This window comes from Oryx dammah, unplaced genomic scaffold, assembly GCF_014754425.2.
Source record: "Oryx dammah isolate SB20612 unplaced genomic scaffold, SCBI_Odam_1.1 HiC_scaffold_4, whole genome shotgun sequence".
Taxonomy (NCBI): Eukaryota; Metazoa; Chordata; class Mammalia; order Artiodactyla; family Bovidae; genus Oryx; species Oryx dammah.
Window position 1 is genome coordinate 85,952,559 of NW_024070188.1, and position 72,089 is coordinate 86,024,647.

At 44.4% G+C, this 72,089-nt stretch overlaps 2 long non-coding RNA genes across 3 annotated transcripts; both read left to right on the forward strand.

Annotated features, from left to right (window-relative positions):
• Positions 1–25,299: 25,299 nt before the first annotated feature.
• Positions 25,300–39,833, forward strand: LOC120862981. The gene is made up of 3 exons (XR_005720892.1): positions 25,300–26,429; positions 27,424–27,481; positions 39,528–39,833. It is a non-coding gene; the product is annotated as an uncharacterized LOC120862981 (long non-coding RNA).
• A 62-nt stretch (positions 39,834–39,895) lies between these two features.
• Positions 39,896–52,694, forward strand: LOC120862982. Of its 2 annotated transcripts, none has more exons than XR_005720894.1 (3): positions 39,896–40,280; positions 41,615–41,757; positions 52,187–52,694. It is a non-coding gene; the product is annotated as an uncharacterized LOC120862982 (long non-coding RNA). The 2 variants fall into 2 exon arrangements; XR_005720893.1 differs by lacking the exon at positions 52,187–52,694 and adding an exon at positions 48,491–50,452.
• Positions 52,695–72,089: the final 19,395 nt, after the last annotated feature.

Sequence of the window (72,089 nt, forward strand, 5' to 3'; positions counted from 1 at the left end):
CCTGACACTGGAAGGTGAAGTCTGAACTACTGGACCACCTGGAAAGTCTCTAAAATGTGTTAAGCATGTAAGGTTGTAGGCTTGCATCTTTGCACTGTGAAATACTTTGTTAAACTAGTTCTGCTTCTGAAATTACTGCACGCCTTAGCAGATTGAAGCAGCCATGTGTATCATGTAAAATCTTCTGAGGAGCCTACCTTGCTTCCTCACTGCAGGCTGGGGCAGTTTGGGAAAGAGGGGGCCCTGGCACAATTTCCTTTCAGGGGGAACTCATGCAAACTCACTTTGTTGCTGTTCAGTCACCAAGTCGCATCCGACTCTTTGTGACCCCACAGTCTGCAGCACACCACACTCCCCTGTCCTCCACCATCTCTGGAGTTTGTTCAAACTCATGCCCATTGAGTTGATGATGCCATCCAACCATCTTGTCCTCTGTTACCCGCTTCTCCTCCCAGCATCAGGGGCTTTTCCAATGAGTTGGCTCTTCACATCAGGTGGCCAAAGTATTGGAGCTTCAGCTTCAGCATCAGTCCAGTGATATTCAGGTTGATTTCCTTTAGGATTGACTGGTGTGATCTCCTTGCAGTCCAAAGAAAAGAAAGAAAGTGAAGTCACTCAGTCATGTCTGACTCTTTGTGACTCCATGGACTGTAGCCCACCAGGCTCCTCCATCCATGGGATTTTCCAGGCAAGAATACTGGAGTGTGTTGCCATTTCCTTCTCCAGGGGATCTTCCTGGCCCAGGGATCGAACCCAGGTCTCCTGCACTGCAGGCAGACTCTTTTACCATCTGAGCCACCAGCAGAGCCCTCCACCCCTTCAGTTCGGGGAGCTCTGAAGTCTTCTACACTCACGGCATTGCTTCCCAACCCATCTGCTGCTTGAGTTTGTGGTCTGGGTGGCACCACGCCAGTGACATCAGACAGCAGGGGTATCGTCCGTGTCTCGAGGGCAGACATAAACTGTCATCCTTGGTGAAGACTTTCTAGATGTTGGTGGGTGGAGGGCAGCCTGCCAGGAGCCATCAATGAGGGACCAGAAGACGCAGAGGAACCAGATGCATACTTGAGGATAGGATGTCTCGTGCTTGTTATCAGTTGCACGTCAGCTTTATTTCTCGGTGAGTGTGAAAACCATGGCCCACATGTTCTTACTAATGGTCTGCTGCTGCTGCTGCTAAGTCGCTCCGGTCGTGTCCGACTCTGTGCGACCCACAGATGGCAGCCCACCAAGCTCCCCTGTCCCTGAGATTCTCCAGGCAAGAACACAGGAGTGGGTTGCCATTTCCTTCTCCAATGCATGAGAGTGAACAGGGAAACTGAAGTCGCTCAGTTGTGTCCGACTCTGTGTGACCCCATGGACTGCAGCCCACCAGGCTCCTCTGCACGTGAGATTTTCCAGGCAAGAGTGCTAGAGTTGGGTGCCAGTCTGGCAGGTTGGAAAAAGTCCTTTCTTTTAGGTACAGGGCAAGAGCTCTTCCCTTCCTGTGATATTTTTGAGGCTTATATCCTGAAAGAGTTTTTTGATCATTATGTATTAAACCCAATGCCTTATAACCTCAAAACTCCAGGAATTTTTCTTGTTCAGAGCTAAGCAATAATAATAATTATTAAGAACTAATTAAATCGCACAGATGAGTTTTTCATTTCTATGCTAATCATAGAAACTGACTTGAGCGGGTTTTGAAAACGTGTCTGAGAAAAAAGAAAACACCAGTGGTTTGACGACACCTTTTCAATGTGACCATCATGGAGGGAACAGTTGGGTTAGTTCTCTCAGCGATGCTTGTGGGTTTTGTTTTCTCTTGGCCCAGCCTATGAAATTAAAGGTTTAGTAGAGAGGGGAAAGTTCAACTTCCAAATTTAAATCTTTAGCTTGATTAGAAGACATGCTGGGGTTACTGGGTCACCTTTAATTTACATTTAAGCAGCAGGTCATTACAGAGTCCTCCTGTGGGGCTCCCCAGGGCCTGGAAGGAGCCCTGGGTGAGTTTCTGGGTGAACTGAAAACAGCAAAAGAAGTCAGACCAGTCTTTTCCAACCCCAGTAAGCCAGGGGCCCAGAAGACAAAGGAAATAGTGAAGGGGCAAAAGGCTCCCTGGGGAACAGCTGTGAGTGCCCACCTCTGGACCATAGACCGGGTTCGCTCAATCACTGAGTGCCTCTGTGCAGCAAGGGCACCTTCTCCACATCTCCCCTAGCAAGGCTTCCTGAGGCTGGAGCCCACCCTGACTGTGCTGAGCACATTTATTTTCTCCCACCCAAGTGCTCACAGGTGGGAGTTTGCTAAATAAAGGAAAGGATCTTGCTTTCAGATTTTTGGTAGGTAGAAGAAGAACATTGCTTAGTCTCTCAGTCGTGTCTGACCCTTTGCGACCCCCTGGACTGTAGCCCGCCAGGCTCCTGTGTCCATGGGATTTTTTTCAGGCATGAATACTGGAGCAGGTAGCCATTTCCTCCTCCAGAGTGTCTTCCTGCCCTAGGGATTGAACCCATGTCTCCTATGTCTCCTGCAGGCGGGTTCTTTACTGGCTGAGCCACCAGGGAAGCCCAGGAAAGGAAGACTAGGCACCTCATTTCCCTTTGCTCTTTCTTGTGTTGACTTCAAGCTTGCTAGGGCAGCATCACACTCCTTGTGCCTTAGTAGGTCCCACAATTTGGGGATTCCCAGGTGGCGCTAGTGGCAGAGAACCCACCTGCCAGTGCAGGAGATGTGAGAGACACAGGTTTGATCCCCGGGTCAGGAAGACCCCCTGGAGGAGGGCATGGCAGCCCACTCCAGTCTTCTTGCCTGGAGAATCCCATGGACAGAGGGACCTGGCGGGCTACAGTCCACAGGGTCACAAAGAGTTGGACACGACTGAAGCGACTGAGCACGTATGCCCACAATTTGAGTGGTGGACGACCTGAGGAATCAGGCCGGCCACTGCAGCCAGGTCTCGGGGGTTTCACCCCCAGATGGAGGCCCTGGTATTGGAGCCGCCTAGTGGCTCAGCTCTTTGAGGCCTTGGGCTTGTGCGACTCTTTGGATCAATTTTAGTCTCCTCCAGTAGCATCTTCTCCAGCTACCGCTCAGCCCAGGCAACCTTCCCCAGGGCTTTGTAAATAAATACAGTTTTACAGCCACAAGAGACACAGGAGAACTGAAAGTTCTAGAGGGAAAACAGCACGTTCTTTTCTTCCCCAGGTCGAACTTGTTAAGTCGCAACTGTTTTCTCTGGCTGACACGTCCTCACACAGGTCCTGATTTAGTGGCTGCCTTGGTCTTTCTCTGGGAGGTTTTGAATACCCACCTACCAAAACATTTGCTGAAGTTCAAGAGCTGAAGTTGTGATTTAGGATTCTTTTCAGCAGTGACGTCATGCACCCTGTCTTTGTGTGTTATCCAATTCAGAAGCACATGTGGTGCTTTGAAACTGTGTCAAACTGCAATAACGCGAAATGAAGAAATATTTCTCTGGCCTGTAAAAGGGGCTTGTGGAAACCACAAAAGCGTTGGCAATGTGAATCTGTAGTCTCTTTTCCTCTCGATTCCGCCCTCTGATCGTAAGCACCCCTCCCTCTGATCTAAGGCCAACTTTCCATGGACTCGAAGACCCTGCAAGTGCAGTGGAATCCCAGGGCCTTTCTCCACCCGCACCCGGGAATTCTGCTGCCTCACCCAACCAGACTTCAGGGGGTATGGATAATGGATTGGCCTGTTAGGTGTGTAAATAGATATTCATTTGTGTGCTGCTGGCCGCTCAGACTCTGTCAGTGGAAGTTTCTGTTGGCAAAGGGGTATTGAGATGCAGACCGAACCAGCCAGAAGTCTGCACGATTCCAGGTGCCATGCCTACGGCAGACCCTGGGCATCTTGCCTCTTCACCATCGAGCAAGTTTCACCTCCAACCCTAAAGTCCCGATGTGGTCGTAACCTCCGCCTCCTCGTGGGGCTTCCTGCCCTGTTTGTACGGCAGGTGATGAGTGTCCATTTTAGTGAATGAGAAGTGCCAGTGGGTGCAGTGTAAGTCACCGTGTGTGTGTGTGTGAGTCGCTCAGTCGTGTCTGACTCTTTGTGACCGCATGGACTGCAGCCCACCAGGCTCCTCTGGCCATGGGATTCTCCAGGCAAGAATACTGGAGTGGGTAACCATTCCAATCTCCAGGGGATCTTGCTGACCCAGGGACTGAACCTGGGTCTCCCACACTGCAGCCAGATTCTTCACTGTCTTAGCCTCCAGGGAAGCCCTGTAAATCACTGATTTCCCACTTCACTTGACGATCAGGTAGGCTATGTAATACTGATTAATTCCCTGCAAAGGTAAATAGGTCCAGGCTTGCCCAGGGTTTGTTCTCCCCTGAAAAGATCACTGACGCTCAGTTAATAATTGCAATCAGGGATAGATACGTTCAAAATGCTATGGGAACCCAAACAGTCAGCTACTGACCTCATTCTTAGAAAACTTTGAAAAATGATGAAATGCATTTTACTCTAAAAGTCAAGTCAAAGTGTTGATAAATTGCAGTAGAGGAAGAAGGCAGAGCCTCGAATGGCTTCTGTAGGCCCTGTGTGCTTCTTTCTTTCATATAAAGAATGTACTAAGAATGTCTATTTTATGGCTCTGTATAAAGAAGTTCATTAACATGCTTTATTTGACCTAAAAATTCCCTTTCTCTTCTGGTTCTGAAAGAAGCTAAAACATTCTGTGGGCCGCTAACAGTCTCGAGCCCTTGGCACCGTGCCTGGGAGAAGAAGGCAGAAAGGAGAGCAACAGAGCGGGTTGCAGGGAGAGGACGGGAATGAGAGCCCAGAGGAAGCAAAGCGCCGGTGAGAGGAGTAGATTGCACACAGGAGGTGATGAGACAAGCTCACCAAAAGCTGGGTTAAAACCATGGCGGCGGGAGGGAAGGGTAGGGAAGTGAGATCAGACAGAGCGCAGGCCTGGGGGCCAGCTCACTGTTCACCTCTCCCGAAGCACTTTTCTTGAGCGCCGCTCGCTCTTGAACTCGGGTGGGGAGGCCCTGTCTTCCCTGAGATGGTCTGTAGTGAGGCTTCTGAAAGCCGCCCAGTGGGGAGGGGCAGGTGGGGGTGAGGCCTCTGCAGGACACAAAGGCCTGAGGTGCTTGGAGGCTCAGGGGAGCTTGCCAGGCGAGGGCAGGTACCAAGCAATGAGGAGGGCGATTTTGCGCATACACATCAATAACCCAGTTTTCTTTCCACAAATGGAATCCTCATGCAAGAAGTAGAAAATGTTGTAATGTTAAAAAATATACAGTTAAGATGGATCATGTATACCTTTATGTTTATCTGTATCTCACTAGGTTCTCACATTTTAGGCTTCATGACGTGCATTTTGCTGTTGTTGCTATTGCTTGTTGAAAGCTTTTCTTAGTTATAAGAGATTTGCATGTACATATTTATTTTAATATTCACAGTAGTTGCATGAGGAAGCCATCACCAGTTGCCTTTTTTTTTTTTCAATAAAACTTAAAAATTTTTTTTGCCCATGTCTTATGACCTGTGGGATCTTCGTTCCCCAACCAGGGATCAAACCTGAGCTCCCTGCAGTGGAAACTCAGAGTCTTAACTGCTGGACTTCCAGGGAAGTGCCTGTTCTTTTTTGTAATTGTTAATAATTTTTTAAGTGGGGTACAGTTAATTTACAATGTTGTGTTAGTTTCCAGTATACGGCAAAGTGATTCAATTATACACATGTACGTATTCATAGTCTTTTCCATTATAGATTACACAAGAGACTAATTATAGTTCCTTGTGATATACAGTGAGTGGAGTCGCTCAGTTGTGTCTGACTCTTTGCAACCCCATGGACTGCAGCCTACCAGGCTCCTCCGTCCATGGGATTTTCCAGGCAAGAGTACTGGAGTGGGGTGCCATTTTCTTCTCCAGGGTATCTTCCCAACCCAGGGATCAAACCTGGGTCTCCCACATTTTAGGCAAACGCTTTACTGTCTGAGCCACCAGGGAAGTCCGTGCTATACAGTAAGTCCTTGTTATTTACCTATCTTACATATAGTAGGGTGTGTATGTTAATTCCAAACCCCTAATTTACCTGTCTCCCTCCTTCCCCTGCAATCCCCTTCGATAACAATAAGTTTGTTTTCTAAGGACATCACAATCCTTATTTTGTAAATTAGGAGCCAGACTCAGAATTTTTGAGTTGACCAAGGTCCCACAATTACATAACCTCAAAGGTAGGACTTCACTGCAGGGCGTATGTATGCGTGTGGTTACTTGGCACTGATGTTCTATGTTCTATGGGACATCAAACTTAAAAGAGAACTGATTTCACATCAGTTAAGGTATCCTTATGGATGACCCTGGTGGCTCAGTGGTAAAGAATTCACCTGCCAGTCCGGGAGACACAGGTTTGATCCCTGGGTTGGGATGATCCCCTGGAGAAGGAAATGTCAACCCACTCTAGTATTCTTGTCTGGGAAAGCTTCTGGATGGAGGAGCCTGGTGGGCCATGGGGTTGCAAGTGTCGGATAGGACTTAGTGGCTAAACAGCAACAACAGAGGTATCCTTATACACTCTCCCCCCATTTTTTCTCCTGTGATTATTTACGAATTCCTCAATCTGCCTACCATTTCCATCCTTCCCTTTAATGAAAGCACTGTACTCATCACTGACTGATTCTGCCGACGACGTAAATACAGAATCAAGAGGGAGCTGCTATTTCTCTGATACCTAGGCATGAAATTTGGCAGACTGAATATTTATGTTTATAAAGTTTTCCTAACACAGCTTGGAATTTTCCTGTATCTGTTGATGACATGCAAATTGTTTCCCTTAGCATGCAGAAAATCCAAATGTAATTTAGGAAACATTTCTTAGAAGCATCCAAATGTACTGAAGGTTGTCACATTCAATGCATAACTTGGCAAGTTTTACTTTTTACCCTGTAAAATGTAATTTTCCAGGCATCTAGGGCTCAGGGAGGATCTTTATGAATTGGAACTAAGTAGAGTTTTACAAAGGAGGTTAGACCTCAGTGCGTTTCATGTTCTACGCACTGGCTTTACTCTGGTTCAGGTCCAAAGATGGTGCCATGATGACTAGCTGTGACATGCTTGCTTGAAACCAGCCAGAGATACGGGGAGAATGTGAGGTGGCCGTGGCTCACTCTTTACCCTACAGAGCAGTGGCGGATGATGGCTGCGCTCCACTGCCCGTGGCCGGGAGCAGGTGGGGTGCTGTCCCAGCCCTAGCCTTCTTCTTTGGGTCTTCCTTGGCCGAACCACAGAATGGTTCAATGGACTCAGATTAACTTGAGAGTTCAGTAAATCTTGGCTCTTAGTTGTGGCTCTGTTGTGAATTCACCAAGAAAGCTCTGTAAATTAGTCTAGCTTTTTGTATACTAATGCTTTCTTGTGTAAAAAAATGAGCCCAACAACCTCAGTGCCACAAATTTTTCAAATAAAACTTTTTCTAATGCAAATCTAGTTGATGTATTATCCTGCTTACAGAAGCAAAGTTGAGCGTCCGAGACCCTTTGAAAAAATATTTAGTGTCTCTGGGTCTATCACTGACTGGAATAACTGCTCACTCCCTGGGTGATTCTAAGGGTTATATCTATATTTTTAAGCCTGCAAAATGGAAAATCACTAACTTTAAATAATCAAAGTTGTAAATCTGTAAAACTCTATTTATTCAACTAATAATCACTGAGTGAGTGCTCAGCCAGTAGGCTACTGAGTGTACGAAGAAAGAATTACTTCCCCCTGCCCTTGAGGGACCCTGCTCTTACTGGAGATAGATAATAGAAATAATACGAATATAATATATTCTAAACTTTATTGTGGTATGACAGCTTCTAAACTCTGTACATGAAATTAAAAGATGCTTGCTCCTTTGAAGAAAAGCTATGACAAACCTAGGCAGCATATTAAAAAGCAGAGACATTACTTTACCAACAAAAATCCCTATATTCAAAGATCCCTATACTCAAAGCTATGGTTTTTCCAGTAGTCATGTATGGGTATGAGAGCTGGACCGTAAAGAAAGCTGAGTGCCGAAGAATTGATGCTTTTGAACTGTGGTTTTGGAGAAGACTCTTGAGAGTCCCTTGGACTGCAAGGAGATCCAACCAGTCCATCCTCAAGGAAATCAGTCCTGAATATTCACTGGAAGGACTGATGCTGAAGCTGAAGCTCCAGTACTTTGGCCACCTGATGCCAGGAGCTGACTCATTGGAAAAGACCCTGGTGCTGGGAAAGATTGAGGGCATGAGGAGAAGGGGGCAACAGAGGATGAGATGGTTAGGGAGCATCACCAACTCAATGGACATGAGTTTGAGCAAGCTCTGGGAGACGATGAAGAGCAGGGAATCCTGGTGTGCTGCAGTTCACGGGGTTGCAAAGATTCAGACACAACTGAACAACTGAAGGTACAAATAAATGCCCCTGAAACAAGGAAGAGTGAGAATTAATTTTCCCATAGGCACCAAATTGAGGAGGTGACACTTGGAAGTAACAAATGGAAGATGGTTAGTTAGCTTGATAGAGAAGCTGGAGGTGAGTTTTCCAAGGAGATAGAATGAGCTGGTGATAAGGGTGGGGGGCGTGGCATCTACCCTGAAATGCTGCCAGTTGGTAAAATACCTTTTGTTATTGTTCAGTCACTGAGTCATGTTCAACTCTGTGACCCCATGGACTGTAGTCTGCCTGGCTCCTCTGTCCTCCACACCTCCCAGAATTTGCTCAAATTCATGTTCATTGAGTCGGTGATGCTATCCAACCATCTCATCGTCTGCCACCCCCTCTCCTTTTGCCTTCAATCTTTCTCAACATCAGGGTCTTTTCCAGTGAGCGGGCTCTTCACATCAGGTGGCCAAAGTAATGGAGCTTCAGCTTCAGTGTCAGTTCTTCCAATGAATATTCAGGGTTGATTTCCTTAGGATTGACTGGCTTGATCTCCTTGCTGTCCAAATACCTTGTCATTATACTTATTTCTGCAGACTGAATGAGAAGTCATCTGAGGTTTTCAGTGGGAAAGTAGCATGATCAGAGGGGCTATTTCAGAAAAATGGCAGAATGCAAGGGGGTTGGAAGGGTATAGTGCTTGAGTCTGGAGGGTGGGTTTGGAGGCTAATGTATTGGTGACATATCACCAAGACGTCAGAAAACAGTGTGTGTGTGTGTGTGTGTGTGTGTATAGTGCCAGGTGACTCCAGGAGATGGGATCCTTGTAACCTAGCCATGTATTCTATTGATTTTTTTTTTTTTTTTTTTTGCCAAATGCCTCTCCCAACACCACACACAAACATAAACTCCCTTCTACCAGCAAAGAAAATGAAAGCTTTGGTCCTCTACCATTTCTGCAATTCCTCACAGTGCTGAGTTGGAAGGATGGTATGTAGACATTATTCTGAGGTCATATGTGGTCACATGAACCGTCGACTTCATGCAAACCCTTCTGCAGTGGCCGGTTTCCCAGCTGTGACTCAGGGCACTTACCCACCTTGGAGTTTCAACTGGTGTGAAGTGAACCCCGGCTGAATTTTACCCCTGTTTTACTTGACTGTCCCACCCGTCCTTAAATCCCAAGAGCCACCCTCCACACACACCACGTGGATGTTATTAGTAATCTTTTCATCCAGTTTTTGGTTTAGCTGAATTTCAAGACCTTGCGGGTGGTTTGCAGCTTTCAGTAATGCACAGCATCGTAGGCTATTTGCTTGCTGGGAGGAGCTTGTTTTTTATTTCCCCTTCAGAATTGTTTAACAAATTGTATTTACATAAACTGCCAGGCATTCAAAAGTGTTTGACGGAATGGAAGCACTCCCACTGAGTCAGCTTCTTTTGGCATGTATGGTCAGTGATACATACTTCGTACTTCGTTGGGGTTGGGGTGGGTTCATCTCCTAAAGAGTCTTTAAAGATGTTGCTCTATGCGCTTAATAAAAGAGACAGAAGGTGTTGGGGCAAAGCCTCTTGTCTTGGATTTATTTTTTAAGGTGTAAATCCTGAGAGGAACCGTGGTCACACAGCTGATTCCTGAGAGAGCTCCCCTCCACACGTCCTGTCTCTGTCTCCATCCATGCCTGCTCCCGACAGAAGCAACACGGTGATCACTAGCCTCTTGGTGTCTCTTTTTTGTTTAATTTTTCCCTAATGTTTTCGCAGGTGATTGGAGAATTTTATAGCTATAGTGGTATAGTTGGACTCCTTTGGAGCACCTGTCATTTATGTTTTTACTATAGTTTCAAATTTTTGTTAGAATGAATAAGGAGCCAAAGAAAAATGTTTCCCAAAGACACTCATCTAATTATTGAATTGTACAGTTTCCCTTCAAATGGGTGTCTATTTTTTTTTAGCTCCTGATTTCTTTCTTTTGTTTCCTTTGAAAATGTTCATAATATTTAATTACCTTCACTAATTCCTCAGTGCTTAGATTGTTACAGGCTTTGTTTGTTATTTTTATAGAGTTCATCTTGCCCTTTTTAACAACTTGCCCAATTTTCCATTCTCTTGGAGTTATTGAGTATAGCACATTGATTATTCAAAATCTTTTTATCTCTATCACATTTATATTTTGTTCTAAATGACATTGTTAAAAATTCATAAAATTGGTCTGTATCAGTTCCTTACCATTAAATTGGAAAAAAAAAAAAAAAAAGATGGATCACTTCAGCATGTTCAGAACATTTGCAACCCTAGAGATTTTTTCTGAGCACAAAATGTGTTCAAGAGCAGAAGCCAGCCTCAGAGGCACAGAAGATGAAAACAACTGAATTAGTTTCAGTCACTGTATTCTTTGGAGTTAAGAAATTAACCCAGAAATAACATGAATAGTAAGATGATGAACTGAGAATCTGAAATTTTTTCAGCTTCCTTTATCTAAGATGCTCATTGTTTGGAGGTGACTTTGTACATTTTCATGTCATTGATGACTAGAGATTAAAACTGAAAAGAAAAAAAAGAAAGTATTGTATCCAGATCTTACTGGTCCAAACCAGTTGTGTGATATTATACTTTAGAGCCATGGGTGTTTTTCTTCATGACGTACCTTTCTTTTTGCCCTCTTCTACAATATTTGGTAGGCCACATATTTAATTACATAGGAGACATAAGAAATAGGAATGCTTGAACGTTCACAGGGCCACGTAAGAGCTTGATGGCTTGGGGAATTTGAGAAGAAATTTCATTTTACTTGGCAGTAAAACATGAGATGACAGAAGCCTCATGGACACACGGAGACACTTTAGAGGAGACCGCACTTCCGGTGAGTGGGCAGGGCTTGCTGAAGTCTTCCGGTGGATCTTGCCGTTCTTGTCCTGCCCCCAACATCCACTACTCAGCACTCATGTCTCCTGGTCCTTTAGTCTGTAAACGTTCTGATCCTCCAGAACACATCCCAGGGGAAAAGGTGAAGTTACAGGAAACTCTGGGAGTAAGGCTGAAGAGGGGGCGGCAAAAAAAAAAAAAAGATGACTTGAAAATTCATCATCCAAATTATGCCAGAATAATGCACAGCTATAAATACATGGTCCATATCTTTTTTGTATTTTTAAATAGCGCTTTTAGGAAGGGCCTTTGTCTCTGACAAAGACTCAGCCAGAGTGTATGGAAAAGTCACTTTGAAAAAGTTACTTTTAAGATATTGAAGACTGCTTTTTAAACATAACATAGTTTTGCTTATGGGGTTTAACAAACATCAAGAGGCTGTTTCAAGATCTGTTTTAAACAAATTCTAATTTAGGATAAAGAGAAGCCATTCCAGTGCTGGACCAAAGATTCCTGAACCAAATTATTTTTTGTGTTTTAAGCAAATTTCCTGGCTTTGTAGTCTGGAGGTGCCGGGACACCTCAGCCTGCCTTAACCTACCTGCTCTGGGCTGCTAGGGCTACACAGAGAGCCAAGCTTAAGGGCGGGTTACATGTATATCTTCCCAACTCTGCATCCAGTGGTCTCATACAGTGACTTGAAGTTGGCTGTGATGAAAGTATTTATACCACAGATACTGGCCTGTTCTACAAATCACACCTTTATTCCCTGAGTTAGCCATCTAGGTGTTTGCCAGCATATCTGTTTCTACTGATACTTGCTTTGAAAACTCTGTGTTGGTCTGATTCTATGGAACTGTTTGCTTTTAGCATTTAGTTGTCACTAACTCTTAGACACAAGCTCTCAGATTTAGTTTCCCGAGCCCTGCAGGTTGGGCTGGGTGGGTCTTGGGCCTGGGGAGTTTAGGCAGGGGATTCGGATGAGCTTTGTGGCCTGTCTCCCCGCTCCTGCCAGACTGTGTGCCATCCCACCGGGGATCCTCACTGCTGGGAGCTAGAAACAGCCGCAGTGTGTCCTGAAGAGCTTGCTCGGTGAGGAATGCCCAGAGCACAGGCTCTCTCTCCTCCGTGGTCACATTTCCCAGTGAAAGTGGAAGGTCTTTTTATTACCCTTTACTTATATCATGCTGTGTTTTCCCCAAGTCTGCCCCCTGCACGCAGTTTACAGGCCACACCTTGCGAGCATTGCAACAGTCTGGTTTCTGGGATGAAATAAACAGCACGTGAAAGGACAGAGTACATGGGCATCACATCCTTACAGAAGGCTGACCTCTAAGGAGATCAAAACATCGCATAAAAGTGGTCGACTTCTCACAGTCCTGTAAACATGATTACGGGGCAGTCAGAGCGCCGTGCCCTGGCTTCACGTCTGGCTGAGGTATACAGCTGGCTTTGGCATTTCAATAAAAAGATGGCAAAGGTTTGGCCTGGTTTGCTGTGGTGTGGGTGTGTTACAGACAAACTCTCCTGAGGCTCAGGCGGGAGTAAATTGTTCCACTCTCCTGCAAATGCCCTAGTTCCTTAGCCACTCACACTCGTGTGGCAGGTTTCTTTCCCAGTGGGAACCAGGCCCCCTCCAAGCAGCCACCCTCTCCTGGGACTAAAGCAAAAGTGCAATATTGTGGGTGCGCGTTCTGTCTATTGTCTATTTGCATCTTCAGCCTTCTTGTTGGGTGCGTTTCCAACTCTTCTGGCTGAAGCAGTATTGCTTTCCCTTTGAACTAAATATTTTTATCTCTTTACAATCCAATTTATGAATATTTGAAGTACTCTTTTTTGTGTGTGTTGGGGGTGGGGGCAGTGTACAGAGGACTGTGGAAAAGAAGTTTAAGAGAAAAAAAAAAAAATCCAGATCACTGATATGAACTTCTCCAATAGACACTTTGCCAAACCTGGTGCTTCCTTCCTTCAGGGAGGTCCTTCTTGAAGAACTGTGTCTGTCCTTCATCTCAGTAGAAGTAATTTATTGCCGTTCATTTTCAACTGTACTTTCACATTTTGGTTTTCTTGTACTATTTTTGGTAGAAAATTGGCAGCCTTGAGTTGCCAACCATGCAGGGAAATTTTTAAGTCTTAAAATTTTTTTTTTTCAGTATCAGTCATAACTTGATTTTTATTTTATAAAATCCTTCTTGGTTTTTGTTTTTTTCCCTTTGGACTTTCTTAACTGTATTTGAAAATGGACACATGATGAAACCTAATAATAAAATTCTGAGCACAGATTTCTCTCTTGGCAACATTCTTGAACCATGATCATACTTTTGTAATGCTGTGTCCTAAACGCCAGAATGACATTTATAGCTTGCTAGCTGTTGAGCCTGCTTAACCTTGAACCAGCTTCAAGGCCTTCACGTCAGCATTAGCAGACAGAGCCCCCTGCTGGAAGTTCTGGGGACCAGATTTCCATTGGAAATGGAGTTGGGAGGGGGAGGCGGGAGAGGGCTGCGGGGGAGGGGAGGGTCTGTCCCAAGAGCTAGGAGACCAGGAGGCTGGAATATGACCAATGCTGTGAAAAAAATAGATGGATTGCTTTTGACTAACTGCATGAGTTAATATCTCAATGAATGTTTTTCAATAGCTCTTCATGTCCTTTTGAAAGTTTGGGTGATAAAGGCAGAGAACCAGATCTCTTTCAGTCATGGACTGTTTCTCAAATTAGTATTTCCTGAGAAATAGTCTTTAGGTTGTTGATAGGTATGCAGGAAGAAATGGGGTCCTACATGCAAGTAAGTTTTGAAAAAGGTGGATTAAATGCAAGCAAACGTGATTCTTGGTTGCAGCACTTATCAGAGTCTTTAATATGAAAATAATATTTCAAACAACACACTGAGTTTTCCCTAAAATTGTTGGGCTGTGGACCTCTACATGATACTCTTATTAATATTTTTGGAAGTGTTTCACAGAATATCAGTGTAGGAAATCCACTGATATTCCTCTCAGTTTTTCCTAAGAGTTCTGTTTTAAAGAATATTTTCTTTCAATTTTATTCTGTTTTCAAAGTATATAACGAAGTCTATTTCTTATCAATATTTTTACTGGTGTTTTTAATGCTGAGAGACTGTTTTTACTCTTAGTGATTTTTTTAAAAAGAATATCTTGAGTCTAATTCATCTTGAATCTTTGTTCAATGTTTGTGCTAGTCTTAACTAATATCTTTGTTTAGACCTAAATTCACTAATATTTTGTAGATACTACCTTTCTTTAGCTTCTATACACATGCTTTGTTTTAACAATTGGCAGTTTAAAAAAAGGAAGACTAAAAAGAGTTGTAGGCAAATACAGTATTGATTCTATACTGGAAAAAAGCAAACTGGTCTGATACAAATATTACGAAAACAAACTCTTCTCATAAAATCAAAAGGTGTCTGAAACGGAAGGTTTCTTATTTTTATTAGAATTACAGGGCTTTCTCTTAAAATCTGCTAATTCAAAAACATTCCTCTGTGGTCATGGGCTGATGCTTATCATTTTCTAACTGTGACTGAGCAAGAGGGATATTTACTAGGAAACATAAAAGCTCATGAGACATTTCTAATTTTGCCGGGTTTCCAGTTTGAAGTCTTTACAAGGTTCTAATTGTGCAGATCACATTTTAGTAAACGTGTCTCAGCCAGATCTTCTGTTTCTCGGGGGTCTGTTCCTAGTTATCATATCACCTAAAACGCTGAAACCCAGTACACAGGCTTTAGTCCCCAGAGCCCTCCAGTTGTGAGTAGTTTATAGAAGAGAGCGCTCCCTGGTCCCCCGGGGAACGCGGGCCCACTGGCCGAGCTTCAGCCTTGTTCTCCGGAGGAGCGCGTCACGTGGACCCTGTGTTAGATGTAGGCCACTGCAAACTGTGGCAGAACGTGGTCAGGGTGATTAGGGTCACGCAGCGCTTACTGGACTGTCTCCATTCAGGACTTGCATTCTGGAAAGATTCTTGGCTTTAGACGAAGAGCTGTTCTGCTCAGGAAGGAGAGAAAATTAATTCTCCAGTCCAAGATCTTCCTTCTCAACGCCATGTCCTGAGGTTGTTGGTAAATTCTGCTCTCACCCTGCTGATTCTGGGTCAGAAGACGTCTGCTCCAGTTTCTGACTCGGGGGCTCCGGCGGGAGAGAGACATGCTGTCTGTCCTTCTGGGATCGGAGGATTCCACCCAGAGCTCCCAGACCAGGGCTCTCAGGACTTACCAGCGACTTCATGGAAACTCCTCCAGGGCTATGCATCCTGACTTGGCAAAAAGGCTTTCTTCTGTGTGCTTTTCCTTTGAGAAAAACCAATATATAAATATTTGACTTAAATCAAACACACTAACGTGTGGGGTAATTGTGCTTAGTAGCTCAGTCATGTCCAGCTCTTTGCGACCCCATGGACTGTAGCCCGCCAGGCTCCTCAGTCCATGGAATTCTCCAGGCCAGAATTAGATAATTGCTTCTTGCCACGACAGAAATACTCTTTACTCTGAAAACATATTTGATTCCTTCAAATGTAAGGCCGCTCTAAATATGATGGACATGAGAAAGAACAGAAAGTCCCTTTCAGGCCCACAGCTGCTGTGTGCATGGAGGCATGGCTGGCCTCTCTGCCCTGCACTCCTGAAAACAAAATGCATCATCCTACCCATCCTAGAATAGCGCCTGGCGCCTCTTCACTCCCTCCAAGGGGGGTCCCAGGCGAAACTCAGAATGCCCGACGATTCTCGGGACATGCTTCTACCCAAAAGTTACTCCCTGTCCACCTGAAATTCGAACTTAGCTGGCATCCTATTTCTATCTTCTAAATCCAGCCAGCCTAATTCCAAGTTACTTACAGTCTTCAAAGACCAGGCACTAGCTTTTCTAAAAATGACTTGTATTCTGAGACAAGGAAAGTAAGTCGAATGGCAGTTCTTTTTACGAACAACCCGCTAAACTCTCAAGAGTTTACAGTGGGAACCACTATAGCTGGTTCCCACACTCTTGCAGGGACCTGGGGCTTTCTCTGTAAGATGAAGTTGAAGCTGCCAGCCGTTCTGCACCACTGCCCCTAAAAGCCTAACCACTCAGCTGTCACCTAAGGATCCAGTGGCCCGGCCACACCTGACCTGGGCACAGGACATCTTATTCTGGAAACAAGGCCTCCTCGTGCTGGAGGGTCTGGCTCCCTCCCAACCTCTCCAGCGCCTCCTCCTTCAGGAAGCCCCTCAGGTGTGCTTCTCATACCTACCTCCTCCCCCGCCTTGCTCTCTTGGAGCCCCAGGTCTGCTCTGCTGACGGTGTATTCAGTGGCACTCACGCCGTGCTCTGACTCACCCCTGTGCCGTTATCTCCCCAAGCTTGCAGAGACCTTGGGAGCACAGTTTCGAGTTTTCCTGGCGCTCCACCATATTGTACACTGTTCTCAGCAAGTGTTTAGTAAACGCTTCCTGAACGAATAAAGATGTCATCCCGACAGACGTTCAAGCCACACACTCAAGAGGTTTAGCCTGACAATCTGACTAACATGTTCAAAACCCCATTTTTCTGTGAAATAACAGATCTTACCAGTGGCTCTTGTAATAATCCTTGTGGAGGGGAGGAGTGGGTGGAAATTGATCAGCTTCTTTTAATACCAGAAAGATAATCCCACAGTCCAAGCTTCATCCTGGCAATTATGCCAGTTCTCTGTTCTCAATCTGCTCTAGATTCTGGGTCCTCAGTTCTCAGTGAATGTTGGGGACTGACCTGGGTCTTCTACTTTTTTGGTCCAAATTCTCTCTCTTCCCCCTCTGTCCCCGACTCCTTCAGCTTGCCTTATAACCCTTAAACACTTTGCCTCACGAGGACCCTGTCTTTGCTACTGTTTCTCCTTCCACTTAATCAAAACATTCTTTGGTTCCTCTTTCTGATTATCTTGGAAGAGAGGAGAGAATTCTGACTCTGGAGTCAGAAAGTCTGAGTTCAAACCCTTCTTCGAATTCATTCCAGGGCTCAACTGGGTCCCAGCGCCTTGTCCTGCTTTGCAGAGCACAGTGGAGGGCTTTTGGTTGGGGGGGGGGTGTGTAGAGAAAAGGGAGAGAGTATGACACCATACTCTGAGCGCCCGGCCTGTAAGTGAGTGAGTCAGCCATCAGACTGAACGTTCCCGCCCTTGCTTTTTAGAGACCTGGAGATAGTGAAGGACAGGCGGGCTACAGCCCATGGGGTCACAAAGAGTCAGACACGACGGAGGGACTGGACAACTCCGAAACGCCCAAACACCGCACGCATCGCCCTCCCCGCCGCCACCCCTGACTGCTCAAGGTCTTCCACTCATTAGCCCAGGAGGGCGGCTCTGTTGATTATCCCTCCATCAGCTCCTTTTCCAGGCATAATCTGAGGCCCATCCTGTCAAAATAAATGTTTGGTTTCCCAGCCTGCTCAAAGCCCAGGTATGGATAATGAAAGTGAGTCGCCGGTGGTCTCCTCTGCAGGGTGTTTCAGGGCAGTCTGTATTTGGGGTTCCACTGTATTTGGGGGGTCCACTAAGAAGTAGCATGGTACCGTCTTGCGGTCAAATTTCAGGTTGGGAGTCGTGTGCAGCTTGCCTTGGCTGCTCGCCTCAGAGGCTCTGAGGTCACTTTGTGTCCCTGGAGATGAGAGGATGGAAGAAATGATGCTGAGAGTTCCCCCGCCATCAATTTCTTTGCTTTGACAACATTTTTAAATGTTATAGTTGATATTTCTTAAGTGCCAAGAAGTTGCTTATAAAAGTTAAAACTTTAGGAAAAGGGTTAGTTGCTTCTTTTTTTCAAACTGTAATATATACAGTGCACGTTATCAGTGAGAGCTGACTCACTTCCCTTCATCATCACGACCCCCTCGGAGGGGAAGTCCCCCTTATCTCAGGGGGTCCTGACCGAGACCTCAGTGCATTAATTGGAGTACGGATGGTACCAAAGCACAGAGATACCATGTTTTCTCCTGTACAGACATACCTGTGATCACGTTCAATTTATAAATTAGGCAGAGTAAGAGATTAACAACAGTAAGTCATAAAATAGAACAGTTATAACAAAACATTGTAATAAAAGTCATGTAAGTGAAGCTCTGCCCCCCTCTCTCCCAAAATATCTTACTATACAACTTTAATGCTTTTCCCATCTTAACTAAGCACCTAAGCAGTGCGGTCGTAACTTTTACGAAACTAGTCTATATTTCTTTTGCTTGCTTCACATTTTACGGACAGAAGGGTCACTCTCACCATGATCTCAGCTATCTCAGCATACGATTTGTTTCTTTCCTTATGAAGTTGAGAACTTTCGCCTTTTCACTCAAAGGCAGCTTTCCTGCTTCTCTGTGGCAGACCCCAGCAGCCAGCATCACTCCTCCTGCACTTTGGATTAATTACTCAGCAAAACCAAGGGTGCTGGAACACCAGCACTGTGACCCCTCGACGGTCTGATGACTGGGGGCTCCTGAGCAACTAATAGGCAGGACGTGCGGGACACGTGGGTGACCCCCTCTACGGGCAGGGAGGGGTTGTGGGCATACACACTCTGTACCTCTGAAACTTTTTATTTAATGTGTTCAGACCCCGGTTGGCCACTGGTGACTGAAATGAGAAAAGTCAAGGCCGTGGATGAGAGGATGCTGACTGCACTTTCACTGTCCCCCTTTTAGCAAAGATGACATTGAAGGCTTAAGATATGTCTCTTCCGGCTGCTGTATGACAGACCTCCCCACGTGTAGTGGCTGCTACCGGGGGCTGTGGACTGGGCCCGTGGTTCTGTGACCCAGCTGGGTAGCCCAGGGCGGCTGTGCCCTGATGTCTGGTCAGGATGGCCTCCTGCCCCCGTCAGGGAGAGAGAGGCGGGGAGGCCAGGCCTCATCTGCATCTTCCAGCAGGGCGGCAGGAGGGCTACAGGCCGTGTCAGATGGAGTTTCTCAGGTCTCCGCTGGGAGTTCTGTTACTGGCCCATTGGCCACTGCCATCCTGCAGCCAAGCCCAGAGTCTGTGAGAGGGCGCTGGAAAAAGGGAGGCAGGACCAACCAGCAGCCTCGACTATAATCCCCTGCCACAGAGAGGTTTACTAACTTGACTGAAGCCACACAGGTCCTGTGAGGATGGCCCGGAATTCGAACCCAGACACCTCCCTGAACCCACGTCACGAGGCAGGCAGAGTGCAGAGCTTATGTTCCAGTGGTCCCAGCCACTCCCTTCCTCTTCTCGCTTCTAGAAACAAAGGGGGAAAGCCGGCCTCCTCCTGTGAAAAGCAGATCTTTGGGGGACATAGGCTGGAAATTTTAGAGCCTTGCTGAATGGGAGCTCAGCTGGGCCAGCTTCTGAAAGCCCTGCATTGCTGGCGGGCTTGACTGTCGAAGGGACACTGCTCCCATGCCCCAGCTCAAGTTCAGAGTGAGCAGTCCTTCCTGGGGGACACTCCCTCCATCCAACAGGATCCTGCAACCCAAAGAAAGAGTCAGGTTTCTGCTCGCCCCGCCCCCACCCCTCATCTCCAGACACGTCTCGTCGGCTCTTGCTGGACTGACGCTGGTGTGAAAAACAGGCTCCCTTCCAGGGTGTCTCCGGGACTCTGGCAATGACCCCCTGACACCTCTGCCCTTGAGGGGCCAGGGTGTGGGACTCGCTGCAGGCCGGCCTCCTTTCAGAGGATGAGGCCAGGCATTTGATAGCTTAGTGTTTAATTACCCCACTTCCCTCTCCTGGTCTGCATGTCCAAAAGCTAATTATAGCGTGGGTGACACCCCGTGACCAGCCAGAGCCAGAGATACACAATCCTTCCCGCAGCTCCAAGGCTCTGCATGCCGGGCCCTCGGGTGTGAGGCTCAGAGTCTGGTCCCTCCATCGTGACTGGAGCTCGGGGCAGGGCTGTGGGGGGTCGGTGTCTCAGTTAGCCCCCAGGGTGGCGGAGGGGCACTGGTCCCCTCTCCTCCAGTGGCCTTGCTGCCTTCCTTCTGCATTACCAATCTTGAAGCTCAGCATCCATTTGGAAGGTTCCTCCCCTCTGATTGGGCTTCCCTAGTGGCTCAGATGATAAAGAATCCGCCTGCAACGCAGGAGATGCAGATATGATCCCTGGGTCTGGAAGAGCCCCTGGAGAAGGGAATGGCTACCCGCTGCAGGAGTCTTGCCTGTAGAATTCTCACTTTATTCCCTGTAGACCCAAGAATCCCACGGACAGAGGAGCCTTGAGGGTTACAGTCTATGGGGTTGCAGAGAGTTCGACAGGGCTGAGTGACCAACACTTTGACCAGTTTTATGGGGTCTGGAGCCCCACACAGGGACTCCTGGGTGACAGCCTTGCAGAGGGAGCTGGCCTGGTGATGGGGAGGGTCCTGGTGGTGAACACAGTACTGTCAGAGCTTAGGAGAGTTTTGAGGACCAGCCTGTAAATCTATTCAAAACTTCACTGGGACTTCAGCATGAAAGCAATCCCCCTGCCTGGTTGGGTCTTTGACTCATCACTCCGGAGGGGGTCTGGCTTTACAGGAAAACTGTGAGAGGAGCCTGCCGGCAGTCTGGAGAGAGGGCAAGTGCAGGTCCGAGCCCGGCCTCCGAGCTCAGGCATGCAGCCGCTCTGGGAAAGCCGTGCCCGGCCGGGCCAGCGGGCCCAGCATCAGGGTCCTCTTGCTGGCATGGAGGTGCGAGGAGATTCCACTCTGAGAGCGGAGCGGGCCGTGTCCGTCTCCGGAAGCTGCAGGTGGCTCCGAGAAGCCGAGGTCTGGTGTGTGCAGGTCTCCTTCTCCCTCCAGCTGATGCTCCGGCTCTCCGGGCAGGTGCCCGGCGCTCCCTGTGGGCTCCACGGTCACCTCGGGGGAGCCTGATGTGTGAGCCGTGCGGGGAAACCAAGTTTGGGCTGATGGAAACCTGCTCGGTTTTCCAAGCCGCCACAGCACCAGGAGGAGCCCAGACCATAACTGTCTAAGCTGCCTGGTGGGCAGGGGTCCTGGGGCCCTGGGCCGGGGGTCCTGCAGCTTCCAGGAGCCCCACTCAGCCCTGGGGATGCTCTCCCAGGGGTTTGCAGGCCAGAGCCCAGTGTCTCCCCATCCACAGGGATGTCTTCATAAGGTCAGGGGGTCGGGGACTCTGCCATAGAAATGATTGTGGTCCCTTCCCCTGGGAAAAGTGAAGCCGCTCAGTCTTGTCTGGCTCTTTGTGACCCCATGAACTGTAACCCACCAGGCTCCTCTGTCCATAGGATTCTCCAGGCAAGAATACTGGAGTGGGTTGCCATTTCCTTCTCCAGGGGATCTTCCTGACCCAGAGATCAAACCCTGGTCCCCCGCATTGCGGGCAGACTTTTTACCCTCTGAGCCACCAGGGAAGCCTCCCCTGGGACCTGAGCACAAATGACAGCACCAGAATCGCAGAGAAGGAAATGGCCCCCCACTCCAGTGTTCTTGCCTGGACAATCCCAGGGACGGGGGAGCCTGGTGGGCTGCCGTCTATGGGGTCGCGCAGAGTTGGACAGGACTGAAGCGACTTAGCAGCAGAATCGCAGATCCCTGGCGAGAGCTGTGTGGCCTGAGGCCGGGGCCATGCGGGTCAAGGAGAGACCCCAGTGCAGGGAGCCCTTGGCTAGGACGGCCCTCATCCCAGGGAGTCCCCCGCAGTGTGCAGTGTTGCCCTGGCCCCAGACCCCAGCTTCCTGGGGAGACCAGCAGGTGAGAAGGGCCAATGGGGTCTTGGCGCTCCCATTAATTTTCTGTCTCAAGTTCAGAGGCATCTTTACAACTATTGTGTAGAAAACGAGCATCCTCAAGAATTCATCCGTGAGCCTTCCGTATGAGTGCAGCTGACTGGGGAAATCAGTGCCAATAGTGACAGGAGTGGGCAGAGTTCCTTCTCACCTGGCTCTGAGCTGTGGGCAGCAGTGTCGTGATGGCAGGACACTCATTCTTGGTGACAGTGTCAGAACCAGAGAGAAAACAGCTTGATTTCCAGGTTCCAGGACGAGCCTGCCAGGCGGGTGGGGAAACGCTATTGCTTTGTCAACAAAGCAGATTTGATTCCAAAGTTGCCGAGAGAGAAAAAAAATCCAGGTCCCGTTATGCCACTTGTAACATAATGGTACTTTAATAGCTCTGACATCGCTGTCTATCATTCCAGAATTTTAAGATTTCACTTCAGTGTGGACCACTAAGCCACACTTCTTAAGAGAAAATTCTTTAAAAGTAATATTTAGAGGTCATGTGCTGTGTGTCTGCATGCACGTCTGTGCCTGTATTTGCATTCATATGAGTGCACACGTGTGGATGCGTATTCCTGTGTGTGCACAGGCATGTGTGTGTGCGTGTGTGTAGGGATGTGTATTTACTGCTTTGGGTTGTATGACTTTCAAACTGGTTATCACAGAGGGGAAGAGTTTGTGTTTGATAAAGACGATAGCAGTCATGAGTGATTAGCCCTTTTCTACATCCAAGTTGAGGGCTTCCTGGTGGCTCAATGGTAGAAACTCCACCTGCCAATGCAGGAGACACGAGTTCAATTCCTTGGTTGGGAAGATCCCCTGGAAAAGGAAATGACAGCCTGCTGCAGTATCCTTGCCTAGGAAATCCCATGGACAGAGGATCCTGGAGAGCTACGGTCCATGGGGTCGAAAAAGAGTCAGGCACAACTTAGTGACTAAAGACAAACAACAAATATCCAAATTGAGACTTCCCTTCAGAGACGTAGAATGAACTCAGGGCATTTTTTATGATGCCCAAATTATTTTCAACTGAAATGGCATCCACAATTTTCAAGTACCCCCTCACCCCTCAGGACCCAGCACACAGATTGGTAGGGCGGGCTTGCTGTGTGGGGCTGGAGGAGACCACATAAGCATCCTTTGAGTCCCTGACTGCCGGGGGGCCTGGGTGCCATCTCTGGATGGCTTCACTGAGACTCGCAGCTGATTAGATATTAAGGTCAGGTGCTAAGAAATCAAGGTCACGCCACATCGCATTTTTCTCACACAGCTGGGACCAGATAAGTTAGGCAGTGGGGGACAGCGTCAAACAGATAAGGTGGCTGTTTTTAACAATCTTAAAATATTGTTTCAGCAAGGAAGGGCCTGATAAGATCAAAGCCTTTGGAATTATTTAACTGGTGCTGAGCTTGCTTCTGTCCTTCATGTCCTCCGAATCTCCCCCTTCCTGTCATCTCTCTCCACCAGACACACACACACACACACACACACACACAGGCAGCCACCAGTCCTCTGACATCCTCTGACATTTTCCAAAATATGCTGTTATACAGATAGGCTTTTGAATTTGAATGCAGGAAGCACTCATGATTTTTTTCCCCCAATCCTCAGTCTGAGTTGATTTATGGCCTGGATTACGGCAAACAGTAATTCTTCGCTCTTTATGATGTTTTGGAGGAAGGTGCAGTAGCCTGCAGTCAGAGTAGCATGATTTCAACGAGGTTTTTACAAAAAGGTCTCTGCAGCGAGGGTGGCTGTGCATTAGACGCTTCTGTAACAGAGCGGTTAAAAAGACACCAGCGCATTAATCATGTGACGGCTATTGGGTCGAGCAGGGAAAGCCACTGGCTTTTGAAAACAGCACTTTGGGTTACTGCTGTGTGGAAAAAGTTTGGCTGAACACACTGGTTTTAACCCATCGTCACCAGTTGCTCGGGAGCTGTCATTTTTCACAGATATCACTTCACGCTTCTCAAATGTTCAATAAACCTAATGAAGCCACTGATCCCGTCTCTTATCTTCTATTTTAATGTCACTTTCCAAAGCCAGTCACATGTGGAGGAATAAGTCAGTTATTTAGTCATTCTGGAAAACCTGCCAAGGAGTTATTCTGAAATTTTCCGGATAGTGCGTAAGCTCATCGACTTTACCATCTAGAACTGGGCACTCCACGAGCTTTGCCGTTGGGAAAGCCTCAAACCCAAAGGCATGATTGGCTAATTGAGATGGAAATTGGTGACCCCTCTTAAGTGACATGGAATTTATCCTACAGAAGTTGGCATTGAAAGACATATTGGAATTTCTCTTCTTTGGACACATAAACATTTGTGGTACAAAGTTTAAGAAATGAAATGAAAGTGATTTCATGAATTCAATCATGGAAAGCAACACTTATTGGTGTAAATGTTGTCAGAAACAGTACATTCTGGAATCAAGCAGTGGTTACCTTTTGTGTTCAGTCATTTCTAGAGCGTTTCATTAGTGGATTTTTTGGACAATTTCAATCTACGAGAGGCTACAAAGGCGCAGTGGGAATAAACCACACCTTTTGTTCTGAAGGGGAGGAAAGCATGATGATTATTTGAAAAAGTCAGGATTTAGGAAATTAAAGTCATGGCTGCTGAAACAGAACAGCCCACACTCAAATTTTGGTTCCAAATGTTTCTAGCTGTTTGTTCTTAGGCTAATTATTACATAATCTCTCTGTGCCCTAGTTTCCTTGTTGTTAAAATGTGCGTAATAATAGACCTGTATTCAAAAGGTTGCCACTAGAATTTAAAAGAGCACATTATGATAATAAATTTATCTAGAAAAACAAACCTTAGACAATGTCTTGCACATAGTAAACTCTCAGGAGGTAAGTTCAGATATATCCACACGATAGATTATAATGTGTTAGTTAAAGATGATGGCATTGCTGTGGGTTTAGGGTCGCAGGGAATTGTTTATGAAATATTGTTAAAAGGAAAAGGCTACAGAATAGTTTTTACACACATGCAATTGTGCAAATTCCTAACAAAGTGTCATTTGAAAGGAGTTATAAAACAGTAAATGTTTTAGTTGTCTATCAGGTTGGAAAAAATTAAAAAAATAAAACCACTACTCCATGTTGGTCATGGGGTGAGAATTAGGCCCACTCCTGCATGGTTGGGCTTCCCTGATAGATCAGTTGGTAAAGAATCCCCCTGCAATGCAGGAGACCCCAGTTCAGTTTCTGTGTCAGGAAGATCCCCTGGAGAAGGGAAAAGCTACTCACTCCAGTTTTCTGGCCTGGAGAATTCCATGGACTGTATAGTCCATGGGGTTGCAAAAAGTCAGACACAACTGAGAGACTTTCACTCTCACTGCATGGTTGGTTGAAGAATACATTAGTATACCTTTTTCTAAAAATTAATTTTTAAAATTTTAATTGGAAGATAATTATTTTACAATATTGTGGTGGTTTTCATCATACAAATATACCTTTTCTGAAGAGTGTCCGGAAATGGCTTGCAAATATCTTAGTTGATTTTTGGTCTTTCCATCTCACTTTCCCAAGTTTGTATCAAGAAAATAATCACTGATATATGAAAAGATGCGTCTATGCAATTGAATACTATAGCCCAAGAAAAACGAACAAACTGTAGTTATATGCAATAAATGAATCTCAAAATCATACAGTTGGTGAGAGAAGTCAGGTGGAAGAGTACACCATCTATACAACTAAAATAGATGGTAATTAACTGCAATTATATAAGCACATTAATTAATATGTGTAAATATTTTAACTATAAAATTATTGTTATTATATAATATCACTATGATAAATTTTTAAAAAATCACTGTATGTTTTTTAGAGTTCAAAAGCAGTCAAAGTTAATCCAAGATATTAGAAGTCAGGATCATAGTTGTCTTTGAAGAGGGGAGAAATGGTAGTGGTGGAAAAATGGCAAAAAAGAGGATCTGAAATCTGGCAACATTCTATTTCTTGATCTTAAGTAGTGGTTATGAAGGTATCATTGTTTATACAAGAAAGGAAATGCCATTCCTGTTCATTAACCATGGTCTGCTTAGGTCTATTTTTATATCCATATTTTATTACTTTGTATGAATTAAATTAATAAACTTACTGACATGGAAATTCTAGATTGATTAATTCTGTATTGATCAATATAGAAATATATTAACTACACAGTAAGCAGAAAACATATGCAACATAGGCATAGTAGAGAGATGATCTCATTCTATTATAAAAGCAATAAACAACTTCTATGTAAACAGAGTCATAACATGCGCTAGAAAGGGATACAAAAACGGCTCAGGATTGTCTTCAGGCAGTGGCAGCAGAGGTGATGTCTGCTTTTTTTTATATTCAGTATCTTCTGAAGGTTTGGCAGAGAGCCCACAGCGGACACAGAAAACCAGCCCTTCACGTCCCTCTCCGACCAGGCCTTCCCGTGGAGACCGCTGTTGCCGACTCGTGCCCCCACCCTTCACGGGCGTCCGAGGCAGCTTCCAGTTCTGCGGGTAATGTTGCCCGTGTGGACTCGGGGCTCCCCGGCTGTGCCCACGGTCAGGCCACGCTGCCCCGTGTGTCTGGCTGTGTGCCCACGTCCACGTTCGGTCCCCGAAGCGTCCCGGCTTCTGCTCCCTCTCGCTCGCCCCGGTGCCTCCTGTGTGCTGCGCCCACATGAAGGACCCCTCCTCGCACGCGGTTGCTTCCTCAGGTCCTCCTGTCAAATATTGTTCTCCTCCGTTGCCTGCTCTCTGGCTTCTCCGACAATTGCTAGCATTTACAGTTTCACCTGGCGTTTGGAGTTAACTTTTACGTGCTTTCTTGACAGCTTCCTCCAATCTCTACTTTTCCTTGGTGGTGAGGGTGTCTGTTCTGTTCATCCTCCCAGAGCAGAACTCATGAGTTACCCAGGAATACACTGAATAAAGAAACCAAGAAAGATATTTGAAAACATAGCCAGTACCTTATTGAAATTAAAAATGAAACATCACCTTGTAATAGAAAAAGGAATGAAATAAGTTGCCATTAAATAAGAGCAAAATAAATTACTGTTAAAATGATATTCTACAAGAATTTTTATGACATGGAAGTCGGTTGGTGATCTATTATTAAACGAAGAAGGAAGTTCAAAGGAAAGTGAGAATATGAGTCTATTTGTGTGAAAAATAAATGAATATATCTAGGCAGAGAGTGAAGTCAAAAGTCACTCAGTCATGTCTGACCCTTAGCCACCCCATGGACTGCAGCCTACCAGGCTCCTGAGTCCATGGGATTTTCCAGGCAAGAGTTCTGGAGTGGGTTGAGAGAATTTGGGAATAAAGGTGTGTAAAGCATTCACAGGAGCTGTCTATGTATGATGAGATAACGGATGCATTTAAAATTTTTAAAGAAATTTTGCTTATTTTTATTTTCTCAAACATGCATTGCTATAGTAATGAAAAAACAATGAATGTTATTTTTAATTAAAAATACTAAAGCAAACTCCTTTGTTATGTTTTTACAAAGCACGAAGCTGCAACCCATTCAGAAGGGCGCTTCTTTCGCCACTCCCGTTATGGCCAAGGTATGTCGGGCACTTTGGACCTCGCCTTCCAGTGGGTCTTGTCAAAGCTGCACTCCCAAACCCTTGACCTAGCCCCAGACTGCCTGCAAGCGACACTTCCTCTGGCTCCATGGTGTGGGACCACTCTGATTTCTCAGAGCAAAATTTAGCCCAGTTCCTGAGAAGACAGATACTGCACAGAATCCCGTTCTTTGAGATGCTCTCGTGACGTTCACATCCTTGGGTGTCGCTGACGTTTAAACACTTGTGAGCAGGTGCCTCCACCCTGCGGTGCGGGACAGAGGCGGAAGCACATGGGGACAGAGTGGGAGCCCAACCTGCCCCAGGGCACTTCCTGACGCCTAGGTGTGCAGGGGGCGGCCGGGGCCCCCCCGGGGCATCAAGCAGGAGGGCCGGAACAGCCAGCTGTCCAGATCTCAGGTCAGTTCCCAGAACGGCACACTCCAGACACAGGTCGGACTGGTGGACGTTGTATATTCAGTTCACTCTTCACCAGGGAGAGGAAAGCTGAGGGGAGAATCAAGGTCCTCTGGAGGGACCTGGGGAACGTAAGGGGCGTGCCGTGGGGGAGGGCCTTTACCTGCAGGGCTTTGGGGTCCCCGCAGCAGTGCCTGTTCCTTGCAGAGTGGCAACCTTCCCCTCCGAAGGAGTTTTACGATGTTGCAACAACCAGCCTGACAAACTGACACTGAGGAATAGGGAGCGCTTTCCTCACTTTGGACCGACTACCGTTATATGTAGCTAAACCTTCATAGGTGATTTTCTTAGAGCTTGGAGAAAAAGAAAAGTCGTGTGTACTTGCTCAGTCTAGCTCTCTGCCATCCCCTTCTCGCTCCCTGGGAGGGCACGGTGGCAGTTCGGTCTTCTGATGAGCTAAGAGCTCCTTTCATCGCGGGGCCTCCCCAGCACGGGCCTTGGCAGCGAGTTGCCATGGCTCACACATTCCAGGAATCCTCATTAGCTGGGAAAGATGGGACTGTGTTTGTCTTCCACATTCCAAGCTGGGGGAGACGCTCTCTTTCAGAGAGCGAGCGGGCCTGGCATGTTTGTGTTGCGGCAGCGTAACCCCAGGCTGTTCAGTAAAGCAAACACACAGCCCTGATGGGGTCAAGGGCGATGAGGGGCGGCCTCGTGGGGGCAGCCAGCCTCGTCTCCCAGGGCTTCCGGGCCGTCAGCATGTTCCAGTCTCCTGCGTGCGAGAGGTGTTCAGGAATTCCACGGATTACTGAACTGCTTCTTCTAGACTGGATCTGTGAACAGGCTGAGGAAGGTCCAGGGAAGAGATGAACCCACAGCCTGTGTCTGGGAGGTTTCCAGGGCACCTTCCAGGGACGATGCAATGTGGTGAGTTAGGAAACTTTAAAACAAGACCTTTCCTTCTTCCTCTAATCTATGAAATGGCAAGGTATATGTCACAGTTTCAGCACACTCACTAATACGCTCCTGGGGTTTCTTTGGAGACCACGTCCTGTGTTACACATTGGCCGACCAAGCTCTGTGCTTCTGTTCTGATCACCTTCTGTCCTGTTCGTGCTGGAGTATATCTCAGTGATGTGGGTTTGAAGCCACTTTCCATCATGTTCATAAGCACAATGTCATCTGACATAACTCTTCTATGTGTTGGCCCGGGGACTGTGGGTGTTTGCAGAGATTAGAGGGTACATGGGGTCATTGGCCCAAGAGGGAGTTGGGGAAAGGCCAGTGTCCCCCCAAACAGGAGCCACGGGAGACTGTCAGAGGCTGTGGGCACAGACCTCAAGCGGAACTGAGGGGCTCACCAACCCACTGAAGACTTAGTCAAGAGCTAAAAGTTGGCAAGGAGCAAGTTGGAAAACCAAGCTGTTGTAACAACTCTCATAACCACAGATGCAAAAATCCTGAATTAAAAATTCACCAAAATCCAAAAATGTGTCCCTTAGATTGCATATATTAACTAGGCATGATTTCAGGAAGGTAGGATTAATTCTCTATCAGGAAATCTCTACACAATTCACCTCATCATCCAATTGGAGGAGAAAAAGTGTCATTGCATAGACTCACTCCAAAGACATTTGATGGGATTTAGCAGGTATTCCCAATAAAATGTCTAAGTAAATCAGAATTAGGAGGAGACAAACTTGGAAGAAACTATTTGCAAAAAGTCAACAGCAGATAAATTTCCAAAGGATAAAATTCTAAACGAATTTCCTCAAAACTAGAGCAAGATGGAGAAATTTACCATCACTATTATTACTGATGTTTCTAAGAAACCTGATAAGAAAACCAAATAATTTTTAGAACCTTGTAGAGATAAAGTTATTCTTCTTCTTGATGATATGAGTTCGTGTCTATAATACCAAACTATGAAGTGGAGCAATACTGAAATCCTAGAAATAGATCCCAGTGAATTATGGAAACTTGAGAAAGGAGTGAATTCAGTGAGAAAAGGGGAGACTCTTTACTAACAGTGCTGGTAGAAGTGATTCTCTGTCTAAAATGAAATTAGCTTGGATTCTCTCTCTCTCATGATACATGAAATAGTAAGTGGATAAGTACTTAAAGGTAAAAATTATAAAGCAAAAATTAGACAAGTGATATGTTAAATGTGAAAGAGATCGTGTCTTTATAATCAAGGGAGTAAATCCAAAGGCCATAAAAGAAATAATAAATGTACTTAACATATCTGACTATTTAAAAATAAAACACTTTTTGTAAAACAAAGACACTGACCACACACTCAGCCAACTGACAAAAGACAGAAGAAGAACACTGCACTTGGACTGTTTAGTGCAGCACACTTAACAAGATCAAACCCCAAATCAGTGCCAGCTAATATGGAAATGATTAAATAAAATTTGGTACTCTTCTACAATGAATTATTATATTTTTTAAAATAACAAGATTGATTTTTTCCAACAGCTTGGAGGAAATCTCACTGTGTACCATTAAATGAGAAAAATTAAGACTGGGAGAAGTTTAATAACAAGTAATACTTTTTTCTGAAAGAGAAACTACAGTGGATTGACTTAGCCCCACTAAATGAAGTTGCTCACTCATGTGTGACTCTTTGCAACCCCATGGACTCTAGTCTGCCAGGTTCCTCTCTGCATGGGATTCTCCAGGCAAGAATACTGGAGTAGGTTGCCATTTCCTTCTGCAGGGGATCTTCCCGACCCAGGGATCAAACCCAAGTCTTCCATACTTCAGGCAGACTGTTTACTGTCTGAGCCCCCAGTGTGTCCAATTCCCAACTCCCGTACCTGTGAGCATGACCTTATTTAGAAATACAGTCTTTGCAGGTACAGTTGTGGTAAGGATCTGGAGATGAGATTATTTTAGATTTGAGATGAGCCCCAGATTCATTGACTGTGTGGATCACAACAAACTGTAGAAAATTCTTAAAGAGAAGGGCATACCAGACCACCTAATCTGTCTCCTGAGAAACCTGTATGTAGGTCAAGAAGCAGCAGTTAGAAATGGACATGGAACAATGGACTGGTTCAAAACTGGGAAAGGAGTATGTCAAGGCTGTATATTGTCAGCCTGCTTATTTAACTTACGTGTAGAGTACATCTTGGGAAATGTCGGTCTGGGTGAATCACACACTGGAGTCAAGATTGCTGGGAGAAATCTCAACAATCTCAAATATGCAGATGATAGCACTCTGATGGCAGAAAGTGAAGAGGAACTAAAGAGCCTCTTGATGAAGGTCAAAGAGGAGAGTGAAAAAGCTGGCTTAAACCTCAACATTCAAAAAGCAAAAACCATGACATCCAGTTTAATCACTTCATGGCAAATAGAAGAGGAAAAAGTGGAAACAGTGACAGATTTCACTTTCTTGGGCTCCAAAATCACTGTGGATAGTGACCGAAGCCGTGAAATTAAAAGACACTTGCTCCTTGGAAAGAAAGCTGTGACAAACCTAACTTGAAAGTGAAGTCGCTCAGTTGTGTCCGACTCTTTGTGATCCCATGGAGTGTAGCCTGCCAGGCTCCTCCATGCATGGGCTTTTCCAGGCAAGAATACTGCAGTGGTTTGCCATTCCTTCTCCAGGGGATCTTCCGGACCCAGGGATAGAACCCAGGCCTCCTGCATTGCAGGCAGACTCTTTACCATCTGAGCCACCAGAGAATCCCATGTCTAGGTGACAAATCTAGAGAGTATAAGAATAATACAAAGTATAATCAAAGCTATGGTTTTCCCAGTAATCATGTATGGATATCAGAGTTGGATCATAAAGAAGGCTGAGCACCCAACTACTAATGTTTTTGAACTGTGGTGCTGGAGAAGACTCTTGAGAGTTGCTTGGACAGCAAGATCAAACTTATCAATACAAAAGCAAATCAACCCTGAGTATTCATTGGATGGACTGATGCTGAAGCTGAAGCCCCAGTACTTTGTCCACCTGATGCAAAGAGCTGACCCATTAGAAAAGACCCTGATGCTGGGAAAGATTGAAGGTGAAAGGAGAAGGGGGCAGCAGAGGATGAGATGGTTAGATGGTATCCCCGACTCAATGGACAGGAACTTGAGCAAACTCTGAGAGATAGTGGAGGACAGAGGAGACAGGCATGCTACAGAGTCTGTGGGGATCACAGAGTTGGACAAGACTTAATGACTGAACAAATGTGTGTGTATATATATAATGTGTGTGAATGTGTATATATATGCGTTTGTATGCATGTTTGTGTGTGTGTGTATATGTATATATTGCCTGTGTGTATATTACATATATTTATGTGATGTTCACTTTCACTTTTCACTTTCATGCATTGGAGAAGGACATGGCACCCCACTCCAGTGTTCTTGCCTGGAGAATCCCAGGGACGGGGGAGCCTGGTGGGCTGCCGTCTATGGGGTCGCACAGAGTGGGACACGACTGAAGCGACTTAGCAGCAGCAGCAGCATGTAATGTATATGTTGTGTATATATTCATGTACATGTGTAAGTATATGTGCATACATAGACATACATACACACACATATATAAACAAATATATATATATATTTACCTCTTTATCTTCCAGAGAATCCCTGAAATGAAATGAAATGTTTACACGTTTGCCCATTTACAGAGACAAGTCTGCTGGTCCAGCCTCAATTTACTCAATTCTTATTTTTTTTTAACTGAGCTATAGATAATTTACAGGGTTGTGTTATTTACAGGTGTATAGAAAAGTGATTTGGATATGTATGTGTACACATATATATTCTTTTTTTTTTTTTAATTCAAATGCGGATGGGGAGTAGAGGCCGCATGAGGAGCCAACTACAGATAAATCTCACACTGAATCTCCGGAGACCTTGTACACTTTCCCCTGGTTCCACATAGAGATAACCCTCGCCTCCGTGTGGGGCTGGGCTCTGCCTAATGCTCCCAGGCTGCACTGCCCTGGGCTCGCCCTGCAGGCCCTCATTCTGTCCCCATGGGGACTCAAGCTGGAGGGCCAGTGCACTGCCCACTTCCCAGGGCCTGGTCCTTCCTCTCAGCCCCTTCTCCCTCGCCACACCCCAGGCTCTTGGCTCACCCCTGCCCCTGTAAACTCTCCAGGCTCCTCAGAGCCTCAGCGGGTGTGCACAGGGCAGGAACTGGGAGTTTAAGCCTCCACGTCACCGCACACGTGAATATATGTCCATCTCATTGGCTTCTGGAAGAAAATAGGAAGCTATCTGACTGTTCTTGTTGTCGTGTTGCCAGAGTGCTTGAGAAAAGCCAGAAATTTGGATTTTTGTGTGGAATGTCTCAATTTAAGACCACCAACAATGATCTCACAATTTTAAATGCCCTGTGTGGGTTACAACCAAAAGATGTTAGAAGACAGACTTTATTCTCAGGTCCACTAGTTAGGCACTTCTGAACTTTGAACTTACGTTCTTTCTGCTTTTGTGAAAATGACTGCCTTAAAAAATTCTCTTAGAAGCCAATCCACCACAAGGTATCAATTGCTTAAATTATAACCACTTTTAGGGTTTCTTGCATCTTGTCTAGTCCTCTTAGTCCTAAGGCTTCCTAACCTTTTCAGAATGAGAAGTCTTCTGAAAAATGACATTTATTTAAATATTTTTAAATTTGAAATATCTTTTTTTCAAATTTAAAAATAAATCCACCTTCTCATTTGATGATAATAATCCTCCAAGTACTTTTTGAATAAAAAATAATAATACCAAAAGTCTATTAAAACTTTAGCAATACTTTTAAATAAATGTGCATTTTGGTAATCTCAACATGACACTTAAAAAAAATATATGTTGAATTTTACTTTCCAGGTACCAGGGTCTGGATTCACCCTGTCATCTGAAACAACCAATAAAACAGAAAAAAGATAAGTAACATTAGTTTTCAAACATTGAGCACGAGGCAACAAGGAATAACAATCCCTGAAAGAGAGAGACAAGTGAGGTGACCCCATGACTGATCTTCAGAATACACTGCGAATAGAAAAGCCAGACTGATTCGGAAATTATTTGCAAGGCTTGGCTTATTTCTAATAAAAGGTCTCTACCAAGAACATACTAAGAACTCTCAAAATTCAATGATACGGAAACAAAGAACCCAACTTTAAAAGGAAGTGAGAGATGTATTCAGTTCAGGTCAGTTCAGTGGCTCAGTCGTGTCTGACTCTTTGTGACCCCATGAATCGCAGCACGCCAGGCCTCCCTGTCCATCACCATCTCCCGGAGTTCACTCAGACTCACGTCCATCAAGTCTGTGATGCCATCCAGCCATCTCATCCTCGGTTGTCCCCTTCTCCTCCTGCCCCCAATCCCTCCCAGCATGAGAGTCTTTTCCAATGAGTCAACTCTTTGCATGAGGTGGCCAAAGTATTGGAGTTTCAGCTTTAGCATCATTCCTTCCAAAGAAATCCCAGGGCTGAACTCCTTCAGAACGGGCTGGTTGGATCTCCTTGCAGTCCAAGAGTCCAATACCACAGTTCAAAAGCATCAATTCTTCGGCACTCAGCCTTCTTCACAGTCCAACTCTCACATCCATACATGACCACAGGAAAAACCATAGCCTTGACTAGATGGACCTTAGTCGGCAAAGTAATGTCTCTGCTTTTGAATATGCTATCTAGGTTGGTCATAACTTTTCTTCCAAGGAGTAAGTGTCTTTTAATTTTATGGCTGCAGTCACCATCTGCAGTGATTTTGGAGCCCCCCAAAATAAAGTCTGACACTGTTTCCACTGTTTCCCCATCTATTTCCCATGAAGTGGTGGGACCAGATGCCATGATCTTTGTTTTCTGAATGTTGAACTTTAAGCCAACTTTTTCGTTTCGTCTTTTACTTTCATCAAGAGGCTCTTTAGTTCCTCTTCACTTTCTGCCATAATGGTGGTGTCATCTGCATATCTGAGGTTGTTGATATTTCTCCCGGCAATCTTGATTCCAGCTTGTGTTTCTTCCAGTCCAGCGATTCTCATGATGTACTCTGCATAGAAGTTAAATAAGCGGGGTGACAATATATAGCCTTGACAGACTCCTTTTCCTATTTGGAACCAGTCTGTTGTTCCATGTCCAGTTCTAACTGTTGCTTCCTGACCTGCATACAGATTTCTCAAGAGGCAGGTTAAGTGGTTTGGTATTCCCATCTCTTTCAGAATTTTCCACAGTTTATTGTGATACAATAAGATGGTTGGATGGCATCACCAACTCAATGGACATGAGTTTGAGCAAACTCCAGGAGATAGTGAAGGACAGGGAAGCCTGTCGTGCTGCAGTCCATGGGGTCAGAAGGAGTCCAGCATGGCTTAGTGACTGAATAACAACAACAAAACAGACAGACAGTATAGAGTGCTGACAAGAACGTGGAGGGATGGATCTCTCCAGTCAGTGTGTAGGATGCAAAATGCAGTAAATACTTTGGAAATAATTTGGCACGTTCTTACCAAGTTAAACATGCATTTACCACATGATCTAACCATTTCACTCCTGAGTAACTGTCGAAAAGAAATAAAAACTTGTATCCATACAAAGAGTGGTTTACAAATGCTCATAGCAGATTTACTTATAATAGTAGAAAATCAGAAACCAAATTGCGGCACATCCATACAGCAGCACACGACTTGGCAAGAAGAAGGAATGACCTATTATTAATACACGCTGCAACATGAATGAATCTCAAGATAACTGCCATGAACAAAAGACGCCAACCAAAAAAGCATGACTCCAATTATATATAAAATTCTAGAAAATGTGAGACACACCCGTCCCCTGGAGACAAGATGAGGAGAGGAAGGGCAAAAAGGAGAAGTTACGAAAGGTCACAACATCCAGTGAAGAATGAGAGGCAGCACGTGGTCCATGATGGACCAGGTGGAACATTGTTCAACCTTCAAAAGGAAGGGACTGCTGATACATTCCGCGATGTGGCTAAACCTCAAGGTTGTTATCCTAAGGGCCATAAGCATTCACTTATAGGTGGTACCAGAGACAAACTCACGGAGAAAAGGTAGAAGAGTGGCTGGAGAGGACGTAGGGAGTTACTGGTTTCACAGGAATAGCGTTTCAGTTTGGGAAGATGAAGTGGATGGGTGGTGATGAGAGTTTCACGACTATGTGAAGAGCATTGAACTGGACCCTTAAAAATGGGCAAAGGGGTGACCTGTATGTTCTGTATGTTTTATCACAATAAAATAAAAGGTCACGAGGCAACTTTGGGGGTGACAGCAGGACTGGCTATGTAATTTGTGAAGCAGAAAGGATTAAGTGTCATCAGAATCCCAGCACTCTGGAACAGAGCAGTGAAACAATCCTGCAGGTCACGGGCTGGCCCAGCCTTCCCAGGGATTGGTGGGTCCATCCCCTCGACTCTGGGATGCTTTCATCCAGATAGACGCAGGCCGGAACTAATCCAAACAGAGTCTTGAAACATGCCCAGTGTGTTGTTTGTCAATAATATTTCAGTAAGACTGCTTAAAAAGAATAATTACAAAGTACGTCTTTGAAGAGGAGGGTGCTGATATGACTGAGCTAGGCTCCTCACACCAGGCAGGGCTTTTTGCAGACGTGCTTGGATTAGTCCATCTCTGCTAACTGGTCCCTCATCCATAAGCTGGGGCTCTTATTTGGGAAGGAGCTCTGGGGAAAGCCGTGGGCCTGGAGTCAGAGGACTTGGGTTTGAATCCTGCTCCAACTTCTGACTGTGACCTTGAATGACCCAGCTTCCCCGTCTCCTAACTCAGCCTCACAAGGCTATTGAGAAGATTCAATGCCAGAGTCGTACACAAAGTTCCCAGCACGGAGCTCGGCCTCTGGGCTAATAACCAATGTGTGTGGAGGCAGGGGAGGTTAGATTCCTGGGTCGGAAAGATCCCCTGGAGAAGGGATAGGCTAGCCACTCCAGTATTTTTGGGCTTCCCTTGTGGCTCAGCTGGTAAAGAATCTGCCTGCAATGCAGGAGACCCGGGTTCCATCCCTGGGTTGGGAAGATCCCCTGGAGGAGGGAAAGGCTACCCGCTCCAGTATTCTGGCCTGGAGAATCCCATGGACTGTATAGTCCGTGGTGTTGCAGAGAGTCGGACGCAACTGAGCGACTTTCACTTTCATGATAAGCATAGTACAGTCATCGCTCTTATTCACGGTTTCAGTTGCCTGAGGTCATAAGTTTTAAATTTCAAGCTGTCCTGAGCAGCCTGATGAAACCTCACACTGTCCAGGACAGAAATCATCCCTTTGTCTGGCATGTCCCGCCCCAGAGTCACCTAGTGACGGTCTGGGTTATCAGATTTTGTGTCTTGGTATTGCAATGCTTGTGTTTAAGTCAGCTTTATTTTACTTCTTAATGGCCCCTAAGGTAAGGGTAGTGGGGCTGGCAATTCAGATATTCTCTTACTGTGCCTACTTTATTAATTAATCTTTATCATACATATACACATACGTGCATAAACATGTATGCTAACTAAGTTTTCAGGTATCCACTGGGGTTATTGAAGGTAACTGTTCCTGTGGGTAAGGTTGGAGGGGGACTACTGTAGTAGTGTCTGATATGATTGTGTGTGTGTGTGTGTGTGTGTGTGTGTGTGTGTGCAGTCGCTCAGTTATGTCCAACTCTTTGCATCCCCTTGGACTGGAGCCTGCCAGATTTCTCTGCCTGTGGAATTTTCCAGGCAAGAATACTGGAGTGAATTGCCATTTCCTACTCTAGGAGATCTTTCCAACCCAGGGATCAAACCTGAGTTTCTTGCATCTCTTGCATTGGCAGGCTGACTCTTTACCACTATGCCACCTGGAAAGTTCTGATATGATTGTGGTGAGAATTAAATAAAATTATATTTAAAATGGCCTCTCAGGTAGCTCAGTGGTAAAGAATTTCCTTGCCAATAAAAGAGACACAGGAGATGCAGCTTCTATCTCTGGGTCAGGAAGATCCCCGGGAGAAAGAAATGGCAACCTACTCCAGTATTCTTGCCTGGAGAATTCCAAGGACAGAGGAGCCTGGCGGGGTACATTCCATGGGGTCACAAAGAACTGGGCTTGACTGAGCACTCACACAATATGTAAAACACTTAGAGCAGAGACCTGAATAAGTGCTAAGTATAAACAATATCCTGTCGCTTGTAGGTAAACCCTGCCCTGCAGAGAACTTTGGTATTGGTGTGGTATTTGGCATAATTTCCCAAATAAACTACTGGTCAGTCAGAGAATTAGGTCGGTGGATCTCCATTTCCTCTGCTTGTTTCTCCTCCTTTTTAAAAAAATTAAATCTATAAAAGAGATGAGACCAAGGTAGCTAGGTAAGACAGTGCTCTATTCATTTGAATTCCAACAGAAGTAACGAAGACTTGAAAATAAGTGAGTAATGTTACGTTTGATATTTAATCAATAACAAAATGTTTGTAAAGGGAAGATCCTGAAATCACTTGAAAATGCAACCAAATATTCTAAGAACTTTGCAGAAGTACAGACAGCCAGATATTCTGTGCTTTCTGTTTTCCAGATGCCTTGTAGGTATAGTTTTTGTATTTCTGACAATGGTTCTTTTAAAAACTGATTTGAATGTCTCTTTAACTGAGTGGGAGTTGCAAACGTTCTAATAATTTTTTTACCTCTTTCATATTTAAAAATAATATGCCCTCTGAACATTTACATTCAAGATTTGTTTTTCCTCAGATGTGTAAATAACGCATAGTAATTTGCATCTCATGCATAAATCTCACTCTGCTGAATGCAAATATCTGGGAAAGTTCCTTGTTTCTCTTCCTTCCTTTCCCTGCTCATGGTAGTTTAGTTGACTAATATTTCTAGAAAGATGATGAGGGTGCATTGGTGGTTAGAAAATGAATCTCTTGTTACTACTTTCTTGCAATTAAAGGTAGGGGATTCAGAGCTGAATAAATAGCTCAGACTTTTACAATACTAACACAAATATTTCAAGCATTAATATTTTCCCAGATGAATGCACTGAATGTGTCTTTCATTAGCGGCATGTGTAGATGTTGCCTGTGTGGGGATTTATCCAGAATGAATTTGCCCCTTGGATTCCTCTTGGAATTCTTGGGTTTCTGCAGAACCTTATCCGTACGACTTAAATCAATTCCAATTTCCTGGTGCCCCTGAAAGAAGGCACTCATCCGTGGGAGCAGCCCTGGTAGGCTGAGGCTGCTTCCTGGAATCTCAGCTCATCATCCCTTTAGGTTGCCCCAACGCTGAGTTACAAGAAGCCCCTCTGCCTTGCATTGATCGTGTCATCTGGTTGAACTCCGAGGCCTCTTTTATACTCTGAGTTTCCCGCACTGCTGCTTTCTCGCCTACTGATCATTTGCTGGGTCTCAAACGATGTCTCGGGAGAGTCTCACCCCCATTATAAAATGTATCTAAAATATTTCGTTGAGTCATCTGCCCTTGGTAGAGCTAAGGGTTTTCAGCGAATGTCTGGTAATGCTTTGAATAAAAGATGCTATGTGAAAATAAATTGAATGTTCTCTGCTTCTGCTGTTTATGTGTGCTTTCCTGCTACCGTCAGGAATTTGTCTTATTTACCCTTTAGTGCTTTCCTCATGTAAAATCTGCAAAATCTGATATTCTAAAATCATTTATTTATTCTTTTTTTTTCACTCATTCTCCAGGCAATTTAATAGGTATCCTTTGGGCGTCTGCTCTGACTCGCCCAGTGTTAGGAAACAAGAAACACAAAGCTGGGGCCTGTTCTTCGGGAGAAGACAGGCTTTTGAGAAGGTGCAAGACAGCTGGATGGCAATGCCAGGCAGTGCACAAAGCAAGCCAAGCCAGAGGAGGCTTTAAGAGCCTGGAAAGCAGAGACATGTGTTGGAAAGAGAATAACGAGAGAATGGTATTCATCTTAGCATGACTTCCCTGGTGGCTCAGTGGTAAAGCGTCTGCCTGCAATGCAGGAGATGCTGGTTCGATCCCTGGGTTGGGAAGATGCCCTAGAGGAGGGCATGGCACCCCACTCCAGTATTCTTGCTTAGAGAATTCCGTGGACAGAGGAGAGTGGTGGGCTACAGTCCATGGGGGTCGCAAAGCATCAGACACGACTGAGAGACAGAGCATGCCATCTTAGCCCTGTTGTTAGATAATACTGGTGATGGAATAGCGCTGACAGCGGTTGTCAATGCCAGACGCTGTGCGCGCTCCTCTGATGTCTGCCACGTCATCTTTATAAGGCAGGTGTCGCTATCCTCTCTCTCTGGTGAGAAGCGTCTGCAGAGAGGAGGGTGGGACTGAAAGCCATGTTGAAGAAGCCAAATTTGCAAACTTCATGCAGAGGAAGAAGGCATTGCCTAGGTAAATGGAGTCAGCAGAGACCTGGCCCTGAGATTCAGGAGCTGTGATCAAAGAAGACGAGTCCAGACCAGCACGTGGATGACTGTTAATTTGGGGGTGATGGGAGATGGGGCTTCAGGAGGGAGTGGAGTCAGGTCACGTGGGGGGTCACACAGTGCCTCAGGAAGATGGGCTTTGTCCTACAAGCATCTTGGGAGATGTTTGGATGATAATGACCAAACAGAAGGTTGCATGCAACCATCCAATGAGTCAATGGTGTAATAACTGGACTGAAACGTCATCTTCACCACTGAGTTAATTTTTGTTAGGTTCCTGTCAGGGTCTGGATGTCTGGAGAAATACTCAATGCACTAAAATTTACCCCAGTGTGGTGTTCCAATCCCACATCATTTTTCCTAGAGCACTGGCCCTGGTGGGCCTTCCATCCACTCACCACCTCCATCATACACACACTTGCATATACATACATGCACACACATACATACATCTTACTAAAAAGGTAGCCGTTGGCAACCATGTTTTGCGGTTTCTAATCCCAGACCCTGACAACAGGATTGAGTACCAGGAAGATGACCTCACCCAAGTATTTGGAATTCAGATGAGATGATTCTAACAATGTTGAATGTTTTCTCTTCCTTGGGGACATGATAATCCTCAAGAGAGTCTGGCGCAGGGGAGGAGTGGAAGGGGAAGGGCAGGAAGAGAAGAAAAATCATATATATTGCACCTTATGAAATTGCCATGTTTAAAGATGAACCCTGATTAAATATTGGCAACTTGGTGTCATTCACCCTCCATACAGCACACACGCATGAGTGAAGCATGCCTGACTTTAGGTCCTGAGAAATTTATTAGAAATCTCTAATAAATTCCTCTTACATCTTAAACTGTTCTAGTGTTTTCCCTTCACTTGCCATCAAAAGGTCCTCAACAGAGATCAAAGTTACAGCCTCTGATGGCAAAAAGTTTGCTGTCCAAAGGAAAAATGAAACATGGTGTTTTATGTACATCCAGTAGCTTTATTGACAAGGCAACTTAGACCCGAGCATTTACTGTTGGTCCCACATAGACACCGTGGGGATGACTTATTTGGGAAAGGCCCAGGTGGCTTGCTGCATTCCAGTCTTCCTCCTCCTCCCTCCTCCTTTCCCTGGGTTGAGGGAGCATGGAATCCCACTCTTTAATTCAAAAGCCTTTCCAGTGCGGCTCACCTACCTCCATGGGGCCCTGGGCCCACCGTTGCCTGATCACCTCCATCCTTACTTTAGTGTTTGAGATGTGACCTCCCTTCCAAAGCCATGGGCTCTAAGTAACCTGGCCTGTCTTCTCAACATACCTGGTCTTCCTATCAACAATCTGAGGGTGACATTCAGTACCATCTTGCTAATCTGACTATTGTCTTTTTTAGATACCATATGTACATATTTTCACATTAAGAAAGATCTTTGTGTGACTGCTGGTGAGGAATTCAAGCCAGCCACAGCCTTAGTTCTGGGGCTGCAGAGGAAATATCTTCAATGGTGCTGATATCTTGAACATCATGCCTCAGAGGTGAGTGTCTGCATGTTTGTGACCTCAAAAGTCTATACGTATTTAATGAACAATGGCATGAGTTCATGTCATGTCAGTTTCAAGATGCCATTACCTACGTGATTTCTTTCCAGCACCCATCCAACTGTTTACTGGCATTTGCAGTGTGACAATCGTGCTAAGCGTCTCTCATTAACTATCCCAGGGGTGGTAAAGGACATGGGCATTTTTTCAAAGGAGACATTTTGATGAGTGTTTTTGGGTAGTGGATAGAGGTTCATGCCAAGTAGAGGAAAGCTTGAAAGTTTATTTGATTCAAAAGAGGATGACAGAGAGAAATGACGCTCATCGTTGTTAACTAGAGCGCTGCAACAGTTGTGTTGCCGTGTAGGAAGAACAAAGGAAACTCTACAGTCGGTAAGACAAGTGACGATGATTTTAGATGGAAATAAAAGGATGAGACCGAGAGTGGCAAGGTGGGAAGATTGTAGCAGTTTGCCTGTGGCACGACCAAATCTGGGTTTACATTTGGTTAAATTCAAGGGTTTGCAGATAATCTGGAAAGACCTCTTGTTAAGGCATATGGTGGGTTTATGCCTTAACAATAGGAAAGGAATGGGACCAGGGCATTAAAAAAAGGGATTTTCCTGGAATACTGTCACTTTCGAGATGAGGTTATATGAACCTTTTTTTACTCTTTCTTTTTCAGTTTTTAAATTATGAAAGTATGATAACGCATTTACAGGAGACTTGAGAAATACAGAAGAAAGTTACATATAGATGCAGTATCTATTACAATTTCTTAAGTAAATAAATTAAGACTTTTAGTTGGAGATTCAATATCAAACTCTCAAAAATTAACACAATGAATATACAGAAAAAGTAGGATATAGTAAACCTGAAAAGTACCATGAACCAATTCAACATAATTAAGATTTACACAATTTTCACACAACAATGAGATACAAATTCTATTCAAGTTCCTATAGATTATAAACTAAGAGACCCTAGAACATATCTAGACCCTAGAACATATTTTTGTACCAGGTACAAAAAAACTCATTTATTTTTTAAGGTATGCATGTAAAAGTCCAAAACTATATGAGACGATTCTGCTTTTATTAATTTGACTGATGGGCATTTGGGTGCTTATTATTATATTTGCAATTTCTCCAAAGCCTATTTTTATCAAAAGCATTTGGTGACATTAAGGAAGCTTCTGTATTTGTTCAGTCTAGGTTTCCCACCCAACTCAGCACTAACTGCATCCTTGGAGGAAAGAGAAAAACTAGGAGCAAATGAGATCAAGGTTTTTGTTTATTTGAAAGAAGACTGTCTCCAAGTGCATTCAATCAAGGATCACCGTAAATATTTATTCTGGTGTTGGGAAAAGGAGTGTTGTGTTTACAGGAGGGAGCAGGGTTGGTGGGTTGGGGGAAGTGCTCTGATCACCCCACTTGCCACGCTCTGCTCCTCGGGAAGCATCTCTCCTGGGGGGCAGTGCTGGGAGCCAGCGCGCCGAGTGACAAAAGCCGCTCTGTGCGGACTGACAGCACCCCACTTGCAGGCAAGCGTCCAAGGCTTGATTAACTGGCCTGTGTGTTTTGTCACATAAATCCAAATGCATCAGCTCTGGCTCCTGCTCTGGCTCCATCCGTGGTGCAGGCAAATACACGCTGCTGACTGTGGGTTCTGACGCTCCTTCGTCCCAACTAATTAGAGGAGGGCAGGGCTGGCACCCCCAACCCCAATCCCCCAGCCTCCCTGCTCCCCAGTGCATTTTACGGTGGGTGGACTTTGCCTTGGGTCTGCTGGTGGACACTTTAGAGACCCAAGGCCCTCCTCTAATCTGTGCTGTATTTCTCCACCTATGGTGGTCAAATGCTGCCCACACTCTCTCCCCGAATTCTCTGATGGGCAGGGTTTCTCCAGTCTGGTTCCTGGCTGACTGGTACCTGGAGGGTCAGCTCCCTGCCCTGTTTCCACCCGTCCCAGCCCTTGGTGGGCCAGACATGCTTCTGTTCACCCCTCTCCTGCCCAAGTGCACATTTTGGCCTGCAGGCTTAGGGCTGCACAGTCCCAGTGCCTCCACTATCAGAACGAACCTCATCTGTGATTTTGCTCTCACTCTGGGGCTCCCGAGGCTTGACTTAAATGTTGCTGGTTCTGCTGTGTCCTTGACGGACTTGGCCATGGTATCTCGCTTCACTCTCTTGTGTGTTCTCAACTTTGTCCTCATCCATCCTCATCCTTCACCCCATTCCCTGCCTCCTTAGGAGGCGATCATGACAAAATCTATTCATTGATCCCGTCATCACAGACTCTGTCAGGGCAACTCTGCAGACACACTGCAGAACACACAAGAGAAGGAATGAATGGTCCTCTTTTCATGCCTCTTCCCAGGGGCTTCCCTGATGGCTCAGACGGTAAAGCGTCTGCCTACAATGCAGGAGACCCGGGTTCAATCCCTGGGTCGGGAAGATCCTCTGGAGAAGGAAATGGCAACCCACTCCAGTACTCTTGCCTGGAAAATCCCATGGACAGAGGAGCCTGCTGGGCTACAGTCCATGGGGTCACAAAGAATCGGACATGACTGAACGACTTCACTTCACTCCTTCTGCCAGGGGACCCATAACTACAATATGATCAATACTGATGACTCTTACGGGGGCTTAAGGCTATATATTTGGGCTTCCCTGGTGGCTCAGTGGGTAAAGAGTCCACCTGCATTGCAGGAGACTCAGGTTCGATCCCTGGGTTGGGAAGATCCCCCGCAGAAGGGCACAGCAACCCACTCCAATATTCTTGCCTGGAAAATCCCATGGACAGGGGAGCCTGGCAGGCTGCAGTCCACAGCGTTGCAAAGAGTTGGACAACACTGCATTGACTGAGCATGCATGCATGCAGGGTTATTTATTTATTCCTCTTGCTACATACTAATGTTAATAATTACATTTTTCTTCTTGCCCAAACAGGAAAGAATGCTTACTAAAAAGAAAGACAAATGTGTATCTTTTTTTTTCTTGGTTTCTAGACGATCTTAAAACTGGTTTTCTTAAAATACAGAGGGCAATTAATGTTGTAACGCGTAGGGGAAGACCTTATATTTTATAGGGAATATTCTTTTTTTTTGGCGGGGGGGGCGGGGGAGTTCATGCATAACAATTTTTGGTTAATGGTAAATTCTAGGAGGAAGACATCCTTGTTCCTGAATTAGAGCCACCAAGAGGAACACATGTTTTTTCCAAGGTTCCAGAGTTTTAATTGTGTGACTATTATGGATATCTGTGGTGTAATACTAGGCTTTCTGGTTCTGGACAGAATCCAACTTACAGTTCTTTACCAAAATCACTGAAGATGGTGGCTGCAGCCATGAAATTAAAAGGTGCTTCCTCCTTGGAAGGAAAGTTATGACCAACCTAGATAGCATATTAAAAAGCAGAGACATTACTTTGCCAACAAAGATGCATCTAGTCAAGGCTACAGTTTTTCCAGTGGTCAGGTATGGATGTGAGAGTTGGACTGTGAAGAAAGCTGAGCGCCAAAGAATTGATGCTTTTGAACTGTGGTGTTGGAGAAGACTCTTGAGAGTCCCTTGGACTGCAAGGAGATCCAACCAGTCCATCCTAAAGGAAATCAGTCATGAATATTCATTGGAAGGACTGATATTGAAGCTGAAACTCCAATACTTTGGCCACCTGACGTGAAGGACTGACTCATTTGAAAAGACCCTGATGCTGGCAAAGATTGAAGGCGGGAGAAGGGGATGACAGAGGATGAGATGGTTGGATGGCATCACTGACTCAAAGGACATGAGTCTGAGTGAACTCCAGCATTTGGTGATGGACAGGGAGGACTGGCATGCTGCAGTCGATGGGGTCATAAAGAGTCGGACACAACTGAGCAGCTGAACTGAACTGAACTGAACTGAAGCATTTGGGAAATTAAAGGATTCCTGACTCCAGGAATATTCCTGTTCTTCAGTTGCTAAGTTGTATCTGACTCTTTGTGACCCCTTGGACTGCAATAGACCAGTCTTCCCTGTCCTCCACTATCTCTCAGAGTTTACCCAAACTCAAACTCATGTCCATTGAGTCTGTGATGCCATCCAGCCATCTCATCCTCTGTCACTCCCTTCTCCTCCTGCCCTCAATCTTTCCCAGCATCAGGGTCTTTTCCAGTGAGTTGGCTCTTTGGATCAGGTGGCCAAAGTACTGGCACTTCAGCTTCAGCAAGAGTCTTTATAATGATTATTCGAGGTTGATTTCCTTTCTGAATGACTGGCTTGATCTCCTTGCACCCACCTGGGAATCCCTCTAGGAATATCGGGAACATGCAGACGGTTTCCTCTTCTCTCTAGATGGCTGTGGCCTGTGTCTTCCCTTCCTGGACAAATCTGGAATCTTTGGGTAGATTTGTGCAGGGTGAACATCTCAAATCCCAGTTGTGGGTTTAAACATGGTCCTTCTAAAAGACAAAGTATGAAAGGTATTTATTAAAATTATTTTTGGTTTTGTTTTGTGAAATATGCCTTTTTAAAATTGCAATACTTTGTGTGAATTATGTATAAGCAGTGGCCTTGTAAAAAGCACCATACTTCCAGCACATGGCTTATTATCATTGAGAAACCCCAAGACATGGCCTTATTAATATAACATCAAGTTAAGGGTGCAGGTTTGATGTGTTTTTGGATTAACAACTGCAGGACCTGGGCTTCCAAACACCGATGGAAGCTTTGATGCCTCATTAAGCAAACTCTATTGAGCACTTGCTTTCTATATTCTAGCAAAGCAGCTTTCTGTTGAACTGATACAATTTTGCTTTTCTCCATCCCCCTTAGCAACCTATTCTACTGATAACAGTAGGGCTGACTTTTCAATGGTCATATCTTCCATTTTTGTGTGGTTTAATTGCAATTCATGCCTGTGAATTTTTGCGTTTGTCTTCTGAATGAGAGCCCCAGACTAAATGTGTATTCAGATGAGGTTCTAATTCTTCTATAGACAAAAGATTCTTTAAAGAGTCTGGCTGTGAAGGAGAGGTGAAAATGTGATCTGTTCGGTGATGCTTTTATTGCTACTGCTCATGTAGCCTCCCAGCCGATGTTATTAGTGTCATAAACATTATTCATTAATGGGAACCACCACTGAAGTCAGTGCTCAGCTGTACATGTTGTTGGCTGTGTTAATTCAACAGGGTTAGATATGTTTTTCCCCCAAAGGAACTTAATTCCCATCATCACATGTCTTTCACTTGTAGGGAAAGTTTGCAGACCTCTGCAAATTCCATAACCAAACTCTCCTTGTGCTCTCTGATGAGTGGTAATTACATTTTTGTGGGATGGCAACAGATAACTTGTGAGAACTCAGGTTAATAATTATTATTATTTTTCTGCTGTGTTCTAGAATAACACCAGAGTTATAATAACAACAACCTTTTTATGTGAGAGGTCTTTTGAGATGCAAAATTGGCAACAATAAAATAAACTATCTTCTTTTTAGCAGTAATTGAGATAATTGTACAGTAAAGAGGCGCCATAAAAAGACTGCCAGGTCATCCCTACAATCCTGCCTGTTGCTGTCTTGTTCTTGGTTTCCATTTTGGCGTTGACGATGCTAATAACATGGCTTCATTGTGTTCCCTTCTATATGATAATCTCCAAGACTTGAGTGCCTAAAACCAGGCCTACTGGATTGTCACGAAGCTCCAGTAATGACATTTTATTCCACTATTATAATTTGTTTTCAGGAAGCATATTTTTAATTATTTGCATTAATAAAGTCATTATGTATTCACGACAATACAATTCTGATAATTAATTTACATGATGGAAATTTCTTAATGATTTTGATGTCAGTGTTAATAGCAATATCTGATAGTGGATCTGGGGATGTTGACATAAATTTAACTTTTAATATATAATTGTCAGCACTATTGGCAGGATGAAATTACTTTGTAAGAAAAGAAAAAAATACCCATGGGGGAAGAATTTCAATGAAAAAGGAAGTGAACCTTCTCTGGGGTTTATGGGTCAGAACAAAATATATGCACTTAGATGTGACAAATGACTTACTTGGACACAGACCGGTGAAAAGCAACCTGTCACAAGCTTGTGGCTTCTATAAAAGGAGCTTGCTGTGAAAATTCTATGAGTTGGTGGAAGAAGGGGCTTTTGAGGCTGCTTTGTTGGTTTGATTCCATAGTTTTTTCTGTAAGCATCTTTTGAAATGTTGTTGAAGCCTTTCGTGTTCTACTTTTGTATTTTGTCTTTGATCGTTACTTTGAAGTTTACTTAACATTTAATAGGGAAAATGATAGTCTCTTGTTATTCTAACTTACAGAACATAAACCACTGTGCATATCCATGAAAGGTCTGTCTCATTCTTTTCAGTTGGTCAGTTAAGTGGTAGAGGTGTCAAATCCATCATAAGAGAGTAGGCCCTATTGATTCTATTATCTCCTCTTCAGGAAAAGACCCTCTTCAATTTACACGGTGGGAGGGAATTTCACAGTCTCAGAGTCTTCATCTTACGGTTGAGAATTGTGATCAGCAAATGGACCCTTTATACATATTTTTATATATAGGAATATATATATGTAATATATATAACATATATATGGACAGTGACTGAGGTCACAAAATTAAAACATGCTTGCTCCTATGACAAGCTTAGACAGCATATTTAAAAGCAGACATCACTTTGCCACAAAGGTCCATAGTCAAAGCTATGGTTTTTCCTGTTGTCATGTACAGATGTGAGAATTGGACCATAAAGAAGGCGGAGCTCTGAAGAATTGATGCTTTTGAACTTTGGTGCTGGAGAAGACTCTTGAGAGGCCCTTGGACAGCAAAGAGATCAAGCCAGTCGATCCTAAAGGAAACCAACCCTGAATATTCATTGGAAGGACTGATGCTGAACCTGAAGCTCCAATACTTTGGCCACCTGATGGGAAGAGCCGACTTGCTGGAAGAGACCCTGATGCTGGGAAAGATTGAGGACAGGAGGAGAAGGAGGTGACAGGGGATGAGATAATTGGATGGCACCATCGACTCAGTGAACATGAGTTTGAGCAAGCTCCGAGAGATAGTGAAGGACAGGGAAGCCTGTTGTGCTGCAGTCTAGGGGGTGGCAAAGAGTCAGACATGACTGAGCAACTGAACAACAGCAATAATGTATAAGGGAACATGGTATGCATATATTCTATGTATACACACACATATCTGTGTATGCGTGTGTGTGTTTCCAGTTTACAAATATTGGAATTTCATAGCTCTGCTACTTTTAGGTGAAAACCCCCCTAAAATTTGCAATGGCCGGGTCCTTGGTCCTTGTCTAATGGTGCCATTGTTCTGGGCTGCCCCTTTTCCTGAAAAGGAAAGCACCATCTTCCCTCATGTAGCCTTTGTGCCTTGTAATGCTGTGAGATTCTCAGCATTACATCACGGATGACGTCCTGCTCTCTTCTGATCATCTGGAGTGACTACCCGGGGTTCTCAAGTTCTTAGTAGAAATTATTCTTCAAGATCCCTTGACTCTTGAATAAGGTGAGAGTGGGAAAGTAATGAAAGAATTCCAGGTTTAATTTGCATTTGGCCTTTGAAATGTTGTATATGGTTTCCATCTGCTTACATGGAAGAAACCATCATGCCATGTGTATTCGATAGCTGGGTTATTTCAGATCATCTGGAATGTGGAGAGGGAGAGGGAAATAGTCTACCAACAGATAACAGATACTTTTTTCTTCCCTTACATTTCCCATGTCCTTGCTATCGATGTCACCCATTAATTAGCTCTGAGCTTAACTGGTTTCAGTTATTTGTGTCTGGACGGTGGTTTTCCTGGGACACTGATTAGTCAATGTGAAATGCAGAGTCAGTCATCCTACAGCAAATGCTACAAACAGCTGCTCACCTGGACCCCTCTGCCTCCTCCTTCGACTGCTCATCAAAAGCAGAAAGCATTCACTCTCACCATCTTTGCCTCTTTATCCTTCTCCCATTTTCATTTCTAGGAAATAAACAGAAAAAAGGAGGATGGTGAAAAGGTTGAAAAATATAGAAGAAGGACGAACCAATAGAGTTCAGGTTGCACTACTGAGCTGGCTCTGCAAATTTGATTTTAATAAATATTTTGAGAATGTACATTTTGATTATTGGGCTAAAAAAATCCTTTGCAGCTATTTAGAATCAAAACATGATTTTGAATGCATGCATGCTAAGCTGCTTCAGTAATGTCCGACTCTTTGTGATTCCATGGACTGTAGCCCACCAGGCTCCTCTGGAATTCTCCAGGCAGGAATACTGGAGTGGGTTTCCATGCCCTCCTCCAGGGGATCTTCCCAACCCAGGGACTGAACCCGAGTCTCTGCATAGGCAGGCAGGTTCTTTACCACTAGCGCCACTGGGAAGCCCATGATTTTAAATGTTCTTGTACAAAAACTATGCATTTTATGTGATTTGTCAGAGTTTACTAATCAGTGTGAAATCACCTCCTATGAGCATTGTTGTAATAGAATTGATCTTGAGGATTGTAAAATATAGTCCTCTGGTTGTTATACACTAAATAATTCAGGGAAAAATGTTTAATTGACACTTAACTTTTCAACATAGTCATGCTACATTTTAACTCTTTCACTTTGCTGGTCTAATTGCTTTGAAAAATGCATTATGCTTGTGGTATAGTGTATAGCTCTTATATAAAAAAACTTAGAAATATGTTTTGGCTAAATTTTGAATCATGTATTCCACATAACAGTGGACATTTTTGCTTTGGAGTTTCACATACATGCCATTTGCAATTGCTTACCTACGTTATAATCCCTTGCATTTAAATAGCTCATTATGTAAATACATATTTAGGAAATTATTGGATATTTATTTTCATGGAAACTTTCATTCAGTCACTGAACAAAAATGATGCCTTAAAAATGATGCCTTAATGTTGACTGCTGTATTAAATATCTAGTAAAAAAATTAAAGTCTAAATCAATCACATTTAACTTTTGAAATTAAGAAATAATAATAATGCTCATACTTTGAATTAATGTAGTTGTTGTTGTTGTGCAATTGCTCAGTTGTGTCTGTGGCAACTCTTTGCCATCCGGTGGACCACAGCATGCCAGGCTTCCCTATCCTTCACCATCTCCTGGGGTTAGCTCAAACTCAAGTCCACCAAGTCGGTGATGCCATCCAATCATCTAGTCCTCTGTCACCCCTTCTCCTCCTGCCCTGAGTCTTTCTCAGCATCGGGGTCTTTCTAATGAGTTGGCTCTTTGCCTCAGGTGGCCAAAGTATTGGATCAGCAGATCCTACTGGATCAGAACTATGGTGCTGGGGCCCCAGGTGATCGCCCTTGGCTTTGCTCATCTTTCATCAGGTGGTAGAAATCTCGGCAGAAGAAGAGTTAATTATGCTTGTGGGCTGTCCAATGTCTGTGCTTCAGACGACTTTAGTTCTGAGTCTGTGTGCGGCCTGGCCCACTTGAAAGCCCAGAACCCACCAACAACCCTGGTAAGCTGAGGCCAGTAGCTTGCTTTGCAGATCACTGCTAATCCTGTATTGAGGCAAGTGAGGTGTCAATCACACGTTCTTGAGAACTGCCCACTTTTGTGTTGGATTTGTTTATGTTGCCAGACCTGCTGCAGGGTGGCACCAGCTTTGGGAAGTCCAGCTGCTGACTCAGAATCAGAGGGGGACTGGACAAGGAGCGGGTCAAGTGGGTGTTAGCAATGGATGGGGAGATGAACAGCTCCCGTGCCCAGGGCTAGACTTGGGTCCAGGAAGCTGGAGCTCTTGTTCTGAAAGCATCACAGCTCAGCCTCTGAGAGCCTTGGTTCTCTTATCACCAGAACAAGAGGAGGAAAAACTCTCCTGAGCTCTTTGGCTTTCCGACATTCTCTGATTTTAAGTCTTCTGGGTAAACTGTGGTTGTCCAAAGTAAATAATAACCACAGGGAGGGGTGAAAATGGAAATAGCCCATTCTAAGACCACTCTAGAAAAGATGCATTGAAAAGAAGGACACGGAGAGAGTGTGAGGGACATTATGAATGTACTGGTGTTCAGAGAAGAGGGGCCTTTTGGTCTGGGGACTCAAAGATATTAATTGTTTATCAGAAAGCTAAACGACTCGAGTGAGATGGTCTGTGTAAAAAGCTCACATAGCAAATGCTCAAAAATGGTACCTGGGGTTACCATCTCTTATTTTGCAGAAGAAGAGGGAAGAGTTCCACTTTAAAAATGACAGGTTTCCTGCACACACACACACACACACACACACACACACACACTCCTCACTCCCCTTGCCCCAGTCTGGCTTCTCAGGTACATGTATGTGTTAATAATTGATAGCTTCTACAGGAAACCTTCATGCCTTATTAAACAGGTGTATTTGATAGTATATTTAATACAAATATTTAACTTTGCTTTAACTCTCCTGTGCTCTTGATTAGTATATTCCAGTTGCCCTGAAATTCAACCAGAGTGGAGACCAGCACATTTAAGTCACCCCAACAACCTCCAGTACCTCATCTGTGTACCCATGTTGTATGGAAGAGAAGAGAGTGCTGAGATCCAGCAAGCGAGTGGCTATGACTTGGTGCCTGGAAGCATGCAGACAAGGAGAACGATTAGTGGAATTGGATAAGAGAATCAGAAGAATTTTCATCCCCAAAGAATAGAAAATAAAATGTAATTTTTGGTTGAGGTTTCCATTACATTGGAAAACCAGCTGCTTTCCAGCCCCAATTCAGTGACTTGTGAGCTGGTGGAAGGGTGGGGTTACCTGTGTGTGGAGGTGTAGCCTGGGCAATGAGACCTGAGGAAAGGACCAACTTGCTTCTCCCCAGTCTTCACACATCTTCAGTCAACTCAAGGACTAAGTCTTCTTCAAATGCAAAGGTTATGTTGCAGAATAATGGAGTTGCTTTAATTGCTCAAAAATAAGAAAGTTTCCCCAGATTACTGCTTCTTGTCTTTCTTTCCTCTGAGTCTCTCTGGGTCTCTCTGGCCTTACCATCAAACTTAGGAATGTGGTCCTCACCGCTCGCCTCCCATGTACCCTCACCTCCTGGGCCTCTGGCTTTCACTTGCATCTCCCTGGGTCTCCCCCACACCTTCAGGACTTCCCATTGGCCACATTAGGTCTTGTCTCCGCCCCTCCCCACGTTCATCTGTCACACTTGACAGGTGCAACCACTTCATTCTTAGATTTCTCTGGATCCTTAAGTTCTTGACCTCAGACAGTCACCCTCTTCTCTGCCTGCATCGTACCCTGTGCACCTCTGATTTGCAGGGACTTGTCATCCTGAGTTTCTTGTTTCCTTATCTGTTCTTTAATCTCCTTGTGATCTCAGCCAATTCCTAGACCTCCGACTCTCCCAGCTTTCCAGCTGGCTTTGCTCTTTCTACTTTAAACTATGCAAACTCCAGATCTGTGTTGTAAGCTTCCTAAGAGGTATGAGATGTGCTACTATCATATCAAACACCAAAGTGACAATGGAAACGAAACTGAGAAAAAGCTCGACGGACCTTCCAGCGAAAGAGTACTTAGAACCTGAAAAGAAGCCCCACGTGGCCGACGCGGAGAAGGACTTGTCAGAGACAGCCTGCTGTGTGCTCTGAGAGGTGGGCACAGACCTCGGGGCCTTGCCTTTGGACCCCTATTCTCTTTTGCCAGGAATGATAACCTCCCTTGATAAGGTTCACTCCTTGAACTCAGCCTCTGTACAGAGAACTCACACAGTTGCCGCTCAACACGTAGTTTACATGAGTCTCAGTTCTATAGAAGTAGCTGGACATCTGGGCTCTGTTCTCCTGCCATTTCGCATCCAACATATCACAAATGAAACTCATTCTGTTCCTCCCCCAAATTTTATTTCTTCTCAATACTTAGGCGAGTGACCTCCTAATAATTGTAACGTCCCAGGTTTGAAGCCTGAAATTCATCCCTTTTTACTCTGTCGTGTAATCTGTCCTGTATGTGACATTATGGCTGGGTTATGTTCAGGTTTTCCCTCTGTAAGACTCCTCTTTACCATTTTCTGTGTCAGCCTCTGGGTTGATGCCCTTGGGTGGATTAGATGATTACACAGACTGTTCTCTCTCTCTTGCTCATTTCCACGGGAGAAGTAGGCATCGCTGCTCTCCTCACCCTGGGCTTACCACGTGACTTAATTAGACGAAGGATATTGACAGATCTGACTCCACTCTGTGCTTACACATTTGTACTTGTGTGTCTGTCGGTGTGCACCCAGAAGAAGGCACGTGTTAGTCCCCTGGTCCTAGGAGAGTGATGGAAGCCAGGGGGAAGCCCAGATCATGGGCCCCCAGCCAACCTACAGATATGTGACCTAAATAAAGGCTTCTTGCTGCTGTTAATCTTCAGGGTGTTTTTTATGCAACATTATTGCAGCCATAGCTAGCTGGTCATTCCTTTGTTTCTAGTCTAATCGCCCCTGCTTGTAATTCTGCTTTCTCTCTGTCTCACCCTCTCCTGCACACTTTGTGGACTGCTATTCTCAAGGCCCAATTGTAGTCATAACTTCCAGGAGCAGTTCAACTACTGTGAGCGGTTCCCTGTGACTTCTTGTGTGGTCCACTTCCACAGATGGCCAGCGAGAGCCCTGCTCAATATGGCTTACTTTCCACTTGAGGGGCCAGCTAACTCTCTTTTTCTGTGCTTAGATTACAGTCTAACTAAAGTGCTGGCACACCCCAAATGCACTCAGAGTTTCTGCTTGCCATGACGTTGCTCATACTATTTCATCCACTTGGTTCATCTGCCTCATGTTTTTTTGCCAAATTTCAAAACCCTAAATACCTTTCAAGATACATCCTTGATGCCATCTCTCCATAAATCCTTTGCCATTCTTTCAGCATCATGTAGTATTATGATATTTCCCTCCTTTCAACACCGTTCAATTTTTTGTAAATTCATGAAACTTTTTTTTTGGTCTTCTTCCTGTTTTCCCATCAGTCTCACTCTGTACTCTCCAAACACTCTTGAATACTTGAATTTATGTTTATTTTCTCTCTGCATTTTCTGTAGTTTGAAAGTCAGTACATTACAAAGTAAGGTCATGACTTTTATCTGAATTGAGTTGAAAAAAAAATTTCCCCTAGTGACCCCAAACATCACTTGCAGTCACAGAATAGAATTATGAATTGTTTTGTTTGTGGGGAAGGTATCGTAGGTTGTCTTATAGAGAAGAAAATGGCAATCCACTCCAGTATTGTTGCCCGGAGAATTCCATGAACAGAGGAACCTGGTGGGCTGCAGTCCATGGGGTCGCAAAGAGCTGGACACAGCTAAGTGACTAACACCATATGCCGTTAAGTGAGTAATTCTGGGCCTGGAGCACTTCCTTCAGGAGGAAGCTTAGCACAGTCACAGGTCTGCATCTCAGGAATGCTAGGAGTTGGGCAGAGAGAAAGCGGGGACTTGGTGGTGTAGAACGATAAGCTTTGTCTATTCTGCCGTGACCCTCCAGACCACTGCTCACTCCAGGGATGGGAGCAGCAGCTTCTACGAAATTAGAAATTATCTCCAGATCAAAGTAGGTTCCTTGCAAAACTGTGTCCATTCATTTGATTAATCTGTTTTTTACTTATTACCACTTTTCTACTTTTGGTCTAGGAGTCAAAATGTAGCATAATTTTAATCCAAGTATCTTGAGATCTCAGGAATCCAATGAAAACATGAAACTCATGATGCATTTTAGCATTGGACTGTATCAGGCCTCACCATGTCCCTTAGCACTTCTAGAGGAGAAAGTCTCACCCAGAATTAGGGGTCATAGGAATACAAATCAGTGTCCCACTAAAGGTAGTGGTTAGAATAGCCAAGAATCAACGACCTGTCCTTAGAAAATCTAAACCTCTCCTCCTGTCTCCCATGAGCTGGGAAATATCTATGGCAAGATTTGCTGAAGATATTTAGGCTGTTGATGACATCGGGAACACTTTTCTGGATAAGTCGGTCAGTGTCTTTTGTTCACACCAAAGACCAGCAGAACGTATGATGGGAGCGTATTACTTACCCACCCAGGAATCCAGCCGGGGTCTCCTGCATTGCAGGCAGTTTCTTTACCAACTGAGGTATCAAGGAAACCCTTACTTAGATGCAGGAAGACTTAAAACTTTGACCATATTTTAGGAAATTCCCTTAAACTCAGAAAATTGGAGTAAATCAAGGGGAATTGAGGTCAGGTTGGCACCAGAGAAGCTGAAATTCTTGACTCAAGTGCCCATGGCCACTGGCCTCTGCCCTTACTCACTACAGCTGACCAAATGCTGTCTTGATTCAGGATCCAGTTTCATTCTTCACCAGAGGTTCATTTCATGCAATGTCTGAGTCAGAGGCAGACATTCTGAAATCCAAAGAGGGCTAACTAAATCACTGTGGCTTATTCTTATATGCTCTAGAAAAAGTCAGGTTTATAAATGACCAGTTTTATAACTGTTCACTGATTATTCTGCCCACTATGTCAGATTTGGTTATTGTGCAAAAAATAAAAATGCTTGTTTCTATTTTTTAGACTCACCAGCCATGCTCAATAGCAGAAAGCTGTCAAGTGGTTGGATATGTGTGTTTCTATATAGAAATGCTTGGCTCATTAAGTTGTGTCTTTCTGTAATACATTGTGACTTTAAGTAATCTTCCCTAACGTATATATAGTGTTAGTCATTTAGTCATGTCTGACTCTTTGCGACCCTATGGACTACAGCCCACCAGGCTCCTCTGTCCATGAGATTCTCCAGGCAAGAATGCTTGGGAGCAGTCACTCCTTTCTCCAGGGGATCTTCCCGACCCAGGGATCAAGCCTGGATTTCTTGCTCTTCAGGCAGGTTATTTACCATCTGAGCCACCAGAGAGGCCCCAATATATATATGCAAATATATATATGTAAATATATACATATAATATACACGTATATGCCAACACATATGTGCACACTTACACACACTTGGGAGTACATCAATACATCACTTTATATTTTTATCACAGTTATTTGTAAATAGAAAATGAAGTTAGAATCCTTGAAATTATAATGGCAAGCACACAAAGACACAGTTGCTGGCACAGAATTCAATTAACAGATAGCAATCATCCTTGGGTGACTGTGTGAGGTAGAAATATACAGGCATGCTAATAAGTAGTATCTTAAAGCTACCACATTTATCAGCTAGCAGCCAGACATGGGCGCAAGTGTGGGCAGACAGCACTGCTCTAGGATATTTAATAAAAACCAGCTCCTTCCATTTAAGGATTTGTGTTTAATCATTCAGCAACATCCCGGCTGGGACGCTTTTCAAATGGAACTGCTTTGGTCTAAAAATGCAAGGAGTTGAGAGGGATGGGGAGGCGGGAATAGCAGTTTAAAAATCATCAATCAGTGTTTATATTTTTAATGTTTTTCCTTGTCATTTTCTGACCTTTGAGCTACTTTATGAGCATCTGCTGGGTGCATCATTGCTTTATCTAAGGAAACCTACAGAAGGCATTCATTAATACAGAATAACCAGCTGAGTGACTCTGTAAAACACATTTTCCCTAGAAGCCGCTTAGTATGGCTTATAGTTATATTGTTCTTGAATTTCAGTTAGAGATGAGCACATTGGCTGCTCAGAAACTGGAAGCTGTTATATTTTATTTTTTCATATATGTGGATATCTTTCTATAGTAGGTCAAAGGAATTCTTTAAGTGTCTTTCAAGATGTTTAGTTGTGAGTACAAGCAAAGAGCAAAGACAGGTTACCATACTATATGATGGGGAATGGTCTCGCTTTCCAGGAGAGTGTGGATTTGTCAAAAGAATGTGACCCCCTAGTGTTCAACAGAAAGGAAAACTGTCTTATCGTGAAGGAAATCAGAAGCCATGTTTATGACTGCCAAAATTACAATCCTCATCACACAGAAATGGTTCAAGAACAGCAAATCTGTTGGCATCTGGGTCATGCATTTTGCCTGGAGTTATTATGTCGTATTTGCTGCAGGCTAGTGCCTGGGGGAACCTGAGTGCTTAGCAGATGGCTTTGCTGGGAGAACATCTTCTATATTTGGTTCCTTGAATCAATCAAACCTTCTGGAAAGCTCTCCGTTCTTCAAAGCAGAGAAGTAAGAGAGGAGAGGGAAGATGGGCGTAAAAGGACTGGCTTTGCTGTAGGAAGAGCTAAAGGGAGCGGAAACATATCCTACTTTAACTGTATTTTTCAAGCATTTGGGTCTTTTTGACTATTTCTCCTTTAAGGCTCCAGATTTTATTTTTTCAAAGTAAAACCTGAAAACAAAAAGCAAGCAGAAGTTGTGGTGGAGTCCAGACATTTAATACTTTTTAAGCTTTTGGAATTTTGAGCACACAGACTTGCTAGAGATAGGAAAATGGCACTGTTAGTTTAGGACGGAACAGTTGTTTGAGATTTCAGTGCTAAGTTGATCAAAAGCCAAATTCTGGGAGTCAAGACTACGCTGTTTGTCCTGTGGTGTTTGGTGGCCATGCTTTACTGTATGGCCTGAAATGTTGTCCTGGGATATTTCTCTGTCTAGAAAGTCATCTCAGAAACACGGTCATGAAGGAAATGAGTCATCTCCACAGAGAGACCAGCCACGCAGGGCTGACAGCTTATCTCGTCTTCTGCCGATTAAGTGTGGTTGTACGAACCCAGATCCACTTCACTGATGTCTAGAAGATCCACTGCATCCAAATTTGGAGAAAATGGATATGTTTAATTCTACATTTTTACAGAGTTTTTCCAGAATCCCTTAGATTTCCCATCTATAATTTCACGGAGTAGAAACACTGTCAGTAGAGTGTGAGTTTGGCTGTTGTTTGTTGTTCAGCAGCTAAGTTGTACCATACTCTTTGTGACCCCATGGGCTGCGGCACCCCAGGCTTCCCTGTCCTTCACCATCTCCTGGAGTGTGCTCAGATTCATGTCCACTGAGTCGGTGATGCTATCTAACAGTCTCATCCTCTGCTGTTCTCTTTTCCTCCTGTCTGCAATCTTTCCAGCATCAGGGTCTTTTCCAATGAGCTTTTGCATTAGGTGGCCAAAGTATTGGAGCTTCAACCTCAGCATCATTCCTTCCAATGAATATTCACTGTAAATACTGTAACCATTGAACTGGTGAATTTGAGTGTTTGTATGTGAGGTGAGCGTTGAGAAATTTTATAGAAAATGGATGAGTCCCCACAGATTCTTTTCCATTTAGTCAATGTTTGTAAATTTTAATTATGTCAATAATTACCCATTTCCTACAAGTCTTGTTACAATGGAGCATTTACAGAATTCCTATGATCCCTGAAAAAAGTAACAACTGATGTGGTCTTCTAAGTGCATACAGATGATGCATTAGGTTACAGAAAGTTCATAATATAGAAAAAATAAGTGAATTCTTATTCTTACGAAAGAATTAGGCTCAGCTTAAGGAAAACAGTATCTTCAAATTTAAGGTTGCAGGTAGTTGTGCAATATTAAAATCAATACCAAAGACTTCTCTTGGTTGTGTTACCAAATTTTAAGCGTGACTTATCTGTCTCATGTGTGTTTGGTTTGAGGTGCTCATATACAGCTCTGAATGGATAAATTCTGTGAGAACAAATTAGTTTACCCCCCACACAAGAAATATTGTAACTGATTGGACCAATAATCCATACACCCCACTTATCTGCCTAGAAAGTGGTTTCAACATTTTTTAAATATAAAATACATGGTTTTCTGAGATGGCACATATCTCAAATTTTTGAGGATTAATTATAATTCTATTTGAAAATGTTTGGATGGTTACAACGATAGGATTTGTGGGGGATATAGAAAGACAAATGAAGGCATGGCTATGAACTCAAGGAGTTTTATAACCTAGCTGAAGTCATGGAATGAGCGTTCATGACACAACATTTCAAGACAAAATGTCATTAAGTGATAGCCTTTTGTACTGAACGTTCCTTCCTGAGGAAACTCGGAATGAAGGAGCTTGAATGAAGGAGCACTGGGTGCAGGTCCTTATCACACTCACTCCACACTTCGACATTCACAGTATGGATTTATGCAAATTTTTCTTGATTCTTTAAAAAGGCATGTCAATATTTCCAATTCTTAGGCTGTGTGCTAAGTCACTTCAGCCGTGTCTGACTCCTTGCAATCGTACAGACTGTAGCCTGCCAGGCTGCTCTGTCCATGGGATTCTCCAAGCAAGAATACTGCAGTGGGCTGCCATGCCATCCTTCAGGGGATCGTCCCGACCCAGGGACTGAAACTAAGTCTCACGTCTCCTGCATTGGCAGTAGGTTCTTTACCACTAGCACCACCTGGGAAGCCCAGTTCTTAGACTATCAGTGTTCAATTTGACCTAATTTGCCCCTTTAATTTTCAAGGCGGCGGCTGCTGCTGCTAAGTTGCTTCAGTCGTGTCCAACTCTGTGCAACCCCATGGACAGCAGCCCACCAGACTCCTCTGTCCAAGGGATTCTCCAGGCAAGAACACTGCAGTGGGCTGCCATTTCCTTCTCCAAATTTTTTCAAGGAGTGTCCCCTAATTCTATCATGGTAGAACAGAGATTGGTGGATGAATGAATCACATACTCTATCCATACATTTCAAACGTCTAGATTTCAAACATCTTTTTGTATTCTTAAAAGGTCTAGGTGAAAGAAAAAGCACTGCACAGCCAACCCATTGAGAGAGCTTCTAAATGGGATTTTGTGCAACAAGACTTTCAGCTTGGCTTCATCTGTGGCACTCTATTGCTTGAGCTCCAGAATCAGGATAGGGAGGAAGGAGAGAAGCTCTGAAGTCAAGTGTAACATTGGGAACCTCAGGAAGCAACTGGGGTGATTGGGCATCAGGAAGGAAGAGGGGATGACATGGGCATCGGTGGGAAAGTAGTATCACTAGTGTTGGAATTTCTCGAGGAAATGGGTATAATTGTAGAAAGGCAAGTGAAAAATTGTTGGTGTCTTCCTGGTGCAAGACAATGGGAGCCTGAAGTAATGACAGTGGGCCACGGGAAGGGAATGCAGAGTTAAAAGTGAGAAAAAGGAAAGCAAACTTTAAAGAGCTTGGTAATTGCCATGAGGGGTGAGGGAGCAGAGGAGTCCAGATAAAGCATGCTTAGAGAATAGAAGAGAGTGAAGCCAAGTAAGCTAACTGAGGATGTGGTGATGCCAAGGTCAGTGCTGAAGTCCAAAGACAGTCATTTCAGTAAAGCACTGAGGAGGAAGCAAGCCAGGTGGTAAGAAAGTGGGGGCAGGAGGGTTCAAACACTTTTCAAAGAAGTTTGGCCTTGAAAGAAAAAAGGAAAGGGGAGTAGCAGGATCCAGGTAAGTTTGTTTTTTCCCCCAATGTAATTAAGCTTATTTGCAGGCAGTGGGAAAAGGGACACCGATAGAGAAAAGAGGGAAGATGCAAGAGCGTCTGTGACTACCCGAGCGAGGTCCCGGAGACAACAGTTGGGTTGAGAGTTGGGCCACGGCCAGGAGGACAAGCCCCGCTCCTCTCAGTCAGCCTCTGCTCCGCTGGTAACGCGAGAGGCCCATCATGTAGTCTGTCCTGAGTCCCCGCTTCCTGCTCTATACATCAGGGGTAATAATGCCTAAGCAGCAAAACCTGATTGAAATTAATTGCAAAAGGGTATGAAATGTGCTTAGTGGAGTCTGAATAGCTGGTACATGGAAAGTGATGGGAAGGAGGACAAAGCTATAAAGGAGAGTGGTTAAAATGTAATGTGTCCTCGACATGGACTGATTCTTGTGGAATCAGAGACAGAGCATTTATCTGGCATCAGTCTCACCTTCCTTTTCTACTTACCGTTATCCCAGCATCTTCACATCCTGGATTCTGGACCTCCTTCTAAAGGGCTTAGGCAGTCAGGACCTAGCTCTTGAGTGTGGCCAGAGCTGAGGGCACGGGTCAAGATGTACCTGGGTGTGTGGTATCCACAAATGGAAGAAGAGCTTGGTACCAAAAGTGTGCTCTGAGCAAAGTTTCAAATGCAAATAGAGAGAAGAGAAGAGGGAGACAAAGGGGCTGCAATCAATATCTCTCCAGGGAGATCGGGATGGGTGGGTAAGTAGAGCCAATCTTCCCTAGGGTGCCTGAGGGTTGGCCTACAGGCCAGGAGGGAGCTGATCCAGGTGCTGAACAAGTCTGAACAGAGATATTAGTGTGGGTGTCAGCCTCCTTCTGACTATCAAATAGTTTACAATTAATCAAGTGGCCAAAGATGTTGCAAGAAGCCAAGTCCAAAACAAATAAAAAACTTGATGATGAATAAATAAGGGGGCAGCAGCTCAGTGATGCAAGGTGTATGCAACTCAACCATTACTTAGAGTTGTTTAATCACTCAGTTGTGTCTATAACTCTTTTGCAACCCTATGGACTGTAGCCTGCCAGGCTCTTCTATCCATGAGATTTCCCAGGCAAGAATGCTGGAGTGGGTTGCCATGTCTTTCTGCAGGAGATCTTCCTGACCCAGGGATCGAATCTGCATCTCTTGCACTGCAGGCGGATTATTTACCACTGAGCCGCTTGGGGTTGGAAGGTAGCAACCTGAGAGACCAGCGCGTGTGCTCCTAGCTTTGGGCTTGCCTGGAGATTTCCTGCACTGGGCATTTCTAGTCACCCTTTCCTATCCTGCTCAGGTGCTATTTCTTAGTCCCGATTTCTCCAGAACTTTACTTGTCCCTCTCCAAAGCCCTCACAGCTCTTCAGCCGTATCTCTGAAAACACCTGTCACAGGATGTCCGTGAGAGCTTGTCTGTTGCCAGCCCTGTGTGCCCCCAGGGAGGACACAGTTTGTCACTGATCAGTGCGTTCAGTTTCCACCACACGTAGCGAATCTGCAACACCAGTCTATCAGCATGGTGGAGCTGCTTTAGTCCTCACTTTACTGCCAGATTACGCAGTTGCATCCTAGAGCTGAATTCTAGAATTTTCCATAGCCAACACATGGTAAGGTCAGATGTACATATACAGGGATAACGCATTTACACTAAAACCAGATATTCTTCATTTATATAAGAAGTCCTTCAATTGGACCATCAGAGATTATTAGCTAAATTATCCAAAGTCTTCTCTCCAGGCAAGAATGCCGGAGTGGGTAGCCATTCCCTTCTCCAAGGGATCTTCCTGACTCAAGGATCGAACCCAAGTTTCCTGCATTGGCAAGCAGATTCCTCACCACTGACCCACAAGGGAAGCCCCGTTCATCACCTCTGGTCAATTACCTCGAGCTGAAGCTGCCTGCCTCTCATCAAAATTATGATAATATGTGCGAAGCCTGCCTAGCAGGGACTGCAGACCTACCAGTGACTCTTCTTCCCAGTCATTCATTCTCAACAGCCAGCATTTCATTACTTGTTTTTACTCTGTGTTGTTCCAACCAGATTGAAGTCATTGTCATGGAACACAGATTGCAGCAATAATGAGGGAGATGGTCCCTTGCACCCAGCTTTCTATAGAGAAGCACAAGGAGCCAGTGACAAACCTCTCTGTACTCGTGTCTTTTCATCTCTTTCCATCTTCTAGATCACTCATCATTTTTCTTCTTCTTCTTGACTTTCCTAGATTTTTCCTGGCTGTTTATCCTTAGCTCCCAACTTTCCAGATAACAGCTACTCTCACATTTGCTCAGTCCAAGGTACTCTGTTAAGTGCTCAACATGCATGACCTTCTTTAAACCTTAAAATGACCCTGTGATATGAATAGTGGGTTCTGTTGTGTGCACTTTAAAGGTGAGAAACTGAAAATTAGAGAAATGGATGCTCTTTCCCGAGGTCACACAGAATAAGAGGAGAACAGCTCTTCCTGTTGACCTTTTGTCACATGGCACATTGTAATGTGGAGAGTTAGTACCCACAGAGAGGGTACATTTCAAAGGGGGTGGCAAGGACACCTTATGGGAGTCAGAACAACTGAAAACCTGCTGGACTGGATAAATCACAAGCTGGAATCAAGATTGCTGGGAGAAACATCAGCAATCTCAGATATGCAGATGATGTCACCCTCATACAGAAAGCAAAGAAGAACTAAAGAGCCTCTTGATGAAGGTGGAAGAGGAGAGTGAAAAAGATGGTTTAAAACTCAACATTCATAAAACTAAGACCATGGTATCTAGTCCCATCACTTCATGGCAAATAGATGGGAAAAAAATGGAAGCAGTGGCAGATTTTATTTTCTTGGGCTTCAAAATCAATCTGGGTGGTGACTGCAGCCATGGAATTAAAAGATTCTTGCTCCTTGGAAGAAAAACTATGACAAATTTAGATAGAGTATTAAAAAGCAGAGACATTACTCCACCTACAAATGTCCCTATAGTCAAAGCTATGATCTTTCCAGTAGTCATTCACGAATGTGAGAGCTGGACCATAAGGAAGGCTGAGTGCTGAAGAATTGATGCTTTCAAACTGGTGCTGCAGAAGACTCTTGAGAGTCCCTTGGACCCAAGGAGATCAAACCAGTCAATCCTAAAGGAAATCAACTCTGAACATTCATTGGAAGGACTTGTGCTAAAGCTGAAGCTTCAGTACTTTGGCTACCTGATGTGAAGAGATGACTCACTGGAAAAGACCCTGATGCTGGGAAAGACTGAAGGCAGGAGAGGTGGACAACAGAGGATGAGATGGTTGGATGGCATCGTCAACTCAATGGACATGAGTTTAAGCAAACTCCAGGAAAGAATGAAGGACAGGGAAGCCTGGTGTGCTACAGTCTGGGAGGATCATGACTAAACAACATCTCAGTCAGAAGTTTCAGGACTCCATGAGTGAGCGTGAATTGCAATCCCAGTCAAGTCCGATAGACAGGCTTCAGGAAAAGCTGCAGACACGTTTGTAGGACATTCCCTGCTTTCAAACAGCCTCAGGGAAGATTTTATGAAAGTTGCACTTCCAAGGCATTCTTAGAAAGGCGTGTGAGCCATGCTTCGTTGGAAAGACACCATCCTGCTTATCAAGAACTTTGTTTGAAATACACAACTGGAAATGTGGGGATTTTCATGGCAATTTTCTAGGCCTTAATAATATTGTTCACAAGTCAAATACTCTGCCACGGTTATTGGATTTAAGTGAAATACCAAAATGCCTACTGCTTTTCAAAGACCATAATTAGTTTGGACTGACAAAAGAAATGGCCTTTTGTTGAGTATTGCCTTTAGAGAAAAAGGTTTCTACAATTTGCTTTTATCCTGTAGGAGAGAACCTAGGGATTCTTCATTATCGAATAAACATAACTGAATGGCCTAGTGTTAGTTACTGTAATAGTGCTTTAAACCAGTGGTATGAAGTGAGAACAGTATGTGTTGTACAGGAGCAATGAGATGATGCCAAGGGGCATTCGTGCTCCCAGTAGCTCTGCTGGAGATGCTGGGGAGGGAGACTGTTATACTAGCCTCTTTGTGGTTGATTTAAAGAATATAGTGGTTTACTGATCACTGAGGACTTCTGGGTCCATTTACTGATACTATAGATAAAGTCATTAAAAAAAAAATTCTTGGTTGTTTTGATCATGGCAGCTCATTCAGCCTCCCTCACTGTGTTTCTGTGTTTTGGAAGGGAAGTAAGCTCATATACCACCACTGCAATGATACTGCTGTGGTTGAATAATAGCAGTATTTGGGGTCTTGAGGATACGTCATCTGGAAATGAAACTTGGGTTGTCACTAGATCAAATGCCTATTTGCCTCCCAGATTACTCTGCCAAGAACTCCTTCAACTATATGGGGAGGAGCTGTCAAGCTGGGCCTTACATTCCCCGATAAAATCACATTTCTACACTTCACATCATTTCCACAGCATGCAATGGGTGGCTTATTTGATAACGTGGACAGGAAGATTAGAAAAAGGAGACGGAGAGGGAGCAGAGTGAGCTGGTTTTGTTGGTGGCAGCTTTTCATCCTCGGGGGAAACAGTTCAGCCTCCATGAATTCTTTGTCTCAAGGGCACTCCTGCCATCTTCTCCTTGGGGCCTCGCTGCCCTCTGCCAGCTCTCCGTGGCTCTGAGTCCCTCCCCGGAACGGGCGGCAGCTCCCCAGTTCCTTGGTTTGTGATATCACAGAGCTCTACTCTCCAGAAGCCCTGAATGGTGTCTTTGTAATAGCCTGTGGGATGTTTAAGATGCTAAGAGGACCACATTACTAAAGAATGTCTCTAAAGGCAGGAAAATGAAGTGACCAATAAAAAAGGAATCTTCACAAGTTCCTATTGTGTCTTTTAAAAAGAAGGGCTGGTGTATTTAGGCCTAACTCCTCCAGGCCTGGGGGAAGTTGCCAGCCCCCAGGCACCCACCCCCCCACCCCCGCCTCCCCACCCCTTTGCAGGAGAGCCAAGCTGGAATCTAGTCCAAATTAATGACTGTGTTTCTAAGTTGAGGTGAAGCAAGTAAACTGCAGCTGTGAGTCTCAGCTCACTGGGGATTTCTGTTTCAAACTCAGCCAGAGTAGAGTCTCTGAAATTATTTGATTTGGGAATGGGATAAAAAATTGATAATATCTGATTTGTAGATTAGCCCTGAAAGGGGAACTACTAATTTCAAATATCATTCATCTTCCTTTTTATCTGGTCTCTTCAAGCTGTAATGAAATTAACTTGAGGGCCGGGTCCAGCTTGAGGAAACCTCAGAGGAGTTTGCACATCGAACTGGCAAATTAATCTCTGAACAGCCCACAGTTCAGCATTTATTTAGTCAATATCCAGTGAATAATAAAGGTTGAAAGCACATTTTAAAAAATTCGTCCATTTATTAATTGACATATTTTCAATCGAGGCTACACCTTGAATTGGTTTCTCATTTCCAAAACTATGAATTTTCATCCTAATTGCCGTTTATTTTTCCCTGACTAGAACCAGAACTATTCAAGTAAATGTATTTACAAGTTAAACTTAACAGATTGATTTGGAAGGAGAATTAGAACAGGGCTCAGGAGGCAAGAAATATGCTCAGTTCAGTGGAGGAGTTTATCATGGAGTGCTCCCAAAGAGTTATGCAATTAATATAATACAGATATTATACAACAAACAGAGACATAAGCTTTTAAAATTGTGCATAAAAATGGAATTTCAGAATCTGAAGATCATTACAAAAATTCTAATTTGGGGGTATTTTTACATATTTTAATTTCTGTATTTTATGTCATCCCAGCTTTTTTTGTGTGAAACCAATGAGTATAATCAAATTTTCAATTTATTCAATAAATGGTGAAGCCATGTGGTATAATATTTACTGCATGAAATTAGGAACTCGTCTACTGGACTTGGACCCCAGCTTTATCTCTTATTATTTGTGTGAACTTGACCAAATCACTCCAACTCCCTGAGTCTCAGTTTCTTATCTATATATTGGGGGTGATGCCAATAAATCACTGATAGGATCATTGTCAGGACTAAATGACTAAATACGTGTAAATTGAGTAGACGGTTCCTGGAATTTAGAAAGGACTTTGTAAAGGATTGCTTTATTTTATTTTATTTTATTTATTTATTTATTTTACTTTACAGTATTGTAGTGGTTTTGCCATACATCGACATGAATCAGCCATGTGTGTACACGTGTTCCCCATCCTGAACCCCCCTCCCCCCTCCCTCCCCATCCCACCCCTCTGGGTCATCCCAGTGCACCAGCCCTGAGCACCCTGACTCATGCATCGAACCTGGACTGGTGGTTTATTTCACATATGATATTATACATGTTTCAGTGCTAGTCTTTCAAATCATCCCACCCTCGCCCTCTCCCACAGAGTCCAAAAGACTGTTCTATACATCTGTGTCTCTTTTGCTGTCTCGCATACAGGGTTATCATTACCATCTTTCTAAATTCCATATATATGTGTTATTATACTGTATTGGTGTTTTTCTTTCTGGCTTACTTCACTCTGTATAATAGGCTCCAGTTTCATCCACCTCATTAGAACTGATTCAAATGTATTCTTTTTAACCGTTGAGTAATACTTCACTGTGTATATGTACCGCAGCTTTCTTATCCATTCATCTGCTGATGGACATCTAGGTTGCTTCCATGTCCTGGCTATTATAAACAGTGCTGCAATGAACATTGGGGTACACGTGTCTCTTTCAATTCTGGTTTCTTCGGTGTGTATGCCCAGCAGTGGGATTGCTGGGTCATAAGGCAGTTCTAGTTCCAGTTTTTTAAGGAATCTCCACACTGTTCTCCATAGTGGCTGTACTAGTTTGCATTCCCACCGACTTTGTAAAGGAGTGTTGAGGTAGCTGTAGGCCACAATCTATTCTAGGCAGTTGAAATGGTAAGACCAAGTTCCCACCTTCAAGGAGCTCACACTGCATTCAGGGAGGGAGGTGCCTGAGCAGTGAAAAATAACACAGAACTACACATTTCACAACAGAATTCTAAATAAAGCACAAAGTGGGGGGAGACTTAAGAGGGAAGGGAGATGACGACTTCATAGGGGAGGAGAGAAATCTAGCCTTGCAGAAACCAGGCTATTGCTTTTCCATTCACACGTGTGGAGAAAAACAGGGGGTAATTTTTCAATTGCATTTGACAAATAAGAAATGATTGACTGAGTGAATGAACAGTTTACTGAAAAAGTGGATAAATGGGATTTCAACCAGACATAGCCTCATACAAACAAATGGGAGCGGCGGGGCTCATGGCCTGGATTCTGGGAGAATTCATGTGATTATGGTGAAAGAAAACATATTTACCTATGAGCAATCCTAGGTCAGATGTTTAAAGCTAGAAGAGATATTAAACATAATTTCAACAGAAATGAAAGCCTCCAGAGTCTAGTTTCAAAAACGTCCTTGTTAGGATCAGATCAGCAGTTTCTCCACTACATCCTGTGGTCTCTGTGTGAGCTTCTCTACTGTGAACGATCCCAACTGGAGAAAGAAGGTGCTGTGGATCAGGAAGGTTATAAAAAAAAAAAAAAAGGAAAGGAAAAGAAAGGAAGGGGTGGGGTGGATGAGACCAAGATGTCCTAAAAGACTGAAGGGAAAAGGCCCTTGAAGAGAGACTTCCGGAGAGAGGGAGTCTTCAGGACATTTTCTGAAATGACACAACCGTGAATCACTTATAATGCCCTGCTTTTATGAGCAATGAGCAGAATGCCTCTTCTGTGTTCTGCTCTTAGAACTGTGTCTTGGGCAGACATGTCTAGGAAAGAGAGAGGGAGCAGACCTTGCCCTGACCTTTAGGAGGCTGCAAGAATGCCAAGTTTTTCATGGAAGAGTCAGGGCTGCCCTCTGGGGCAGCTGCTTCTGTTCCTTCTGGAGCAGTGAAAATCTCCAAACAGAGTGGCGGTCTGGTAGGCTTACCCTACTGTGCCAACAAGGATATGATCCCAGTGGACTCAACTCTCAGCTCATACAGTTCATTGGTGCTCATGGCGCTCGGTTGTGATCAACTCGTTGCAACCACGTGGATTGCAGCCCACCAGGCTCCTCTGTCCATGGAATTTTCCAGACAGGAATACTGGAGCAGGTTGCATATCCTGCTGCAGGGCATCTTCCCAACCCAGAGATTGAACCCATGTCTTTTGCGTCTCCTGCATTGGCAGGTGGATTCTTTACCACTAGCAGTGCCTGGGAAGCCCCATATATATCATTATAATCTATAAAAAAAAAGACACTTTAGCACCAAAAAAGGATAGAAAATTAATTAGAAAAAGTAAAACTGGACCTTATGACCCTATTTAACTTGACCCAAAGCTCTCTACACTAGCATTAATTTTCCCATTTCACCATGAACCAAGAACAAAGTTTGGGCAAGCATCAGTAGTAGTTGCTGAAAATGGCTTTTGTGTCTGGTCTCAGAATCTAAAATTTTGATGCAGGAAGGATCTTGTGTTTCCTTAGATGATGGTCTGTAGTAACTATTCATAGCAAACAGCTACTATTAAGGACCAAAGCACTGCGTCATTCCCTGGACAAATGAGTCCATCTTCCTTCTTTCCCCATTTCCCTGAAAACACTTCTGTATGCTCACATGATTGTTAGATCTTGGAAACAGCTTCCTGCCCTTCTCCTGGCAGGCTTGGCGGGCCTTGGGTCCCTCGCTGAGGCAAGGTGAATCACGGAGGTGGTCTATAATGGTTCCTATGACCCCTACCTGTAGATACTAAGCCAACACTGAATCTTAGCTGTTCTGCACACTCCTTCCACGTTAGCTCCCAAATGTATGGTTGGCACAAGAATCATACCAGGCAGTGTGTCTGAGTTTCATCAGTAGGTTCTTGACTGTGGGATTTTTTTGCAGTCTGCATGTGGCTTTGGAGCGTGACAGGAGCCTACTCTCAGGCACTTTCAGGCTCTCTGTTGTCTCCTTATGATGACAATGAAAGTATGAAATGAAACTCCTTCTTTTGTCTTGTTCACATGCAATTACTCTTCTCAATCCTTTGTGAATTGCTTAAATTATAGCCTCAACTTCTTCTCTCTTTTGAGGGATATTAGTATTGGGACAAAGGTCTATATAGTCAAAGCTATGGTTTTTCCAGCAGTCATGTACAGATGTGGAAGTTGGACCATAAAGAAGCCTAGGAGCCAAAGAATTGATGCTTTCAAACTGTGGTCCTGGAGAAGACTCTTGAGAGTCCCTTGGATTGAAAGGAGATCAAACCAGTCAACCCTAAAAGGAATCAACCCTCAATATTCATTGGAAGAACTGATGCTGAAGCTCCAATAGTTTGGCCGCCTGATGCAAAGGGGAAACTTATTGGAAAAGACCTTGAAATTGGGGAAGATTGAAGGCAAAAGGAGAAGCGAGTGGCAGAGGATGAGATGGTTAGACAGCATCGCCAACACAATGGACGTGAATGTGAAGAAAGTCCAGGAGATGGTGAAGGGCAGGGAAGCCTGGTGTTCTGCAGTCCACGGGGCTGCAAAGAGTCTGACATGACTTAGAGACTGAACAACAGCAACAGCACTGGGACAAAAGTCCCCTTTGACAGTAGGTTGAGTTGTTACCTCTGGAGACCAGGTCAAGTCTCTTCCTGCCTTAACACCATTGGATTTTATACGTGTGGTCTTTGCCTTCAGTACACAGAAGCACTTATTTGCATGGGTACATTATAAGGTGACTGTGACCAGAGAGAAATGTGTTTGTGGGAGGAAGTTATAGCATGAATGAGGCTTTGATCATTGATGCTATTTCTGTGCTGTTTTGCTTCATTGATACACTTAGGTTTTCTTTGGTTTCGGAAGAACCTATCCAAGAACACACTTGTAACATGTAAGTGAATTCATTGAAAGTGTGAAAGTGTTAGTCGGTCTGTTATGTCCAACTCTGCAACCCCATAGTCTGTAGCCCGCCAGGATCCTCTGTCCAAGGGATTTTCCAAGCAAGAAGCAAGAATACTGGAGTGGGGTGCCATTCCCTTCTCCAGGGGATCTTTCCTACCCAGGGATTGAACCTGGGTCTCCCGCATTACAGGCAGATTCTTTACTAGCTGAGCACCAGGGAAGCTCAAACAGATTCATTAAAATATACTTACATTTCAGCCTTTTATTCTTCAAGGCAGGCAGAGTTGAATGGGTAAATTACTTTAATGGATGAGCAAATGTCTTTGAGGGCCTTGCATTACACCAGGGTCCATTCACTGGACTGATGGATACTCCCATGACCACCCCTAACTTGGAAAGGGTCAGCCTCATACAGAAGATGCCATCACAACCATGGACCCCATTGCGGCCGATTTCATCGCCTCCACCAGGAGGCTTGGCTTAAACAGCAAAAGAGAACTCAGATTTGCTGGCCTGATTTAGAATAAGGGGAAATGAGACCTGAATGATGTGTCTCAAGTGAAAACAAAATAGTCCCTCTCACTTTGTAAGGGATCTCAGGGCATTTGTTTATTCATTTTTTTTAATCCAATAAACAATTCTCAAGCACCTACCACTTACTGAGTTATGGAAAAGTGAAAGTGAAAGTCACTCAGTCGTGTTCGACTCCTTGTGACCTGGAATTTTCCAGGTCAGAATACTGGAGTTGGTAGCCTTTCCCTTCTCCAGGAGATCTTCCTAACCCAGGGATCGAACCCAGGTCTCCCGCATTGCAGGTGGATTCTTTACCAGCTGAGCCACCAGGGAAGCCCTGCAAATACAATGATAAAAAACCAAACCAGAACAGCTTCTGTTTTCAAGTCTAGTAAGAAGATAAAAACAGAGGCAAATTAAATAGTTTTGTAAGTACTCAAGAAGGAAAAGTGTGGAACCAAGTGTCCTTGCAAGAGGGGACATCATGAGGTTTGAATGACAGGTGTATGTGTATATGTGTGTGTACACACAGCCCAGGAAGGGGTGGTATCAACACTTTTAGTTCTTAGAATCTCTCTTTCTGAAAACTCACTGGTATGTCTTAAACATCAAGAATGGCTTGATGTTAC